We start from the raw sequence: 72,089 nt of genomic DNA, 5'->3' as shown, positions 1-72,089 counted from the left end.
CATCCTCTACTACATATACTGCTGAATCCACGGGCCCCCCTCATGTGTATAGTTTGGTTGGGGATTTAGTCTCTAGGAGCTCTGGGGAGTGTAGTTGGTTGATAGTGTTGTTCTTTCTATGGGGTTGCAAACCCCTTTAGCTCCTTCAGTCTTTTTTTTTTTTTTCATTTCTCCATTGGAGTCCCTGTGCTCAGTCCAGTGATTGACTGCAAGCATCTTACTCTCTATCAGAAGGGTTCTGATAAAGAATCTCAGGAGACACCCCTATAAGGCTCCTGTCAGCAAGCACTTCTTGGCATCAGCAATAGTGACTGGGTTTGGTAGCTGCATATGGGATAGATCCACAGTCAGGCAGCCTCTGGTTGACCTTTCCTTCAGTTTCTGTTCCACTTGTTTTCCCTACTTTTCTTCCTGTGAGTATTTTATTCCCTTACTTAAGAAGAAATGAAGCATCCACACTTTGGTCTTCTTTCTTCTTGAGCTTCATATGGTCTATAAATTCTATCCTGGCTATCCCAAGCTTTGGGGCTAATATGTACATATCAATGAGTACATACCATGTGTGTTCTTTTGTGACTGGATTACTTCACTCAGGTAATCCACTATATAAACAAACTCAAAGAAAAAAAACTGCATGATCATCTCATTAGACACTGAGAAAGCATTTGACAAAATTCAACACCCCTTCATGATAAAAATCCTGGAAAGATCAGTAAATCAAGGCCCATACCTAAATATAGGAAAAGCAAAATACAGCAAACCAGTAGCCAATTTCAAACTGAATAGAGAGAAACTTGAAGCAATCCCACTAAAATCAGACACTACACAAAGCTGCCCACTTTCTCCCTACCTATTCAATAGCTCTTGAAGTCCTAGACAGAGCAATTAAACAACAAAAAGAGGTCAAATGAATGCAAATTGTAAAGGAGGAAGTCAAAATATCACTATTTGCAGATGATATGATAGTATATTTAAGTGACTGCAAAAATTTCACCAGAAAACTCTTATAGCTGATATACAACTTTAGCAAATTGGTTGGATATAAAATTAATTCAAACAAATCAGTACCTTTCCTCTACTCAAAGGATAAATGGACTGAAAAAGAAAATAGGGAAAAGACAACCTTCTAAATATGTTAGTGTGACTCTAACCAAGCAAATGAACAATTTGTATGACAAGATCTTTTTAAAAATTAATTATATTATTTATTTACAATTCAAATGTTGTCTCCCTTCCTGGCCCTTCATTTATTAACTCACTCATTCCATCCCATTTTCCTGAACACTGAAAGGGTGCTCCCCCCACCCACCTACTCACTCTATGTCACTCCTCTAGCATTCCCCTGCTCTGCAACATCAAGCCTCCCCGGGACAAAGCACATACTCTTCCTCTGAGACCAGGCAAGGCAGTCCTCTGCTATGTATGTAGTACAAGGTCATGGCCCAGTCAATGTATATATACTCTTTGGTTAGTGGCTTTGTCCCTGAGAGCTCTGGGTCTGACTAGTTAAAACTATTGTTTTTCCTATGGATATGCAATACCCTTGAGCTCCTTCAGTCATTCCCCTAACTCTTCCATTGGGGTCCCTAATCGTAGTCTAATGGTTGGCTGTATGTATTTTCTTCTATCTTAGTCAGGTGCTGGCAGAGCTTCTCAGAGTATAGCCATGTTAAGCTCCTGTCTGCAAGTACATCTTGGCATCAGCAATATTGTCAGGGTTTGTTGTCTGCACAACAACTTGGAATGGATCGCAAGTTGAACCAGTCACTGGATGGCCTTTCCTTCTGTTTCTGCTCTATTTTTGTCCCTGCATCTCCTTTAGACAGGAACAATTCTCCTTTAAAAATTTTGAGATGGGGAGTGGTCCCATCCCTTAAGTGGGAGCCTTGTCTATCTACTGGAGGTGGTTTCTTCAGGTTCTATCACCCCACTGTTGGACATGTTGGCTATGGATTTCACCATTGGATCTCTTGCATCCCTCATTTCTGGAACTTTTACTGGTTATCTTCATATCCCACTGCACACTGCTACATATTTCGATTAATTCTCCTGGCCCTCCAGATTCTCTCTTGTCTCCCACATTCCTGCTTTCCTCCTTCCCCCCTCCCCTCTCCCACACAAATCCCTCCCTCCTTCTGCCTCCCATTATTTTGTTCCTGCTTCTAAATGGTACTGAAGTATCCACACTTTGATCTTCCATTTTAAGCTTCATATGGTGTTTGGGTTATATAGTGGATATTCTGAGCTTTTTGGCTAATATCCACTTATACATGAGCATGTACTAAGTGTGTCCTCTTGCATCTGGGTTATCTTACTTAGGATGGTATTTTCCAGTTCTATCCATTTGCCTACAATATTTGCGATGTCCTCATTTTTAATTGATTAGTAATATTACATTGTGTAAATTAAACATATTTTTGTATCCATTCTTCTCCTGTGGGATATCTGGGTTGTTTCCTACCTCTGTATTTTATAAATAAAGCTTCTAAGAGCATAGTGAAGCACATGTCCTTGTGATATGGTGGAGTGTCTTCTGGGAATATGCCCAGGAGTGTTATATATGGGTCTTCAGGTTGAACTATTTCCAATTTTCTGAGGAACCCACAGAGTTTCTTCATAAGAAAAATTATTTTGGAAAAATATTTCTAGACATACCAACATGTTCCTGAGACTCTTCTCACCATATCTCTGGGCATATATCATTACATGTATCAAAGAAAACTTAAAGCAATAATAGTCCTGGTACAGTGACTTGAATATGAAATATCATTAGGGTTTTGCATATTTGGGAACTTTAAAAGGTTAAAATATGTTAGAGAAAGTACACAGCTTTGAGAGTTTTAATCTCACACAACATGAAATTGCACTCTCTGATTAGTGCTTCTGACGAAGATGAAATTTCTAAGACTTCTGCTGCCTGATACAATGCCTTTCCTGACATTAAAAACTTTCCCCTGACCATATAATACAAAATGAACTTTCTTCCTTAAATCAGTCTGGGTTATGGTGTTTTATAGCAGCAGGAAGAAAGTAACCAAAAAATGACCGGGAAAGAAACTGAGATATTGGATGTATCGCCAGGTGGGGCTGTCTCTGGATGATTTTTTCTTCACTCCCTACTCCACACTTTGTCCCTATATTTCCTCCTGTGAGTATTTTGTTCCCCCTTCTAAGGATTGAAACGTTCGCTTTGGTCATCCTTCTTGAGCTTAATATGATCTGTGAAGTTTTTCTTGGGTATTCTTAGCTTTTGGGCAAGTATCCACTTATCTGTGAGTGCATACCTTATGTGTTCTTTTGTGACTTGGTTACCTCCATTTACCTACGAATCTTACTATTGTTAATGCCAAGAAGTGCTTGCTGACCAGAGGCTGATATAGATGTCTCCTGAGAGGCTCTGACAATGCCTTTTTGATACAGATGAGGGTGCTTCCAGCTAATCATTGGACTGAGCACGGGACCCCAAGGGAGATGCTTGAGAAAGGAATGAAGGAGTTGAAGGGGTTTGCATCCCATAAGAAAAACAACAATATCAATCAACCAGACTCACCAAAGCTCCCATGGGACTACACTACCAACCAAAGAGTTCACGGGGTGGGACCCAGATGCTATACATATGTAGCAGAGGATGGCATTGTCTGGGATCAATAGAAGGAGAAACCCTTGATCCTGTGAAGGCTTATTTCCCCAGTATAGAGGAATGCCAGGGTGTTGAGTTGGAAATGGGAGCATCTTCATAGAAGTAGGGAGAGAGGGGAGTCAGCATGGGAGAGGGGGAAAAGGGGATAACATTTGAATGTAAATACATAAAATACCTAATAAAAATAAAGCAGAAACAAACAAATAAACAAAAATTAAACTAAAATATTCTATGCAAATAGCCAAATGTTGAACCTTTTATTCTGGTGTGGTCTTTTGAAAGAGAAGTTTTATTCAGGGCTTTGAAAAGTCAAGTACATTGCCTCTGTGACTGTTTCCAGGACAAGTGAAGAATAGTAAGTGTTATTCAGAAAATTACCTGGCACCAAAATGTGGAATGACTTCTTTACTGTTTTGTTTTTACTAGGAAGGCATTTTCTTCCCCTTCAGAAGTCTATAGTAGAAAACAGAACTGTGCGTTTCATTAACATGTCCTGGAAAGGACTTCTCACTTGTATCAGTTTTATCTTTTCTTCACATTTCCAAGAAAATGTGAACTTGACTCTAAGCTGAATAAACGAATATAGGAAATGTGAGACTTGGTTAAAAAAAGAGAAATGAAAGACATTCCCATAGAGTGCAGATTTCCTGTCATTCTTTATTTCCCAAGGAGACAAGTTATTTTCAATTTACATAGATATACAAACACAAACTTGGAGCAGAATGGGGGTGGTGGCACACACCTTTACTTACAGCACTATGGAGGCAGAGGCAGATAGCTCTCTGTGTTGGACATCCAGGCAGACAGCCAGTACTTGACAGTGAATCCCTGAATCAAAAACAGAAACAGAAAAACTAAACAAAACAAAAAAATCCCAAACAATAACAACAACAGCAACAATCAATACAAAAATCCACACAAACATGGATCAAACCTTTTCTTATGCAACTGAGAAGGACAGCTCCTCAGAGTTTTCTACATTAGGTCCTCTGCCCTGTCCCCACTACAGAGGATTCCTTACCTTGTGCATCTTCAGAGGTTCTCCTTATGAAAGTCTTAAATTAAACATCAGTTTAGATGAACTTTTTCAGTAGATCTCTCTTTATCTTCTGTTCCTTTTTAGGATGTATCATATTGATTGTCTCCTCATGAAGCCCTTTCCTCTTCTACTTGGTAGTGGTAGGTATTTTAAAATCAATGAATAAAAACATTAGAGTTTAGAAAATTAAACACATAGCAATTTGTTTTTAAATATAACTTTTAGTTATAAAATATGTAATATGTCTCAGACACAAATGCTCCAATTTCTATGGACTATTTCATTTAATAATAACAATAACACCATGAAACAAAACTATTATTACAATTTTATAGATAGATAAAAGGATAGAGTCATAGCTTTCTGGTTTATCATTCTATTTAGTGTTTTCCAAAACAAGTATATAGAGTGCTATTTTATACTTTAGGGGGATATTTTACTTTCAATTTTCAAGGCCAAAACTGAGAGATTGACACATCATATGGCTTTGCCTAGCACCATTGTACATAAACTTTGTACCATAACATAGTAGAGAATCAGAAAATAAAATGGGACTGTGAAGAAGGATCCAAGTGCATACCACGTAACTGCCTGTTCTCTCCCAAAAAAATGACTCATTCTGAGAACCCAGCATGAGTCCTTTCAAGGTTTATGACACCATGTAATGCAATTTCCTCCATGAGGCACCACTTTTTACATGTTCCTTTGCCTTTATATTGCAATGCACTGAGGACCAAACATTTAGTACATGAGACTCTAAGGGATATTTTCAAGCCCTGGTATATAAGACAATCTAGATAGTTTTGGTAAAACAATTTTTATACAGAGTAGACATCTTTATGAGTAGATAGATTTGTGGTCCAACACCTTTTACCATATGGTCTATATTTCTTTTGCTATGCCATTAGCAATTATATACTTCACAAGAAAGTCAATGGAATTTTTGTTTTTCATGCACTATAAATCTTGGAATGAAAAAGTGGTCTTAAAGTATATCATAAAATGGTTTGGTAGTACTTTTGAATTCTTGTAGGGTTCTTTTTTCTATTAGGTATTTAAATTTACTTAATAAACTATCTTCTTGTTATCCTTTCACACCTTTTACCAATTTTACTTGCTAATTCATGTGTGGGAAATATTTTCTATTAATACTTGCAACATTTAATTTTATTGTACATTTAATTGTTAATGTTGATATTGTTGTTGGTGGTGGTGATGTGTATGTGTGTGTATGTACACTCTGTGTGCATGCTACAGAGTATATGTGCAGGTCAGAAAAATAATTGAGGAGATCTATCCTCCCTCTTTATCATGTGGATACTGAAGTTTGAACTCAGGTTGTCACGCTTGACTCACTCCAAGAGCTTTGACCTTCTGAATCTTCTACAATAATACAATAGCTTGCAATTAACACAATATTTTGTTATTTGAGATTTTCCTAGCATCTCGTTGAACCACTCAAGTATAATAGTTCTTGAGAGCCTATTGACTAAACATAATTCTAAATTTAATTCTTATGGTAGAACTGATATTATTCAATGTTTTAAATATAACATAAAGTATTGAATTTGCTGTCAATAAATAGTTTTTCATTAAATTATTTTATTTATTTCCATTCCAGATGTTGTTCCTCCTTCCCAGTCTCCACTCCAGAATTCTTCACCCCATGCCCCCACTTTGCCTCAAAGAGGGTGACCTTACTCCTCCCCAGCATTCCCATTCCCTGGGGCATCAAATCACTATAGGATTTGGCACATCTTCTCCCACTGATGGTAAACAAGACAGCCCTCTTCTACATATGTACCAGGGATCACTGACTAATCCATGTATGGTCTTTGGTTCATGGCTTAGTTTCTGGGAGATCTGATAAGTCCAACTTAGTTGATAGTATTGTTCTTCCTTTGGCTTCTTCAATCCTTCCCTTAATTTTCCTATAGGGATTTTCACATAGTACTTGCATAGTCTCAGTCAACTGCTGATAGAGCCTCTTAGAGACTAGCCATGCTAGGATTCTCTCTGTAATCACAATATGGCATCAGTAATAGTGTTAGAGTTTGGTGCCTGCATGTGGGATATATCCCAATTTGGGCCAGTCACTGGACGGCCTTTCTTAATGTTCCTGTTCCATTTTTGTCCCTTCGTTTCCTTAGGCAGGAATAATTCTGGGTCAAAAAATTGAAGATAGGTGGGTAGCCCCACCCTTCCACTGGAGACCCTGTCTATCTACTAGGGGCAGTCCAATGTTGGACATTTGGGCATTTCAGCCAAGGTCAACCCCATTGAGTCCTGGGAACCTCTCATATCTCAGTTCTCTGGGATATTCCAGAAGTTCTCTCTGAATCTGGATATTTCCACTCATTCTCTTGGCCTTTGGGGCTTCTTTCCTGCCTCCCCCATATCTAATGCTGTCCTCCTTAGGATTCTCTGTTTAGATGTAGAGCCTGAGCTCTTTAGCTGCATCTGTCTGCTTGTGTTTGGTCTGTAATACCACACTAACTTTTATGGTTAATAATGTAGAACATGGAAAATAATAGTCACTTATTTTTTTTACAAACATTTATTATTTCAATCTGCTAAACTGAATGATTACTGTAAGTTTTCTAATTAGTCTAAAATGTACATAGTTAAAGTTTGTTTTGAAGATGAAAAGCTGATTTTAAAAGGTTACATGATCCATCCTCAGTTTGTAGTGGATAAAATCAGTTCTGAAGCCAGACCACACATCTCATAAGAGGAGGATTTGTTGCACATCCTCCTCTTGAGTTCCTTCCTCTTTCCACCCCCACACTGTCTTTTCCTTCAGCAAACATATAATACATCTGAGTTGAAAACAGGTCTCTATTTTCTTAGTGTCCCTTCTAACCTTATGGAGCTCCTGTACTAGTATTAATCACTCATGTTTTCTTTCAAGCCACATAAAAGTGCTTGATGTATCAATGCTCAGGTGGGAAAATGTTAAAAGCAAAAGAGAAAACAGAGGTCAAGCAGATTCTGTGTAAACTCCACTATCTGTTCACCATTTGGCTACTTTATAGTAAATCAAATCCATTTTACATAATGAAGCTTCTCTTTATTACCCCATTATCGCTGTCGTAGAAGGGAAATAATGTGTTTGCTTTAGTTTTAGGTCATTTGTAATTATAAAAGGATATGCAGGGAAATGGTGTACACTTTGCATGCTTTTAAAATCTGCTCCCTTTGTTGTTCAATACTTTTTTTTAAAAATAGGTTTTAAAAAAAGTATTAGAAGGCTGTGTTTTTATTGCTCTGATGCCTTTAATAGTACATACTGTGAAACTAAGCTGGATACCTGATTGATGCCATTCCTACCTGTCTAGGAAGATAATGATCAAGCACAAGGGGTCTGTTCTCCAGGTGATGTGTGCATGGAGCTCCCATTAATGTTAATGGGGACCCTGCAGCTAAGCACAGTGACTGGAGACAAGAGGCTGAAGGTGTTGTGCGTCCATTAATACTTTTTTTTCTGCAGAGCAGCTGGTTGGAAGATAAGTAGTTTGCACTCCTTTTGAATTGAATGATCAACCATATTTTTAAAAAGAAAGATACATAGATTTAGTCACAATAGACTCTATAAGGAATATTAGTGCATGATTTCATTGGATAGATATTTTTATGAAAGTCTTGCTTTATTTTAAAGAATGTCTTAATAATTCATATTGACTATGGCCAAAAGAAATATAAATACTTTATTTTATTACTAATTTGTTACTAATTATAAAATAAATGCTTTAAATTTAAGAACAAAAGAAGGCTGTAGCCAAGACGTGTGAATACAGAAATTGACTAAAGCATAGACAAGAGAGAAAAAGTAAATGCATGGAAAACAGAGGAAATTTAATGTTTAGGCAAACATATGTATTTGAAAAAGCCAATATATACATATATTATACATATTATATTATACACGTAAAATAATATATAATATGCATACACACAGTTGCAGAAAGTCGTCTACTATGAAACCTTCAGCATCTATGTTTAAAGTATTATATTAGATTTACTGAAGGGGAAGAAGTATTGTATATACTTGGCATTTGCTCTGATAGTTTTGGTTGTGATCTTTGTGTGGTTGTAATCTAGAGGGCTTGTTTACAAAGGAGAAAAGAAGCTTAGAAATATCTATGTCTTACACTGATTTTCTTCAGGGAGAAATTGGCTCTCAAAGAGAGACATTAAAATGTCTTGTTACAAAGACAGTGTCAGAGACAGCACTAACAATGCTAGGTCCAGGTACAGTGATTTACCCAGTAAGTATAGTGAGATGGTGGGATCTGAACTCCTAATTCAGTGTTGCAAATACAATACATATCCACAAGAAACTTATGCAATCAACTGACTAAGCCAGATGTGGCAACCCCTGATAATGATGGATTTGAGAAGAATATGGCTGTAGGATTATGAGTGTGGGACTAGTTTGCATTTTGCATTTGGTATGGGGATGTTGTTAAGTAGTAGATCGCTTGCCTACGATAAACACTGACCACAGTGCAGAGTTGAAGTCTACTCAAAACCATGATGACATTCACCAAATAAATATAAATAATATATCAAAATCAGAGAAGTAGCAGGAGAAAACATCCTTTTGTGTCTCAATTCTTTCTAACATTTTCTTTCATGAGCCATTTTTTATATTGCTATAATCTTACTGCATCCATGACCTAAGTAGTTTTTAAATCATGACACAATATTGCAAAAATTTAGTGTCTTATGAACTAGGATAAGAATCATACACTTATTATATATTTATTATATATATCTTATATTTATTTGTGTAGGAAAAGGTTCAGTCTACACATTTATAAACATCTACAGAGTCACACTACAAATGAGTTATACATGTGCAATTTTCTAGGCAAAATTATCAGTGAATAACAATAAATACATTATGCAAGTATGAAATATGTCTCCAGTTCTATTAAAGAAACCAGGATCTAAAATAGAAATGAGTAGTCTATATCTGTGAATGAGTGAAAGATGAGGAGGACTGAAATCAAGTTCCAAAAGACTGATATTATTGTGAAAGACATAGAATACAGTGTTGAGAAATATGTCAATGTGAATGCATACAGCAATATCCTAGCTTTAAACAGTGGCAAGCATTACCAGATTACTACACAGGGAGGGATATTTTGATGATTATATGTAACAGACTGGAATACAATACAACTGGCTGTTAACACCTCCAATTAGTAACCACATGTGGTATTAGATGTATGATAGTATTTGACAGGTGTGATGCAGAAAATCTGATAAGGTAGAAGTGGAAATGAAGACCAATGAATTTTCAATTAAGTAACTGTGATCAAGTTCATAAACCGTCATAGTTAGGGTTTTTATCAGTGAAGTGACACCATGACCACAGCAACTCTTATAAAAGAAAACATTTAATTGAGGCTAGCTTACATTTTCAGAGGTTTAGTCTATCATTGCCATGAGGCTATGCAGACAGACATGGTGCTGGAGAAGGGGCTGAGAGTTCATGGTGATCCACAGGAAGAAGAAGAGAAGCAACTGTGTGCTATACTGGTCTTAGCTTGAGCACATAAACCTGAAAGCCCACCTTTACAGTGACACACTTCTTTCAACAAGACAATATACCTATTCCTCCAACAAGACCACACCTCCTCTAACAAGACTATACTTCCTAATAGTGATATTCTGTATGAACACTCATTCAAACACACAAGTCTATGAGGGGGATTCCTATTCAAACCACCACACAAGCCTTGATCACCACATGTATGAGAGAATGGAGAACACTTTTCAAATAGTTTTGAGAGAATCTTTTATTTCCTGAATCATCAAAACTCAAAATATAAATTATGTCTCTCACATGGTAAAAGTATAAGAAAGTCCTACTTGAGCATGCAGTATGTGCACATTTCAGGAGAGAGAAACAGTAGGATTCAAGTTCAAAGCAAATCCTGGATTTACATAGAAACTTCTAAATGAACTTGACTAAGATATTGCTTCAATGAAAACAAACAAATAAACAAAGAGAAAAGTCACAAAAATAGACACAGAAATATTCTTATTATTAACTTCAGGCTTTTTAAAGGCATATGAATTTAATTCATACTGAAATCAATTTAAAGATGGCTGCTTTCTACCACCTAAGAAGATATGTGTCAAACTGGTCATGAAAACACTTCGAGAACCGTGTACTTTGGGAATGCCAGTTGACATCCCTGTCATGCCAGTCCTACAGCTCTTATAGGAAATGGCTTTAATGTCATTCATGAGTAAAGCAACGCTGAGCACAGAAAATGCAGCACAGATTCCAAATCAAGCTGAATACATTCTGTTCATGAGGCCACAGAGATAGCTGCACACTAACCCTATGGTATGGGACATTTAATTCACTCATATTTATTTTTATTCAAACATCATGAGGTAGAGTAAAATTTAAGTTGCTCTATCCATTTTAAAACAAATCAGTCATTATATCTTGACTCATCACAAGCTAGAAATCATGGCAAAAGAGTAGTAATTTTTTACTGTTCAGATAAAGAAGTAAATTATTAATTCACCATTTCTGTGGTACACACAACTGCTTGCCTATCGTCTCAGTGACTTTATTTCACTTAACATGAAAAAGTATAAAATTGACATATAAGCATTCCTTGGAAGAACCATTCACAATAACAATAATTTTTCTTTTAAACTTAGTAAGAGCTGTGGAAACAAATATAAGACACCTAAATAGTATTAGTCTTTTCTAAGTAAGGATGGCAATTTATGTGTTATTATGAAAGGCTGTAATTGGACTTAAAGTGTTTTTCTTTGTAAAACATTTTGTAAGTCATGAATAAGATAAGAAAAAACCTAATTATAAAGTGCATTAAATAATTAAGATCTTAATAATCTCTGGAATTCTTAAACTCAGAATTATTTTTTTCTCAACTCACATCTGAAAAACTGCATACATAAACTTTAAGGGAATCATTAGAAAAGCTTGATTTATTTATTAATAATATTTACTTGTTATCCTTACACTAATTAAAATGCAGAATTCATCTTCCCAAACACTGTTTTGGTAGGAATGGGGCCTTTTGTATAGCAATTAAGCCATCTTCTAACTTACATGTGGATGGTTTGATTGCTCTCCTGTAGATTATGTTGCTTGCTTCAGAGCTTCATATAAACAGAATCATATATTTTGTATATCACATGACTTGTGGTCGGGATCTGTTACTTAGTGTGCTTATGAGACTCCTGCATGATGCTAGCAATTCTGGGTTTGTCCTTCATACCATAAATATCATCCTTTTAAGATGAAAATGCTAGAATCTAGACACTTAGGTTCCTAATGTGGTTACTACTAGTAAGGCCTGTGGTTACTACTTGTGAGTCCTGTTGTTTTCCTTTTTATTGGAAAAATGGATAGAAGTATAGTCTTTGTGAGCTATAATTAGGTATCTGTTTAAAATAAGAAATCAGCAAACTCTTTCCTAAAGACTCTATTATATTATAGACTCCAACAAGCACTTTTCCAGAAGAGCATTCCAGTTTCTCCAAATATAGTGCCACGAAATCTTGGTGTTAGCTTATAACTTTAGTCATCATGGTAATAATATAGCAATCACAGTACTTCCTTGTTCTTCTCATTATTGTAACAAATTCTCTGATTTTCAATTTTTAATAATGGCCTTACTGAACAGTGTGTTTCCTGTGAAGTATCAGTTTAATACTGTACAATATACAGGATTGCATTTCTCTTATATTGAAATTATTTTATATATATTCTGGATACAAGCATTTGCCATACTTTAACCCAGGTCTGGACAAAGGCAGCAACAAGGGTGGTTATAGTCAGTTTATAGATGAAGTATAAGCTCTAGCCAATGATGTGCTGGGAACTCATAGTGTTAAGTAAAACAGTTTCGGTGCATTAAAAAAGAGCAAATGTTATATGTATTCTTTCATATGGATTCTAGCTTTTAAGTTTTCAATAAGCATATTACAATCCATATAAACACAGAAGTTAGGGTACAGAGTAAAGGACAACGGGAAGAAATGGAATAATTATGAAGAGATGAGGGAGACTGTAATAGGAAGATTAAGTACCAAAGGGTGAAGAAAAGAGTAAGGAAGTATATATGGGGAGCAATATCTAACAATAATAATTGATGACCATGTACAATGAAAAGATTAGTCATCTACAATGGAGTCTCACTGGGTACGTCAACCACATTTAAGGTATTTTTTCTCATATTTATGTGCATTGGAATTTTTTGTCTCAATGGTCCTTTCATTTTCAAGGTCAATTTCTCAAATGAGTATTTTATATCTTTATCATTTCCCAGCAATATCCCTCTTGGGCATATATCCTACCATACCACAATGACACTTGTTCCACTATGTTCCTAGCATCCAGAAGCTGTAAACAACCCAGGTGTCCCTCAGCCAAATAATGAGTACAGAAAATATGGCTTGTTTACTCAATGGAATAGTATTCAGCTATTAAAAACGAGTATATCATAAAATTTTCAGGCAAATTAGCAGCAAACCACTGAACTGAGAATAGGTCCCCTGTTGAAGGAATCAGAGAAAGAACTGGAAGAGCTTGAAGGGGCTCGAGACCCCAAAAGTACAACAATGCCAAGCAACCAGAGCTTCCAGGGACTAAGCCACTACCTAAAGACTATACATGGACTGACCCTGGACTCTGACCCCATAGGTAGCAATGAATATCCTAGTAAGAGCACCAGTGGAAGGGGAAGCCCTGGGTCCTGCTAAGACTGAACCCCCAGTGAACTAGTCTATGGGGTGAGGGCGGCAATGGGGGGAGTGTGGGGGGGGAACACCCATAAGGAAGGGGAGGCGGGAGGGGGATGTTTGCCCGGAAACCGGGAAAGGGAATAACACTCGAAATGTATATAAGAAATACTCAAGTTAATAAAAAATTTTTTTCAGGCAAATTAATAGAACTAGAAAAATCTCATCCTGAGTGAGGTAACCCAGACCCTAAAGGACATGCATGGTATGTACTCAATGATAAGTGAAGGTTACCCAAAAAGTACATGACAGACCATAAGAAGGTTAACCAGCAGAGAGGTCCAAGTGAGGATGCTTCAATCCCACTTAGCAGGGAGAAGGACATAATCATGAGAGGCAGAGGACGAGAGGGATATGGGTGAAAGAGGGGAGGAGGAACAGAAAAGGGGAACAGGAAAAGGGTGAGGAGGAGAGAAGCCCAGAGGGCCAGGAGAATGAAGGAAAATATGCAGCCTTGAGGAGGTGGGGCGTTGAGAGTTAAAGGGAACCTCTAGAAAACAAAAGAGCCTTGGGAGGTGATACCATCAGGACTCAATGAAGCCACCTTAGCCTAAAAAGAGACAGGGCATCAAATGGAAGGATGAGGTTGCCAATCCACAGTCAAACTTTCTGACCCAAAATTGTTCCTGTCTAAAAAAACTACAGGAACAAAAATAGAGACTGAAGGAGAGCAGTCCAATGACTGGCCTAACTTGGCATCTATCTCATGGGGGCCAGGGTACCAAGGTCTGACACTAATACAGATGTTCTTACACATAGGAGCCTCCCATGACTCTCCTCTGAGAGGCCCAGACTGCAGCTGACTGAGACAGATGCACAAATTTACACACAACCATTGGACTGAAGTCAGGAAATTATATGACTGAAATAGGGGAAGAAGCTGAAGGGCAACCTCAAAGGAAGACTAGCAGTGTCAACTAACTGTGACCCCAGGGAACTCCTAGAAACTGAGCTACCAACCAGGCAGCATACAGGGGCTAGTCCGTGGTCCTAGGAACATATAAAGAAGAGGACTTCCTGGTCTGGATTCAGTGGTAGACGATGAGCCTAATCCTTGAGAGACTTGAGGCCTCAGGGAATGAGGAGGACTAGTGGGTAGGAAGTACCTGCTTAGAGGCAAGAGGGAGGAGGAATAAAGTGAGGAACTGTGGGATGGGAGACTGAGAGGGGGACAATGGCTGGAATGTAAATAAATAAAATAATTTTTAAAATATTGGAACAATGGACTTCATGACTTTAATATTTAGATTTCTGATTCTTCTTTTAAGAACTTCTCATTGTCTCCATTGCTTTTGTGTGGGACAGGGAAGACCGAGGATTTCTGTATTATACTTCTCCCAGTTTAAATTTAAGACGGTTCCTGGTTTGGGGACTACTCTGAAAACCACTCTGCTCAATGTGAGCTCTCAAACTGAAGATTCACAAACTGGGCAAATACATGCTTAGTTACTTTTCATTTTATTTTGTTTGCTTTTATCATAGCTTTTCACGGCCTATAAAAGTGAAACCAAAATTTTTTTTTTTATTGCAAAATCACAGTTTTATCTATCATTTTTAGAGCCCATTTGATTTATCCCAGCTTGGCATATTAGATTAGACATGGAAGATACAAACAAGCCGATAGTTAAAATTTTGTCTGCATATGAATCTCCTCTGGCCTCCTTCTCTGCCAGGAAAATTTTTCCTGTTGTCAGTCAAATGATCCTAATATCCTCTTGGAACAGAGCAATTATTTTAAAGTGTAAAGTCAAAGTCCTCCCCCAGCCCTAGGGAGAAAACTTGTTTTTTCCTTGAGCTGTTGATGTGTTTAAGAGAAATGACTTTCGTTTATTATGTCAGATGATAGAGGACACAGTTAATTCTGTAAAAAGGAACATGTTTATGAAGACAATAATCTGAATCTCAAACTACATAAGGGCCAAATTCCTTGGCATCCACCAGAGAAAGGGACTTTTAGGGTTGAAATATTTTCAGTTTTGCTCTTTGAAAGTTCCTTCCATATCAATATGAATGCCTTCTGTATTAATTTGTATTATTAATCTTGAAAGAAGCCTAGGCCTCCTGACCATGGCTTGCTTTGCCTTTAATTATCTGGCTATTTCCAAAGCTTTTCTAGGGTTTCAATCAGAAATTCCACTTCGAGTCTAAACAAAATGCAAACACAACTTTATCCTAAATATTATTAATAGGTCTCAGTTTACAGTAGGCAAAGCAAGGCTTAGGGTAGCCTTGATCCAGCATCATTGGAGCTTATTTTAACAACAGTTACAGCCATTGTTTTTTTTTTTTTTTTTTTTTTTTTTTTTTTTTTTTTTTTTTTATTAACTTGAGTATTTCTTATATACATTTCGAGTGTTATTCCCTTTCCCGGTTTCCGGGCAAACATCCCCCTCCCCCCTCCCCTTCCTTATGGGTGTTCCCCTCCCAACCCTCCCACCATTGCCGCCCTCCCCCCATAGACTAGTTCACTGGGGAAACCAAAATTTTTACTTATGACTCAATTGGATTCCTTTCCTTCTCCTTTGGTCCATTATTCTCTTTCTTCCTGTCTGTAGCCCAAGTTACCCTCCAACTCTGAATACATGTCCTCACCTTGAACGTGCTGCAATTATAGATATGTGCTAATAGCCCTGGGTGAGAGTCTGTGTGCGTGCGTGCGTGCGTGCGTGCGTGTGTGTGTATCACTTGTACCTAGTGATCACGGGTCTGTGAACAACTGTGAGGCTAGGGGCCTTGATTCTGCTGTCTATAAAAGTTAATGGGGAATGGGGGCTATTTTGGCACTTTGACAGACTTATTTTTTCTTGGCATTGGGATGTGATACCTGACAGAAGAAACTACAAGGAAAAAAGTTTTATTAAGACTAAACGGGAGAAGGTCCCAGTCCACATTATAAGTTAAGCCATGATTAGAGTGACAGAATTTCTAGTCCTACTAAAGACACACAAGTTTCGAATGTTATATATTAAAGGCACACATGCTGGCAAGTTAGGAAGCACAGTGCTGAAGACCTGGAACCAGGCTAGGATAAGGTACAGTTGTCAAGGCGCACTTCTGGTGATCCACTTCCACCACCCAGGTCCTGTCTCCTGAAAGCATTACAGCCTTTCAGTTTGTACCAAAAGCCTGGGGTCAACAATTGAAAACGTTATCACGTTATATCCAGCTCAGATTTTATTTATAATATTCACGATGCTACAGTCTTTCATGCATGGCTTCTGAATGGATTTTCCTAGTGTATGATTTGAACAAGGTTTTTGAAACACATGCCTGGAGTTTGTGAACCACTGCTCTCTTTTTCAAATTTGTAATTCCACAGTGGTTTGATTTCTTTCCATATGCCTGTTTCGGATCACCTACGACCTAATTTTCATATTTATTAAAATACACTGTAAACAAGATGTCACACCATGTGTAATACAGATTCTAAAAGATGCTGGCCAAGTTTTTTTCATCAAGTTGCCTGCAGTCACCTCAGAACTTAGGGACACAGATATGAAAAAGTATTTAGCTATATTAGTTATTGGGACTATTCCTGCCTGGGAACACTGGAAAGGATTCCTTAATAATGAATATTCAAGATCCCAAAGTTTGATGGTACTTGGATTTTGGATTTCAAGGATAGAACAGTTAAAGTAAAAAAGTTGCATCCTATAAGAAAACAAGGAATTGTACATTCAAACATTTAGTGACGTACTTGTTTCAATGATAGTAGAAATTTTGATATAATTTATTCTGTTTTTAATAACAATACAATGATTGAAAGACTATTTTGAATTATGTGTGGTTTATCTTAATTGTACTGAGATATAAATACAATTTTTGATTGAACCCTTGGTGATAATATATTTAACCAGTCTTTAAATTGTTTTATTTAATAAGGTTCATGAATTTTCTGAATATTTGTTTGCTGTTTGCCCTAAAATCAATGGTCAACATGACTTCCTATATTTCTGTGTAATTTGGATTTACATTACCTAACTTGGTTAGAAGTTTGTTTTAATGACACTGATCTAATTAGTTTGTTCTCTATGTAAAGTAGGTGGGTTCATGTTCTTTCTCTCCCAATTGCTCTCCAGTGGCCATTTTGAAATATCCTAACCAGGAAATTCAGATATCTTAGTGGAGCCTGGAACCTTTACTCCAAACTTTAACTGTGTTCTTGCTTTAATGAAACTATTGTGGTTATGTAACTACCACCCGCTGAGTTGATAAAATTTGTGGAGAGCCTGGTTTCTATGGGACATTTCATCACAGGTGACTGGCGACTGGATATTGTGGGTAAATCCATGGCCATTGCAGACAAATATTCACAGACTAAAAATAATTGGAAGTACTTGGTCTCTTGAGGAATTTCATGGCCTATTCACCTGAGTTTCATAGTGTGTTTATAACTTAGAATACTACATTCTTTTTAAAATATTTTGTCCACATAAATTTTAATTGTAGTGATCTCCCCAATGGTATCTCTGTTCCTCAGTTAGTTATATACTTCTCCTCTGAAAGAGCTCTTATATTCTTATTTATCTTTGAATATGCTTGGAACATCTGAGATAGGTACAAATATTTTCAGAAGTAAATCTTCTCTCCCTTTTAAAGTGGAGAGTGAATGTAATACAGTTTCATGCCTTACTTTTTTCCTCTTGGCAACATATTTTTGATTTATCTGTTGGCTGAATGTATTTTGTTTTATTATTTATCACTTAAAAAGTGATCACTGTATTTACATATTAGTGAAGATGTCTTAAAATAAAAAATTGTAGATGTTTTTACATTGTTCTTTTGACTTTTATTACAAAATATGCATATATGATATATGTACATACATACATATATATGTATATATGTTTCTTTATTTCTATACACTAATTGGCACATTTTTACACAGGAAAGCTTCTCAGCAAGTTTCTCTATATTGAAACTCTAGCTTTTCTTTGTCAGAAGCACCATATCCTGTACAATTAATATACCTTAACATCAAGGCTTAGTATAATTTAATTACATGGAATTGTAACATTAAATGTTTATAAATATATATCTCAAAAGCTGTCAAAGATTAGCAAAGTCCCCAGTTCTACTTAAGATCTTTTTCAAATTTTGTTTCAGCCTTAAAGAAAGTTTCAAAAGGAAAGAAAAGAGAAACTTCAAAATAATTATAATACCATTTATAAAAACTTGAATTTAAAAATGTTTATAATATTTTTAAATATATTAGTCATGGTAATCACTTCACATATTGATCTTTCCCCTTTTCCACTGTCTGTAGTTGATTCTGTCAATTTTGATGACATTATAAGTGGAAAAAAAATCTGAGCTACATCTAAAGACTACATCTCAAAAAAAAAAAGCAAATTAAAGAATTGTTTAAAATTTTATTTTCTTTTTTATTCTTTTAGTTCCATATTGAGAGAATGTGACCAGGATTTATGTCATCTAAGATACATATTCTTGCTTGTTTGATTGTACAGGTTGGTTAATGAAATACTAGTCACTTTTAGTAGAGTAAGCCCAAAGTCTAGATTCAATTTGCCTCTCTGTAGTTAATTTAGAAAATTTTGCCCAGATTAATGCTCTGATTTAGTTTCTCTTGTAAGGGCCACTCATATTTAAAGATCTGTGGAGACTAGGAAACCAGACCTAATGAATAAGCCATCAGCGCACTGGCAGGAGGGATGAGCTGTCTGAGGACTTACCACCTGACCTTGCCTGAGTCATGCCCTTGACTGTAACTCAGATCACTTGCACAGTGGAGGCAGAGGAACACTATTCCTAGCTGCATTTTCTCTACAGAAAGATCCAAATCACGAACTATAAAAACTGGTCTATGTACTACACTGAGTCCACATATGTAGAACACATCTCTGCTGACAGGATGCTCTCGGGTTTCTCACTTTTGTGAAAGACATTGTGTTCTATGTCTGAACCATGTGCTCTTCTATGTTTAAATATGCTCTTTTCCACTACTAAATTGAAAGCTTAGTCTGAATGAAAAAAAAATTGAAAGTTTTCTTTCCCTCAACATGAAAATAAAAATAATTTATATTGTTAAAATCTTAAAAAAAAAACCCATCATCTTTTAACTCCACATAATTGAAAGAGCTTAACACTTCAAATCTCTTGCAACAGATTTTCCTTCCTTTCTCATTTTCCCATGGAAGAGGAAAATGAATGAATATTCACACTTAACTTTTAGCTTCAGGCGAAAATGTATTATGCACCTTATTTTGGTTTTTTAAAAATAATCACCTTGTCAGAGTTCAATGGCAAAGTGAAATCAACTCTGTCAATAGAGACAATTTAAGGGCAAAAGGCACATTTTCACTCTCGTGAGTCTCATTTCATTCGAATGCTCCTGATTTTTTTGCAGGCTCCTTTTTTAGGAATGCTCCATGGGACAATACAATGAAGTCCAAAATACCACACACTGAAAACTCATCCCTGCTGACAGCACAAGCTGACAACTGCCATGTTCTCATACACTGTCCCTATTTGAACATTATATTTTATGTACATAAAGTGCATGTCTAGAACTTTCCTTTTAAAATGTACAAGCATGAGAAAAATTCTGGATTCCCATATGTCTACCAACGTATCACATGAATATATTAACACCATCACAACACCAACTGCTTTCATTGTTTTCTTGTAAGCGGAAGCACAGTCAGGATATACATCACTTAAAGTGTGGTTTTCCCTTGCAAGAATGCAAAGCACTTGTTAAAAGTACTTAGGTTTAAAAATAGGAAATCTTATCTCTAATGGAAAATCTTGACATATGAATTGATTTGAAGAGGTAATGAATTTGGAGAGCAAACTTGACTTCTATTATTTTAAACCTTACTTGCAAAGAATGACCAGACATATTTCCACAATTTAGTTCTAATATTTGAGAGGTCTTTAATGTCCTTGTCTGAATTCAGTTGAATAAAGTAAGATAATTACTAAACTATGAGTATAATTACAATAACTTTGTTACTAATATTTTGTGACAACCTAGATGCCCAGAACTCATGGTTCTGTTCGTGGTGGTTGATTGGTGGTTCCATGAGGGACAATGACACTCTCAAGTAATCAGAACTTTGTAAGACCAAAAGTCACAAAAAAAAATCTTCAAATTAAGTCAAGTGTTAGTCATGGTGGATTGTAGGTGTACTCTATTGAAGAAAATCTTTGGCTTGAGACTATTGTCTTAAATATTGGGAAGAAAACATTTTAAAAAATCATGATAACAAGAGACCAAATGCCAGATCTGGTACAATATTCAATCTTCTAAAAGAGAGTGCATTGAGAAAACGAAAATGAGTAAAAGATAACATCAACAAAATTTCTTAAGGTCATAGTCTGCTTTCTGATCAAGAGCCCAAACTGTCTGCATTCCGTGGATCCTTGGAATAAACATTGATGTATTGTTGTAGAATTCTGCATAAATGGGCTTGCTATACCATTATAGAGCCACTAAAGCACACAAGGAATTCCAAATACAAATCAATTCGTGGCTCTATTCATGCCAAATAAAAATGCATGTGGTGCATAGGCTGTAGTCATTCTTAGATTTCAGTTACCAACAAGTTTCTGAGAATGAGAATGATATGGAGATATTTATCTTTCACATGGAAGGCAGGAATGCTTTAAAATGACCATAAGGCACATGTTCTGTAATAATCTAATTGGTTAAAAGGAGAAGTTCGTGTACTGTTCAGAAACAAAGGAGATGGAATCAGAATTTTATGCGTCTTGAATTCCATTCATCACCTAAAAGACATCTTCATGTATGACCTAGGAATTGACATAACTGAAAGAATTTCACAGAGCAGAATTTCTTGTATTGGTTAGCTCAGTTCATTTGGGAACCTTTTACATGATCTGGTTTTACAAATGTTGGAGATGTACATGCATGTCAAATATTTACTGATAATCTTAGTGAAAAGCAATTCATTCCTCACATGTAATTTTACCATTTATTAAAGTTGAAAATTTTACATGCTAACAGTACAGGGTGTGCTTGTTTACTTCTTTACATAAACAAATAAAAATATGGACTGAAGATTTGATACTATAGAATACAGCACACTTTGATGTTTTTCATAGTTAATAGATATTTTGACATTACAACTGTCAACATTGAGAATGATACTTTCCATGGATATATAATATTTTACAAAGTATGTTTAGGGATACTCAAGAAATTAAAAGTTAAGCCTTAATCTCAAGTAAAAAATATTTAGCTTTTCTTATGAACCATAAATAATCAATTCAAGCAGTGACTTTTAAAACTAAACATTCGACTTCTGGTTTCTGTCTGCTCCCGGAGCTGAATGGTCCCACAGCTGCCTGTACCCAAATCCCATGTGAGAAAGTTGGTCTCTCAGAAGTGCAGAAATCCTGATAGCTCAGGGGAGACTGCCACTTCTGCTCATACTCCAGGCCCAAGAAGAACCTGCATAGTGCCCTCTGGATAGTGGAACCTAAAAGCAGTCAGGAGCAGGACTCTTCAGGTTTCTGCCAATCTGAGAGCCAAAAGCTTGTCACCGAGAGTGCCAACACACCTGAAAGTACAGGTAAGACCAATTCTTCTGCTCCAAGCCACCCAAATGGTGCTCTCAGGACCTACAAAGCCAGAAGTCATCTGGGACAGGACACTTCTGCCTTCTGCCAGTGCCTAGAGCTGAACCTCTCTCATAGCTCTCTTTACGCAAATCTTACCGGGAAAGAGCAGGACACTCAGAAGTGTGGACAATCCTGAGAGCTGAGGAGAGACTGTCACTCCTGCTCACATTCATGCCCAAGAAGAACCTGCCTAAGGCCCTCTGCACTCTCTGGGCACAGGAAAACTAGGTGAAGTCAGGGACAGGATCCTTCTGGTTTCTACCTGTACCAAGCAAGAGTCAAAAGCCAGTCTCCTAGACGGCTGGCACACCTGAGAGCAAAGGTCAGATTAATTCTCTTGATCCAAGTGAACCACCTGGAAGGTTCAGGACACACAAAACCAGGGACAACACTCTGTTCTCGGAGCCAGCTGAAAACAAACAAACAAACAAACAAAAGCAGGGCTACAGGAGTGCTGACACAAAAACTTATAGGAGGGTCAAGCCACTGTCAGAGACAGTAGGACAAGCTAACATCAAAGATAAGCAGATTGTGAGAGGCAAGCATAGGAAACTAAGCAATAGAAACCAAGTCTACTTGGCACCATCAGAGTCTAGTTCTCACAACAAAGTAAATATCCAACACACCAGAAAAGCAAGCTTTGGATTTAAAATCACATCTCATGATGATGATAGAAGACTTTAAGAACATAAATAACTCCCTCAAAGAAGCACAGAACAACACAGGTAAACAAGTAGAAGCCATTAAAGAGGAAACACAAAAATCCCTGAAAGAATTACAGGAAAACACAAACAAACAGGTGAAGGAATTGAACAAAACTCTCCAGGACTTAAAAATGGAAATAAAAACAATATAGAAAGCACAAAGGAAGACAAACCTGGAGATAGAAAACCAAGGAAAGAAATCAGAAGACATAAAGGCAAGCATCACCAACCGAATACAAGATATAGAAGAGAGAATCTTGGGGGCAGAAGATACCATAGAAAATATTGACACAACCATACAAGATAATGTAAAGTGTAAAAAGCTCCTAACCAAAAACATCCAGGAAATCCAGGACACAATGAGATGATCAAACCTAAGGATAATAGGTATAGAAAAGAGTGAAGACTCCCAACTTAAAGGGCCAGCAAACATCTTCAACAAAATTATAGAAGAAAACTTCCCTAAATTAAAGAAGGGATGCCCATGAATATACAAGAAGCCTACAGAAATCCAAATAGATTGGACCAGAAAAAAAATTCCTTCTGTCACATAATAGTCAAAACAGCAAACACACACAACAAAAGAAAGAATATTAAAAACAGTAGGGGAAAAAGGTCAAGTAACATATAAAGGCAGACCTATCAGAATTACACTAGGCTTCTCACCAGATACTATGAAAGCCAGTAGATTCTGGGCAGATGTCATTCAGACCCTAAGAGAACACAAATGTCAAGCCAGGCTACTATATCCAGCAAAACTCTCAATTAAGTTTTCCATAGATTGAAAAACCAAGAAATTCCATGATGAAACCAAATTTACCCAATATCTTTCTACAAATCCATTCCTATGAAAGATAATAGATGGAAAAGTCAAACACAAGGAAGGAAAGTACACCCTACAAAAAGAAAGAAAGTAATCTCCTTGAAAGGAACCCAAAAGAAGAGAACCACACAAACATAATTCCATCTCTAACAACAAAAATAACAAGGAACAACAATCACTATTCCTTAGAATCTCTTAAAGTCAATAGACTCAATTCCCCAATAAAAAGATAAAGACTAACAGACAAGATACGTAAAGAGGATCCAGTATTTTTCTGCATATAGGAACATACCTCAGTAACAAAGGCAGACATTACTTCAGATTAAAAGGCTGGAAAACAATTTTCCCAGTAAATGGTCCAAAAGAAACAAACTCCAGTAGCCATTCTAATATCGAATAAAATAGACTTTCAACCAAAAGTTATCAAAAGAGATAAGGAAGGACTCTTCATATTCATCAAAGGAAAAGCACACCAAAATGAACTCTTAATCCTGAATATCTATGGTCTAAATGCAAGGGCATCTACCTTCATAAAAGAAACTTTACCTAAAGTTCAAAGCACACATTGCACCTCATACAATAATAGTGGGAGATTGCAACATCCCACTATCATCAATGGACAGATCATGGAAACAGAAAATAAACAAAGACACAGTGAAACTAACAGAAGTTATGAAATAAATGGATTGAACAGGTATCCATACATAATTTCATCCTAAAACAAAAGAATATACATTCTTCTCAGCACCTTAAGGAACCTTCTGCAAAATTGACCATATAATTTGTCACAAAAGAGGCCTCAATAGATACAGAGATTGAAATAATCCCATGCATCCTATTAGATCATCACGTACTAAAACTTGTCTTCATCAAACACGGCAGTAAGCCCACATACACATGAAAGCTGAACAGTGCTCTACTCAATGATAACTTGGTCAAGGAAGAAATAATGAAAGAAATTAAAGATTTTGTTAGAATTTAATGAAAATGAAGGCACAGTAAATCCAAACATATGGGACACAGTGAAAGCAGTGCTAAGAGTAGAACTCATAGCTTTAAGTGCCTTCAAAATGAAATTGGAGAAATCATACTGTAGCAGCTTGACAGCACACCTAAAAACTTTAGAACAAAAAGACACAAATACAGCCAAGAGGAGGAGAAGGCAGGAAATAATCAAACTCAGGGCTGAAATCAACCAAGTAGAAACAAAAAGAACTATACAAAGAATCAACAACACTCAGACTTGACTCTTTGAGAAAATCAAAAGATAAACTTTAGCTAGAGTAACCAGAGGGCACAGGAAGACTATTTAAATTAATAAAATCAGAAATGAAAAGGGAGACATAACAGAATCTGAGGAAATTCAAAATGTTATCAGATCCTACTACAAAAGCCTATATTCAATAAAACTGGAAAATCCGGAGGAAATGGACAAATTTCTAGACAGATACCAGGTATCAAAATTTAATCAGGATCAGATAAACCATCTAAACAGTTCCATAACTCTGAAAGAAATAGTAGCAGTCATTAAAAGTCTCCCAACCAAAGGGGAAAAAAAAAGCCCAGGACCAGATGGGTTTAGTGCAGAATTCTATCAGACCTTCATACAAGACCTCATATCAATACTGTCCAAACTATGCCACTAAAGAGAAACAGAAGGAGCACTACCAAAGTCCTTCTATGAAGCAATAATTACATTTATACCGAAACCACACAAAGACCCAACAAAGAAAGAGAACTTCAGACAAATTTTCCTTATAAATACCAACGCAAAAATCCTCAATAAATTTCAGCAAACCAAATCGAAGAAGATATCAAAACGATCATCCCTCATGATCAAGTAGGCTACTTCCCAGGGATGAAGGATTTGTTCAAAATAAGGAAATCCAACATAATCCACTATGAAAACAAACATAAAGAAAAAAAACCCACAGGATCATCTCATTACATGCCAAGAAGCATTTCACCAAATTCACACCCCTTCAAATTAAAAGTCTTGCAAAGATCAGGAATTCAAGGGCCATACCTAAATATAGGAAAAGCAATACACAGCAAACCAGTAGCTAACATCAAAATAAATGGAGAGAAACTTGAAGAAATCCTACTAAAACCAGGGACTAGCCAAGGCTACTCTCTCTCTCTCTCTCTCTCTCTCTCTCTCTCTCTCTCTCTCTCTCTCTTTTTCTCTCTCTCTCTCCTTATTCAATATAGTACTCGCACTTGACATCCTTGCCAGAGCAATCAGACAACAAAAGGAGGTCAAAGAGATATAAATTGGAAAGGAAGAAGTAAAAATATCACTATTTGCAGCAGTTGATATGATAGTATACTTAAGTGACCCCAAATGATCCAAAAGAACTATGAAGCCTGATACATAACTTTAGCAAAGTGGTTGGGTATAAAGTAACTGAAACAAATTATTAGCCTTCCATTATTCAAAAGACACTGTGATGGTTTGAATATGCTTGGCCATGTGAGTTGTACTATTAGAAGGTGTGGCCTTGTTGGAGGAAGTGTGTCACTGTGAGGGTGGGCTTGGAGACCCTCCTCCTAGCTGCCTGGGGATGCTCACTGTGTTGCTGCCTTCCTTTGGGTGAAGATACAGAACTCAGCTCCTCCTGCACCATGCCAGCCTGGATGCTGTGATGCTGTGATGCTGTAATGTACCTGCCTTGATGATAATGGACAAAACCTCTGAACCTGTAAGCCAGCCCCAATTAAATGTTATGCTTTATAAAACGTACATTAGTATTGGTGTCTGTTCACAGCAATAAAACCCTAAGACAGAAGTTGGTACCAGGGACTGGGGTTTTGCTGTGATAGACCTGACCATGCTTTTGTTTGGAAGAATGTGGATTTTGGCACTTTGGGTTTGGAAATCAGTGGAATGCTTTAAATGGGCTTAATGGGCTATCTTAGTAGGAATGTGGAAGTCTTTGTTACTGAGAGTAATTGAATTATGCTGGCCTGCCTAAGCAGTTTCAGAGGAGAAGAATTTCAGTATGTGCTGTAACGACTGGTGTTGTGGTATTTTGGTGAAGAACTTGGCTGCTTTTTGCCCTTGTCTGAAAAAATTAGGGAAATGACACCCTTCACAATAGTCATTAAAAAACATAAAATACCTCAGTGTGAATCTAACCAAGCAAGTGAAAGACCTGAATGACAAGAAATTCAAGTCTCTGAAGAAAGAAATTGAAGATCTCAGAAGATGGAAAGACCTCCCATTCTCATGGTTTGACAGGATTAATACAGCAAAAATGGCCATTTTGCCAAAAGCAATCTACAGATTCAATGCAATCCCCATCAAAATTCCAACTAAATGCTTCAAACAACTAGAAAGAACAATTTGCAAATTCATTTGGAATAACAAAAAAAAAACACTCAGGATAGTGAAAAGTATCTTCTACAATAAAAGAACTTCTGGGGGAATGATCATCCCTGATCTCAAACAGTATTACAGAGCAATAGTGATAAAAACTGTATGGTATTGGTACAGAGACAGGCAGGTAGATCAATGGAATAGAATTGAAGACCAAGAAATGAACCCACACACCTATGATCACTTGATCTTTGACAAAGGAGCTAAAACCATCCAGTGGAAAAAAATATACCATCTTCAAAAAATGGTGCTAGGTCAGCATGTAGGTGAATGCAAATTAAGCTATTCTTATCTCCCTCTACAAAGCTTAAGTCCAAGTGGGTCAAAGACCTCCACATAAAACCAGATACACTCAAACTTGTAGAAGAAAAAGTGGGGAACAGCCTTGAATATATGGGCAACTGGGGAAAATTTCCTGAACAAAAACATCAATGGCTTATGCTCTAAGAATAAGAATTGACAAATGGGACCTCATAAAACCTCAAAGCTTCTGTACAATGCAAAGGACACTGTTATTGGGACAGAATGACTACCAAGAGATTGTGGAAAGATCTTTACCCATCCTACTTCCAATAGAGGGCTAATATCCAATATATACAAAGAACTCAAGAAGTTAGACTCTAGAGAGCCAAAGAACCCTATTAAAATGGAATAGAGAGCAAAACAAATATTTCTCAGCTAAGGAATATCGAATGGCAGAGAAGAACTTAAAGAAATGCTCAACATCCTTAGTCATCAGGGAAATGCAAATCAAAACAACACTGAGATTTGATCAGTCAGAATGGCTAAGATCAAAAACCCAGGTGAGAACAGATGCTGGGGAGGATGTGGAGAAAAAGAAACACTCTTGTAGTGTTAGTAGGATTGAAAGCTGAAACACCTACTCTGGAAATCAGTTTGGAGGTTCCTCAGAAAATTGGTCATTGTCCTACCTGAGGACCCAGGTATACCACCCCTGGGCATATACCCAAGTTATGCTCCAACATACATCAAAGACACATGCTCCACTATGTCCATAGCAGCCTTATTTATAATACCCAGAAGCTGGAAAGAACTCAGATGCCCTTCAACATAGCAATGGATACATAAAAAGTGGTACATCTACACAATGGAGTACTACGCAGCTATAAAAAAACAATGACTTCATGAAATTCATAGGCAAATGGATGGAACTGGAAAATACCATCCTGAGTGAGGTAACCCAATCATAGAAAAACACACATGGTATGCACTCATTGATAAGTGGCTATTAGTCCAAATGCTCAAATTACAGTAGATGCACTGAACACGTGAAACTCAAGAAGGATGACCAAAATGTGAATGCTTCACTCCTTCTTTAAAAGGGGAACAAGAGTACCCTTGGCAGGGAATAGGGAGGCCAAGTTTAGAACAGAGACCCACTCAGAGCCTGCCCCACATGTGGCCCATACATATACAACCACCAAACTAGATAAAATGGATGAAGAAAGAAGTGCAGGCTGACAGGACCCAGATGTAGATCTCTCCTGAGAGACAAAGCCAGAATATGGCATGGTTGTACCAGTCTCCAATCCCACCAACAGTGGAGAAGTGTTCCTTTTTCTCCACATCCTTGCCAGCATTTGCTGTCACTGGGGTTTTTGATTTTAGCCATTCTAACTGGTGTGAGTTGAAATCTCAGGGTTGTTTTGATTTGCATTTCCCTGATGACTAAGGATGTCGAACATTTCTTTAGGTGTTTCCCAGCCATTGGGCAATCCTCAGCTGTGAATTCTTTATCTCTGAACCCCATTTTTAATAGGGTTATTTGTCTCCCTGCTGTCTAACTTTGTGTGTTCTTTGTATATTTTTTATATGAGCCCTCTATCAGTTGTAGGATTGGTAAAGATCTTTTTCCAATCTGTTGGTTGCCGTTTTGTCCTAACAACAGTGTCCTTTGCCTTACAGAAGCTTTGCAGTTTTATGAGATCCCATTTGTCGATTCTTGATCTTGGAGCATAAGCCATTGGTGTTTTGTTTAGGAAAATTTCTCCAGTGCCCATGTTTTTGAGACTCTTCCCCACTTTTTCTTCTATTAGTTTGAGTGTATCTTGTTTGATGTGGAGGTCCTTGATCCACTTGGACTTAAGCATTGTACAGGGTGATAAGCATGGATCGATCTGTTCAGTCCTTCTTAAAAGAAGGAATGAAAATATTCATAGGAGGAGATATGGAGCAGAGACTGAAGAATGGCCATTCAGAGTCTGGAGATCCAACATATCTATCTATCTATCTATCTATCTATCTATCTATCTATCTATCTATCTATCTACCTACCTACCTACCTATCTCTATCTATCTATCTATCTATCTATCTATCTATCTATCTATCTATCTATCATCTATCTATCTACCTACCTACCTACCTACCTATCTCTATCTATCTATCTATCTATCTATCTATCTATCTATCTATCTATCTATCTGTGTGTGTGTATTTGTCCACGAAAACTAGACAATATAGATCAAGTGAAGAAGTGCATGCTGACAGGATTCAGGTATAGATTTCTCCTGAGAGCCTCAGTCAAATACATGACAAATACAAAGGCAAATGTTAGCATCAAATCATCGAACTGAGAACATGGTCACTCTTGGAGGAGTTAGAGAAAGAACTGAAGGAGCTGAAGGGGCTTTCAACCCCATAAGAACAACAATACCAACCAACCAGAACTTTCAGGGACTAAACACTACCCAAATACTATACATGGACAAACCAATGTCTCCTGCTGTTTATGTAGCAGAGGATGGCCTTGCTGGGCACCCGTGGGAGGAGAAGCCCTTGGTCCTGCCAAGGCTGGACCCCTAGTGTAGGGGAATATCAAGGTGGAGTGGCAGAAAGTGGGGGTGGTTGGGGATGGGGAACACACTTTTATTAGAAGGGAGGGAGGTGGTATAGGGGGCTTATGCACAGGAGACCCGGAAAAGGAATAACATTTGAAACGTAAATAGAAATATACAATTAAACCAACAACAACAACAACAACAACAACAAAGACTAGAAAAACCCTACACATTCATTCTAACAGTAAAATACAAAAATATATTAATATACTTTTTGAGGGATGATGGCAAGAAAATAGTAAGCTGTTTTCTGTAATTAAATAACTATATTTCTATAAGGACAGACAAGTTTTTGTGTACAACCATGTCATTGCATATGCAGCATAAAATAGCTGAGTCTGTGTCAAAATGTTACTAGGCATGCAGGTATACATGACTCATGGAGCTCAGATATATGCAGAGGTAAGGGTTTAAGCAATTCTGTATGACACAGTTTGGCGGATGGATGACTAAAGCATCTCAAATTCATTCCTTTGATTATGCTTTAAGTTTTGGTCATTGTGCTTTCTTTCACGATAGCCACAGATTTTAGCAACCCTTACATATAGTCATGCAGTATGGAGCCATGACTCACAGTATATGAAACTTGCCTTTCAGACAAATGGCTACTTGTGACAAAGCATTTGGTGATGAAGAAACTTTTATTGAAGTGAGATGAGTCTATATGTTTGAAAACACTACCAGCAGAACACTATTATAGGAGAGATTAGGAAAGATCACCAGTAGCTTAGGTGAAGCACATAAATGTTCCTTCTATTTTCAGGTAGCTATGGTCTTCATTAATAAATAGTGAAAGTTAAGTGTGCTGATCATATCACAATGGCAATAATAAGTACATTTCAGAGATTATTACTATACAATACATCCATGAAAAGGAATGAGGAACGTCCTACTCCATGTGGTTCACAACAATTGTTTTCATTTGAACATTATGTTTATGAAGCAGAAGTTACAGAGGAAATAATTAAAGGAGTTGTTATAGTTAAGTACAACCACATGGCTATATAAAAATGATACATTTACTTTTAAACCTTGGAGTTTTAAGTCAAAAAATTCCCACTAATCATGTTTACTTTATCATTGTGGCAATGATCTCAAAGAAAATAAATATAATAACAATCTCAAAGTAGACTGTGACTGATAATTCAGAAAACCATCTTTGTTTTTCGTGTTTGCTGTCCTTTTTTATTCTTTTTACATGATCCAGTGGAAAACAATGTGGACGAGCCCTGGTCTGAGTGTTGTGTTTGGGAGCTGTTGGCCTCGACTACATTCCCTCCTTCTCTCTCTGGATCCTCAGTGTTAAGAATTCAGTTTAAGGGCCAAGGACAATGGTTAGGGTAACTGATAGAAATTATGTTATCTGAAGTTATTTGAAATTTTTAACCATTAGTGATAGCTAAACATATTTCACCTTCATTGGAAGGTAAACAGAGGGAAGCAACAACAATAATAACAACAACAACAATAACAGCAACAACAACACAAACAGACATTCCACTTGCTTTAAATCCTTAAAGATATGTCTAGGAATTTCTTCTCTTTGCACTAGTCTCTATTTAGCTCCTAGTGTATTGCTTAGTAAAATGTACTTTCGTGGTTTCCCTTTATCCCTTCATTGCTCCTATGCTCAAACTGGTTTTATGTGCCATGAATTGGAATATTAGAAAACAGTTTATGAATGAGAATTATCAAATCTTAGCTAAAAAGGCTTCTACATGGTAAGAGTCAGGAAGGTAGTTAGCCTTTACCAAATTTCTGAAGTATTTTCAGTTCACAAAAGAATAACGAAGCAGCCTGGTTAATGTACTCCCTTGCTAGAAACAAGCCACCTACCTTCATGTCCAATATAATTACAATAATATGTATTTAATTTATTATTTCAATTTACAGAAGTGCATTCACAGCCCGGATCTTAGTGTAGAATGTAATATATATTTCATTTCATTAAAGACAAACTGATTGAATCAATATTGAAGGACCTGGTGATGTAAAAAAGGTCAACAGATTCTGGATCACTAACTTTTATATTTTTATGTGTGCATAAATGCATGAATACCTGTGCCTTACTCATTGCTTTGGGTATTTAAGAAATAACAAAAAGAACGGAGAATCTGGAACCCAGCAATGTCAATGAAATCTGATGTGTAATTAATTCCTCATGCACCCTCGACTTGCCTTCACATGGAGAATGCTGGCTATTTAATTCATTTATTTATGGTTTGAAATCATCTGTATTTTCAAAGATTGCCTTGAACTTACTGTAGATAATGATAATGTATGTGTGGATTCATGCATACACACAATGCAAGTGAGCATATACTTTTCCCCCAAACTGAAAAGTAAGGCTATCATGAAATCTAGCTCTCCTCCTGCCTCAAACATCCAAACTATAGGATTATAGTAGGATAGATTACAAAACCCAACACAATCATATATTTCAGTCTCAAAAAGATTTACTTTTGAAACAATTTATTTAAACAAAATTAGCAAACCTCAGAAATAATAGGGGGACTCCTGTACTTCTAAAATGTAGTTAATATTTTCCAAATATTTTAAATCCCATTTAATTTATGAAATACCAAAACTATCCAGAGTGAAAAGTAGCCACTGTACCAACACAGTGAACTTTTACTATAGGAAGGTAAATTAGCATACACACTGTACAAGTGGGAAGGAAAGGTTTCCCAAAGTTAAACAAGAAGACTACCATGTAATCTAGCTGTTTGTATAGGCACATATTTGAAAAAAATCCAAATCAGCATGCCACAGATATATTTATATGTTAATGTGTACTATGACAGAGTTATAGCAAAGTCTACAGTTAGTGGAATATTGCCTGCATGTATGAATGTATAAAATTCAGCCATAAAGAAGGGTGAAATAAAACCCCTTGAACACATTGACAATATTAGAAATTATTACCATGGTAAACAAAATAAGCCATACTTTTAAAAAATTTTATTAATCATTTTATTCATTTACATTTCAGGTGATATCTCCCTTCCTGGTTGCCACCCCCCCACACACACACAATCCCTCTACACCATCTGCCCTCTCCTCCCCTCTCCTTTGCCTCCATGAAGGAGTTCCTTCCCCCACTCACTCCTGCCTCACTGCTCTAGCATCCCCTTATACTAGGGCATTGAACCTCCACAGAACTAAGGGTCTCCCCTCCCACTGGTGTCAGATAAGACCATCCTCTGCCACATATTATCTGGAGCCATGGATTCCCTCCATGTGCACTGTTCAGATGGTGGTATAGCTTCTGGGAGCTCTGGGTGGTCTGGTTAGTTAATATTGTTCTTCCTATGGGATTGCAATCCCCTTCAGGTCCTTCAGTTCTTCTCTTAGCTTTTCCATTGGGGTCCGAGTTCAGTTTGGTGGTTAACTATGGATATCTGCATTTGTATTGGTCAGGTACTGGTAGAACCTTTCAGGGAACAGCCATACCAGGTTCTTGTCTGCAAGTGCTTCTTGGCATCAGCAATAGTATGGGGGCTTGATGTCTGCAGATGCAATGGATCTCTAGACGGGGCAGTCTCTGAGTGGTCTTTACTTCACTTTCTGCTCCATATTCATCCCTGTCTTTTTTCAGGCAGGGACATTTCTGGGGATAAAAATTTTGAAATGTGTGGCGTCCCCATCCCTCGACTGGGGACCGTGCCTATCTACTGGAGGTTGCCTCTACAAGTTCTATCTCCCGTTTGTTGAATATTTTGGCTAAAGTCATCCTTGATACTTAGACATGCTAATGTCATGTGTTATTTCAAGTTTAGAGTCTATAAAAAGAATACATGTAAGTAGCAAGGGATATATTGGAGAAAAGAAAGACAAGAAGAGGAGGGAGGGAATAAGAGAGCGCAGTGAGGTGAATATGATCATAATAAATTACAAACATTGAAATCAACTGTTTTGTGTAAATAAGAGAAGCAATAACAGTGATAACCAATCTATTTAGTTCTGGACTGAAGATTAATATAGTGAATTAAATGTAATACAAATGAGAAATGATGCTTCATTTTTTTCCATCTTTATTAACTTGAGTCTTTCTTTTTTTTTATTAACTTGAGTATTTCTTATTTACATTTCGAGTGTTTATCCCTTTCCCGGTTTCCGGGCAAACATCCCACTAATCCCTCCCCCTCCCCTTCTTTATGGGTGTTCCCCTCCCCATACTCGCCCCATTGCCGCCCTCCCCCCAACAATCTAGTTCACTGGGGGTTCAGTCTTAGCAGGACCCAGGGCTTCCCATTCCACTGGTGCTCTTACTAGGATATTCATTGCTTCCTATGAGGTCAGAGTCCAGGGTCAGTCCTTGTATAGTCTTTAGGTAGTGGCTTAGCCCCTGGAAGCTCTGGTTGCTTGGCATTGTTGTTCAGAAGGGGTCTGGAGCCCCTTCGAGCTCTTCCAGTTCTTTCTCTGATTCCTTCAGTTGGGGTCCTATTCTCAGTTCAGTGGTTTGCCACTGGCATTCACCTCTGTATTTGCTGTATTCTGGCTGTGTCTCTCAGGAGAGATCTACATCCGGTTCCTGTCAGCCTGCCCTTCTTTGCTTCATCCATCTTGTCTAATTGGGTGGCTGTATATGTATGGGCCACATGTGGGGCAGGCTCTGAATGGGTGTTCCTTCTGCCTCTGTTCTAATCTTTGCCTCCCTATTCCCTCCCAAGGTAATTCTTGTTCCCCTTTTAAAGAAGGAGTGAAGCATTCATATTTTGATCATCCGTCTTGAGTTTCGTTTGTTCTAGGCATCTAGGGTAATTCAAGCATTTGGGCTAATAGCCGCTTATCAATGAGTGCATACCATTTGTGTTTTTCTGTGATTGGGTTACCTTACTCAGGATGATATTTTCCAGTTCCAACCATTTGCCTACGAATTTCAAAAAGTCATTGTTTTTTTAGCTGAGTAATATTCCATTGTGTAGATGTTCCACATTTTCTGTATCCATTCCTCTGATGAAGGGCATCTGGCTTCTTTCCAGCTTCTGGCTATTGTAAATATGGCTGCTATGAACATAGTGGAGCACGTGTCTTTTTTATATGTTGGGGCATATTTTGGGTATATGCCCAAGAGAAGTATAGCAGGATCCTCAGGTAGTTCAAAGTCCAATTTTCTGAGGAACCTCCAGACTGATTTCCAGAATGGTTGTACCAGTCTGCAATCCCACCAACAATGGAGGAGTGTTCCTCTTTCTCCTCATCCTCACAAGCATTTGCTGTCACCTGAGTTTTTGATCTTAGCCATTCTCACTGGTGTGAGGTGAAATCTCAGGGTTGTTTTGATTTGCATTTCCCTTATGACAAAGATGTTGAACATTTCTTTAGATGTTTTTCAGCCATTCTGTATTCCTCAGCTGTGAATTCTGTGTTTACCTCTGAACCCCATTTTTCAATAGGGTTATTTGTCTCCCTGCAGTCTAACTTTTGAGTTCTTTGTATATTTTGGATATAAGGCCTCTATCTGTTGTAGGATTGGTAAAGATCTTTTCCCAATCTGTTGGTTGCCGTTTTGTCCTAACCACAGTGTCCTTTGCCTTACAGAAGCTTTGCAGTTTTATGAGATCCCATTTGTCGATTCTTGATCTTAGAGCATAAGCCATTGGTGTTTTGTTCAGGAAATTTTTTCCAGTGCCCATGTGTTCCAGATGCTTCCCTAGTTTTTCTTCTATTAGTTTGAGTGTATCTGGTTTCATGTGGAGGTCTTTGATCCACTTGGACTTAAGCTTTGTACAGGGTGATAAGCATGGATCGATCTGCATTCTTCTACATGTTGACCTCCAGTTGAACTGCCACCATTTGCTGAACATACTATCTTTTTTTCCATTTGATGGTTTTGGCTCCTTTGTCAAAAATCAAGTGACCATAGGTGTGTGGGTACATTTCTGGGTCCTCAATTCTGTTCAATTGGTCTATCTGTCTGTCTCTGTACCAATACCATGCAGTTTTTATCACTACTGCTCTGTACTACTGCTTGAGTTCAGGGATAGTGATTCCCCCTGAAGTCCTTTTATTGTTGAGGATAGCTTGAGCTATCCTGGGTTTTTTGTTATTCCAGATGAATTTGCAAATTGTTCTGTCTAACTCTTTGAAGAATTGGATTGGTATTTTGATGGGGATTGCATTGAATCTGTAGATTGCTTTTGGTAAAATGGCCATTTTTACTATATTAATCCTGCCAATCCATGAGCATGGGAGATCTTTCCAATTTCTGAGGTCTTCTTCAATTTCTTTCTTCAGAGTCTTGAAGTTCTTATTGTACACATCTTTTACTTGCTTGGTTAAAGTCACACCGAGGTACTTTATATTATTTGGGTCTATTATGAAGTGTGTCGTTTCCCTAATTTCTTTCTCGGCTTGTTTCTCTTTTGTGTAGAGGAAGGCTACTGATTTATTTGAGTTAATTTTATACCCAGCCACTTTGCTGAAGTTGTTTATCAGCTTTAGTAGTTCTCTGGTGGAACTTTTGGGATCACTTAAATATACTATCATATCATTTGCAAATAGTGATATTTTGACTTCTTCTTTTCTGATCTGTATCCCCTTGACCTCCTTTTGTTGTCTGATTGCTCTGGCTAGAACTTCAAGAACTATATTGAACAAGTAGGGAGAGAGTGGGCACCATTGTCTTGTCCCTGATTGTAGTGGGATTGCTTCAAGTTTCTCTCCATTTAGTTTAATGTTAGCAACTGGTTTGCTGTATATAGCTTGTACTATGTTTAGGTATGGGCCTTGAATTCCTGTTCATTCCAGGACTTTTACCATGAAGGGGTGTTGAATTTTGTCAAATGCCTTCTCAGCATCTAATGAAATGATCATGTGGTTTTGTTCTTTCAGTTTTTTTATATAATGGATGACGTTGATGGTTTTCCATATATTAAACCATTTCTGCATGCCTGGGATGAAGTCTACTGGATCATGGTGGATGATTGTTTTGATGTGCTCTTGGATTCGGTTTGCCAGAATTTTATTGAGTATTTTTGCATCGATATTCATAAAGGAAATTGGTCTGGTTCCCAATCTTTGTTGGGTCTTTGTGTGGTTTAGGTATAAGAGTAATTGTGGCTTCGTAGAATGAATTCAGTAGTGCTCCATTTGTTTCAATTTTGTGGAATAGTTTGGATAATATTGGTATGAGGCCTTCTATGAAGGTCTGATAGAATTTTGCACTGAACCCGTCTGGACCTGGGCTCTTTTTGGTTGGGAGACCTTTAATGACTCCTTCTATTTCCTTAGGAGTTATGGGGTGGTTTAACTGGTTTATCTGTTCCTGATTTAATTTCACTACCTGGTATCTGGCTGGGAAATTGTCCATTCCCTGCAGATTTTCAAGTTTTGCTGAAAATAGGCTTTTATAGTAAGATCTGATTTTTTTTTAATTTCCTCTGAATCTGTAGTTATGTCTCCCTTTTCATTTCTGATTTTGTTAATTTGGACACACTCTCTGTTTCCTCTTGTTAGATTGGCTAAGGGTTCATCTATCTTGTTGATTTTCTCAAAGAACCAACTTTTGGTTCTGTTGATTCTTTCTATGGTCCTTTTTGTTTCTACTTGGTTGATTTCAGCTCTGAGTTTGATTATTTCCTGCCTTCTACTCCTCCTGGGTGTATTTGCTTCTTTTTGTTCTAGAGCTTTTTGGTGTGCTGTCAAGCTGGTGACATGTGCTCTTTCCTGTTTCTTTCTGCAGGCACTCAGCTCTATGAGTTTTCCTGTTAGCACAGCTTTCATTGTGTCCCATAAGTTTGGGTATGTTGTACCTTCATTTTCATTAAATTCTAAAAAGTTTAATTTCTTTTTTTTTTTTATTAACTTGAGTATTTCTTATATACATTTCGAGTGTTATTCCCTTTCCCGGTTTCCGGGCAAACATCCCCCTCCCCCCTCCCCTTCCTTATGGGTGTTCCCCTCCCAACCCTCCCCCCATTGCCGCCCTCCCCCCATAGACTAGTTCACTGGGGGTTCAGTCTTAGCAGGACCCAGGGCTTCCCCTTCCACTGGTGCTCTTACTAGGATATTCATTGCTACCTATGGGGTCAGAGTCCAGGGTCAGTCCATGTATAGTCTTTAGGTAGTGGCTTAGTCCCTGGAAGCTCTGGTTGCTTGGCATTGTTGTACTTTTGGGGTCTCGAGCCCCTTCAAGCTCTTCCGGTTCTTTCTCTGATTCCTTCAATAGGGGACCTATTCTCAGTTCAGTGGTTTGCTGCTGGCATTCGCCTCTATATTTGCTGTATTCTGGCTGTGTCTCTCAGGAGCGATCTACATCCGGCTCCTGTCGGTCTGCACTTCTTTGCTTCATCCATCTTGTCTAATTGGGTGGCTGTATATGTATGGGCCACATGTGGGGCAGGCTCTGAATGGGTGTTCCTTCAGTCTCTGTTTTAATCTTTGCCTCTCCCTTCCCTGCCAAGAGTATTCTTTTTCCTCATTTAAAGAAGGAGTGAAGCATTCACATTTTGATCATCCGTCTTGAGTTTCGTTTGTTCTAGGGATCTAGGGTAATTCAAGCATTTGGGCTAATAGCCACTTATCAATGAGTGCATACCATGTATGTCTTTCTGTGATAGGGTTAGCTCACTCAGGATGATATTTTCCAGTTCCAACCATTTGCCTACGATTTCATAAACTCGTTGTTTTTGATAGCTGAGTAATATTCCATTGTGTAGATGTACCACATTTTCTGTATCCATTCCTCTGTTGAAGGGCATCTGGGTTCTTTCCATTTTCTGGCTATTATAAATAAGGCTGCGATGAACATAGTGGAGCACGTGTCTCTTTTATATGTTGAGGCATCTTTTGGGTATATGCCCAAGAGAGGTATAGCTGGATCCTCAGGCAGTTCAATGTCCAATTTTCTGAGGAACCTCCAGACTGATTTCCAGAATGGTTTTACCAGTCTGCAATCCCACCAACAATGGAGGAGTGTTCCTCTTTCTCCACATCCTCGCCAGCATCTGCTGTCACCTGAGTTTTTGATCTTAGCCAATCGCACTGGTGTGAGGTGAAATCTCAGGGTTGTTTTGATTTGCATTTCCCTTATGACTAAAGATGTTGAACATTTCTTTAGGTGTTTCTCCGCCATTCGGCATTCCTCAGCTGTGAATTCTTTGTTTAGCTCTGAACCCCATTTTTTAATAGGGTTATTTGTTTCCCTGCGGTCTAACTTCTTGAGTTCTTTGTATATTTTGGAAATAAGGCCTCTATCTGTTGTAGGATTGGTAAAGATCTTTTCCCAATCTGTTGGTTGCCGTTTTGTCCTAACCACAGTGTCCTTTGCCTTACAGAAGCTTTGCAGTTTTATGAGATCCCATTTGTCGATTCTTGATCTTAGAGCATAAGCCATTAGTGTTTTGTTCAGGAAATTTTTTCCAGTGCCCATGTGTTCCAGATGCTTCCCTAGTTTTTCTTCTATTAGTTTGAGTGTGTCTGGTTTGATGTGGAGGTCCTTGATCCACTTGGACTTAAGCTTTGTACAGGGTGATAAGGATGGATCGATCTGCATTCATCTACATGTTGCCCTCCAGTTGAACCAGCACCATTTGCTGAAAATGCTATCTTTTTTCCATTGGATGGTTTTGGCTCCTTTGTCAAAAATCAAGTGACCATAGGTGTGTGTGTTCATTTCTGGGTCTTCAATTCTATTCCATTGGTCTATCTGTCTGTCTCTGTACCAATACCATGCAGTTTTTATCACTATTGCTCTGTAATACTGCTTGAGTTCAGGGATAGTGATTCCCCTAATTTCTTTCTTTATTTCTTCCTTGACCAGGTTATCATTGAGTAGAGCATTGTTCAATTTCCACGTATATGTGGGCATTCTTCCCTTATTGTTATTGAAGACCAGTTTTAGGCCATGGTGGTCCGATAGCACGCATGGGATTATTTCTATCTTTCTGTACCTGTTGAGGCCCGTTTGTTGACCAATTATATGGTCAATTTTGGATAAAGTACCATGAGGAGCTGAGAAGAAGGTATATCCTTTTGCTTTAGGATAGAATGTTGTATAAATATCTGTTAAGTCCATTTGGCTCATGACTTCTCTTAGTTTGTCTACGTCTCTGTTTAATTTCTGATTCCATGATCTGTCCATTGATGAGAGTGGGGTGTTGAAATCTCCTACTATTATTGTGTGAGGTGCAATGTGTGTTTTGAGCTTCAGTAACGTTTCTTTTACGTATGTATTTGCCCTTGAATTTGGGGCATAGATATTTAGGATTGAGAGTTCATCTTGGTGGATTTTTCCTTTGATGAATATGAAGTGTCCTTCCTTATCTTTTTTGATGACTTTTAGTTGAAAATTGATTTTATTTGATATTAGAATGGCTGCTCGAGCTTGCTTCTTCTGACCATTTGCTTGGAAAGTTGTTTTCCAGCCTTTCACTTTGAGGTAGTGTCTGTCTTTGTCTCTGAGGTGTGTTTCCTGTAGGCAGCAGAATGCAGGGTCCTCGTTGCGTATCCAGTTTGTTAATCTATGTCTTTTTATTGGGAAGTTGAGGCCATTGATATTGAGAGATATTAAGGAATAGTGATTATTGCTTCCCGTTATATTCATATTTGGATGTGAGGTTATGTTTGTGTGCTTTCATTCTCTTTGTTTTGTTGCCAAGATGATTAGTTTCTTGCTTCTTCTAGGGTATAGCTTGCCTCCTTATGTTGGGTTTACCATTTATTATCCTTTGTAGTGCTGGATTTGTAGAAAGATATTGTGTAAATTTGGTTTTGTCATGGAATATCTTGGTTTCTCCATCTATGTTAATTGAGAGTTTTGCAGGATACAGTAACCTGGGCTGGCATTTGTGTTCTCTTAGGGTCAGTATGACATCTGTCCAGGATCTTCTGGCTTTCATAGTTTCTGGCAAAAAATCTGGTGTGATTCTGATAGGTCTGCCTTTATAGGTTACTTGATCTTTTTACCTTACTGCTTTTAATATTCTTTCTTTATTTTTTGCGTTTGGTGTTTTGACTATTGCGAGACGGGAGGAGTTTCTTTTCTGGTCCAATGTATTTGGAGTTCTTTAGGCTTCTTTTATGCTTATGGGTATCTCTTTCTTTAATTTAGGGAAGTTTTCTTCTATGATTTTGTTGAAGATATTTACTGGTCCTATGAGCTGGGAGTCTTCACTCTCTTCTATACCTATTGTCCTTAGGTTTGATCTTCTCATTGAGTCCTGGATTTCCTGTATGTTTTGGACCAGTAGCTTTTTCTGCTTTACATTATCTTTGACAGTGAAGTCGATGATTTCTATGGAATCTTCTGCTCTTGAGATTCTCTCTTCCATCTCTTGTATTCTGTTGGTGAAGCTCGTATCTACAGCTCCTTGTCTCTTCATTTGGTTTTCTATGTCTAGGGTTGTTTCCATGTGTTCTTTCTTGATTTCTTCTATTTCCATTTTTAATTCCTTCAACCGTTTGATTGTGTTTTCCTGGAATTCTTTCAGGGATTTTTGTGACTCCTCTCTATGGGCTTCTACCTGTTTATTTATGTGTTCCTGGAATTCTTTCAGGGATTTTTGCGATTCCTCTCTGTAGGCTTCTACTTGTTTATTAATGTTTTCCTTTGTTTCTCTAAGGGAGTTCTTCATGTCTTTCTTGAAGTCCTCCAGCATCATGATCAAATATGATTTTGAAACTAGATCTTGCTTTTCTGGTGTGTTTGGTTATTCAGTGTTTGCTTTGGTGGGAGAATTGGGCTCCGATGATGCCATGTAGTCTTTTTTTCTGTTGCTTGGGTTCCTGTGCTTGCCTCTCGCCATCAGATTATCTCTCGTGTTACTTTGTTCTGCTATTTCTGACAGTGGCTAAACTGTCCTATAAGCCTGTGTGTCAGCAGTTCTGTAGATCTGTTTTCCTGTTTTCTTTCAGCCAGTTATGGCGACAGTGTTCTGCTTTCGGGAGTGTAGTTTTTCCTATCTACAGGACTACAGCTGTTCCTGTGGGCCTGTGTCTTAAGTTCACTAGGCAGGTCGCTTGCAGCAGAAAATTTGGGCTTACCTGTGGTCCCCAGGCTCCAGTTTGTTTGTGGGGTGTTCCGTATGAGCTCTCTGTTGGGGCAGCATCCAGGAAGATATGCGCTGCCCTTTCTGGGAGCGTCCGTGCACCAGGGTTCCAGATGGTGTTTGGTGTTTTCCTCTGGAATCAGTAATGTGTGCAGAGTGCAATCTCTTCTGGTTTACCTGGCCTGTCTGCCTCTGAAGGTTTAGCTCTCCCTCCCATGGGATTTGGGTGTAGAGAACTGTTTATCTGGTCAGTCCCTTCAGGTTCTGGTGGTATCTCAGAGGCAGCAGATTTCCTGCTCCTGTGCCCTTACCCAAGGGAATCCAGAGGACATATACAGTTTCCTCTTGGGCCAGGGATGTGGGCAGGTTTGGGCAGTGTTGGTGGTTTCTTCTGCTCTGCAGTCTCAGGAGTGTCCACCTGACCAGGCAGTGAGGGCTCTCTGCCATAGGGTTTGGGAGCAGAGAGCTGCTTCGGGCAGGGATCCGCAGGTTTGGGACTCCCGCTAAATACCGGAAGTGTCCTGTCCTAGATGAATTTTGCCTCTGTGTGTCCTGAGTTCACCAGGCAGGTCGCTTGCAGCAGAAAAGTTGGTCTTACCTGTGGTCCTGAGGCTCAAGTTTGTCCGTGGGGTGTTGCTTATGAGCTCTCCGTGGGGGCAGCAACCAGGAAGATCTGTGCCGCCCTTTCTGGGAGCTTCCATGCACCAAGGTTCCAGATGGTGTTTGGTGTTTTCCTCTGGAATCAGTAATGTGTGCAGAGTGCAGTCTCTTCTGGTTTCCCAGGCATGTCTGCCTCTCTGAAGGTTTAGCTCTCCCTCCCATGGGATTTGGGTGCAGAGAACTGTTTATCCCGTTGGTCCCTTCAGGTTCTGGAGGTGTCTCAGAACAACTTGAGTATTTCTTATTTACATTTAGATTGTTATTCTCCTTCCGGGTTTCCGGACCAACATTCCCCTAACCCCTCCCTCTCCCTCCACTATGGGTGTTCCCCTTCCCATCCTCCCCCCATTACCGCCCTCCCCCTAACAATCACGTTCACTAGGGTTTCAGTCTTGGCAGGACCAAGGGCTTCCTCTTCCTCTGGTGCTCTTACTAAGCTATTCATTGCTACCTATGAGGTTGGAGCCCAGGGTCAGTCCATGTATAGTCTTTGGGTAGTTGTTTAGTCCTTGGAAGCTCTGGTTGGTTGGCAGTTTTGTTCATATGGGGTCTAGAGCCCCTTCAAGTCTTCAAGCTCTTCCAGTCCTTTCTCTGATTTATGCAACAGGGGTCCTGTTCTCAGTTCAGTGGTTTGCCGCTGGCATTCACCTATGTACTTGTTGTATTCTGGCTGTGTCTCTCAGGAGAGATCTACATCTGGGTCCTGTCAGCCTGCACTTCTTTGCTTCATCCATCTTATCTAATTGGGTGGCTGTATATGTATGGGCCACAAGTGGGGCAGGCTCTGAATGGGTGTTCCTTCTGCCTCTGTTCTAAACTTTGCCTCCTTATTCCCTCCCAAGGATATTTTTGTTCCCCTTTTAAAGAAGGACTGAAGCATTCCCTTTTTGGTCATCCTTCTTGAGTTTCATGTGTTCTGTGCATCTAGGGTAATTCAAGCATTTGGGCTAATAGCCACTTATCAATGAGTGCATACCATGTATGTTTTTCTGTGACTGAGTTCCCTCACTTAGGATGATATTTTCCAGTTCCATCCATTTGCCTATGAATTTCATAAAGTCATTGTTTTTGATAGCTGAGTAATATTCCATTGTGTAGATGTACCACATTTTCCGTATCCATTCGTCTATTGAAGGGCATCTGTGTTCTTTCCAGTTTCTGGCTATTATAAAGAAGGCTGCTATGAACATAGTGGAGCACGTGTCTTCGTTATATGTTGGGGCAAGAAATGATACTTCTTAATACCTTCTCTATAGAGAATACTTTTAACTATTTGGGACTTGCATGTAGCTCTTATAATTTAAGCTATAGTGTATAAGCAGCTATAATACTTCCTGTCCTCATGTAACTATCTCAAAATATTAGTTCCTGTTAAATACAGGGTCTAGTCTTGTTCTTATGTAAAAAGTAACATAAGTTCTCTCACCTTTATCACAAACATGATGGTGGTTTCAGGAGCAAAGAAGTATGTGTTGGTCAGTGTCACTCAAGGTTACGAATAGTTTGAACCACCTTGTGAAAATAGAAGAAACATCACACCATAGACTTTGTTTAAAAGGCACATTCTGGAATGTAACTTGGACTAGTAATTTCAAGGTCAGCTAGTCCTAGGTTATGGTTTCTTTTTTTTGTTTGTTTTTGGAGCCCCTCCTTTTGCTTCTGTCCTCTGATTTCTCAAATCCTATAATAAACTCTGTGGGGTTTCCAGCTTCTTTTCAGTCTCCGAATTGAAGTTAAACCATAGATCAGCACAAAATACCTCTCTGCAGTTCAGGGGAAAAGTACCTCCATTAAAAGCAGTGGGAACCAAGAGATAGTCCAATGATGACACATGGACTCTACCACCGTTTGACACTGCATTGCAAAATATTTAAGATAAGGTCAAAAAAAAAAAAAGAGAAAAGAAAAGAAAACCAGAGATTGTCCACAAATAAAAAGTATGTACTTAATTTTCCCTTTATCTGTGAAGTCATTAACATTTTGGAATTTTATAATTTTTTTGAATATTATTTATGTGAATATTATATACTTACATCTTCCAGCTTCCTTTTTTCCCTCCAAAAGTATCAATATTTCTCAACAGTCTTCAATTTTATTGCCTCTTTTTTTTCCACTAATTGATATTACCTATTAGTTTTGAAAGTTTTTGATGTGTGGCCAACATGTTTCATGAAATGTCAACAAAATAATATATAAATAAATAAAAATCCCAAACAGAAAAATGAATAGAACATAAATTTACTGTAGCCTTTACTAAGTATTATTTAGAAGAAAAATAAGAATCTACATAATTACTTACAATATCATTTTAAAATCTAATTAACCTTTGGTGTTGACTTTGTTATTTTGGAGAAGTTTACATGATTTATATAATTCTCTCTTCAGTGATGAGAGTATAAAGCACCTGCTAATTCATGGTTTCAAAGAAACTATTTCAGAGAAGACTCATTTAAAGGAGTCTTGTTTCTTAATCCCAGGGTCCAGGTTAGTTGAGATCGCTGGCCTTCCTGTGGGGTGGCCCTCCTCTTCAGCCTTCCATCATTCACCGAATTCAACCATATATTTTCCCCAATAGCTCCTGAGATTCTCTCTTCTATGTCTTGTATTATGTTGGTGAAGCTTGTATCTATGGCTCCTTGTCTCTTCTTTTGGTTTTCTATATCCAGGGTTGTTTCCATGTGTTCTTTCTTGATTGCTTCTATTTCCATTTTTAATTCCTTCAACTGTTTGATTGTGTTTTCCTGGAATTCTTTCAGGGATTTTTGTGACTCCTTTCTATGGGCTTCTACTTGTTTATTTATGTTTTCCTGGAATTCTTTCAGGGATTTTTGGGATTCCTCTCTGTAGGCTTCTACTTGTTCTCTAAGGGAGTTCTTCATGTCTTTCTTGAAGTCCTCCAGCATCATGAACAAATATGATTTTGAAACTAGATCTTGCTTTTCTGGTGTGTTTGGATATTCCGTGTTTGCTTTGGTGGGAGAATTGGGCTCTGATGATGCCATGTAGTCTTGGTTTCTGTTGCTTGGATTCCTGTGTTTGCCTCTTGCCATCAGATTATCTCTAGTGTTACTAGAGGACAGTGGCTAGACTGTCCTATAAGCCTGTGTGTCAGGGGTGCTGTAGACCTGTTTTCCTGTTTTCTTTCAGTCAGTTATGGGAACAGAGTGTTCTGCTTTTGGGCATGTTGTTTTTCCTATCTACAGGTCTTCAGCTGTAACACAGTTCCTGTGGGCCTGTGTCCTGAGTTCACTAGGCAGGTCGCTTGCAGCAGAAAAGTTGGTCTTACCTGTGGTCCCGAGGCTCAAGTTTGCTCGTGGGGTGTTGCTTACGAGCTCTCCACGGCGGCAGCAAGCAGGTTATGTTTGATTTTAATACATAATCTTGCTGTGTACCTGACACTGGCTTCAAAGTTGGAATGTTTTTGCCTCAGATTCTCTCATTTTGGCATAAAAATAAAAATATACATGTAACTTGGGGTTTCTCTTCATATAAATACACCATATCATTCTCCACCAATTTGATTAAGTCAAGCCCATATAGTTTTCTTTATTGTCATTACTAAAAGGAAACTATATAAAAGACTTGTTTTCATTAAAAATAAGAATGAAAACATTCTCAATTTGACATATATCATTAAAGCACTCTCTCCTGCATTTGTGTATCAATTATCTTAGAAATCTCAGAGGTTAAAAGAATATTGTCCCAACATCTTTAAATGAGAGCACCCTTTTCGAAAAATACAAATCTGTACAAATTCTAGGTTAAAGTCTTTTTTTCAGAATTCTCTACTATAAGATTTTCTTATTATTATTGTTTAACTACATGTTTCTAAAGACAGTTGCAAGGAAGACTTTTATAAGCAGGTGTTTTCTACTATGGCCGATCTTTTTCTGCATGTGTAGCTGTGTGCAATAAAAATATATTGACCAAAAAGATTTATATTCTTTCCAAAATACTTTATTCAGATATTTGTGAGGAAATAAATAACAATGAGTAATGTAACTCTAATATGTGATTTTGAATATTTCCTTTATTGTTACTTCATAAACATAACCACCCTAGCAAAAGTAGGAGGTTAAAATTCATTTTTATACATGTATTTCTACTAGTCAAGTTTTATGTACAAATGGTCAAAAATTCATGATGTACCATTCCCCATTGATTTGTGTTTCATTTACTGGAAACATGTCTTTCACTACCTAAAATAACTGTTCACTTGGTTATCTGCAAAATGAGCGCAATATCTGCTATAGGTTGTGATTATATAGAATCCAAGTACAACACTAGCAAAGTTCCCACCACACAAAGTAAACCCCATGAATGTTAAGGACTTCTCCTTCTTTCATTTTCATGCTTTGAAGAACCTATCATATTGTTTCCTAATTGGTGTCATATTGATCTGAATATAACCTCTGTTGAAATGTGGAAATCTCTCCTATAATTAAGAACTGTCTCCCTTCTACTTAGTCACCTTTTATTTTTTTAAACATATTTCTTTGTTTTTAAATTTTCTTAATTTTACCTACGATACTGGGACAATTACCTCGATAACAGGCCAACAGATAGATCTCATGGAAAATTACAGACTTTAGTATGACTCATCCTACATTTCAAAGAAAACTTTCTACTTAGTCCTTGCAGTGTATAATATGTTCTTCCAGCTCTTTGGTTCTCTGAATTTCAAGCCTGAAACTTTCCTCTCTTACAAAAAAAATGTGACTTCATGTTGCCAGAAGGTAGCTTACTCCGGTAAAGATAATGAACAGCCAAATTCTATGATATTTAGGAGGGGAAGTAAATGCTACAGGAAAGTACTGAGTTGTAAAATGGAAATAATGAAATCGGATGAAAGCTATGTGGGTTAGACATGAAATATAGTTTGATATGACTTAAGCTAATTTGACATGGTATAGAGATGATTCAAAAGTGACTGTGATTCTAGACCTAACATGAGCAAAATGGACACAATCAGAAAATAAAAGAACAGTAGAACATGACGTTCTTGAGTGGGGGTGGTTGGATGTGAGAGTAGTTAGAGAGGGAAATAACGTGATCAAAATACACTGGGAGAAAGAAATAGGAAAAATAAGACAAAGAAGGAAAAAAGTCAAAAAAGGCAATAATTTTTCTGTGTGGCAAATAAGCTTGGATCATCATTCTCAACCTTCAATAGTCTCTTCATTGTGTCACCTCAATGCTCCACAGAGAATTTGACAGTCTGCTTGCCCAAGGATATTGAATAACATATACTGTCATTGCAAATAATACTATTGCCTCAGTGAAGTTGAACTAAATTGCTTTAACAAGGCTAAATTAAAAATCAAACATGTTGATGTATTTAATGTGAGGCAGAGAAAGATCATCAAAAATGAGTGGCATAGTGATTGTCATAAACAATCCTTCATGGAGTAAAAGATTCATTTCTGACCCTTGAAATAAACCTATTTCTCATGTATTTACTCTGAGTTCAGGTAATTTAAGAGCATCATTTCTTTCTGGTCATTTTTTTATTTTAATGTGTGATTATATCCTTTCATATTACAATACACATATTCTCTTAAATGAACATGATAAAAATAAGAAATTCACCTTAATGATTAGAACTTTAGGAATATCTTTCATTCTTTTATATAATGTTAATGGTATAGACAAAGCCCTATTATTGAAGGTTGCAGGCATAACTCAGTGGCAAGGACACAAGTTAGTTTACAAGTGTGCATATTGCCTGTAAGTCTAGTTCTCAGTGACATAATTTCTCTGTCCTCGGTCAGCACATGTCAACCTACCCACACAGACACATAATGAAAATGAAGCAAATCGTTTAAAAAATTGATATTCTACAGGCCAGATTTTACATTTTCCAATTTGCATACCTAGATAATTTGAGTATTGGCAATTACAAAAAAGACTTCTTGGTTTTGTTTCGATTCTGGCCATATTTTATGTATTTTCTAAAGAAATTGAATCTAGAAGCATGGCTACAATGTGGCCTCACAATTATGTATGTTCTAACTCTGTGGAATGGTATATAATGGCCTTGTAATTTAATTGTATTATCAATTTTAAAAATATATGCTATTATCTTAAGTTTATTAAAGTAGTCTTTCTTAGATTAAAATTTTAAAATCTGTAAGAGAATACAGGGGCTGGCTCAAACGAATATATCCAGAAAAAAATTTCAATCACCATAAATAGATAACACAAGGTATTCAATGATACAGTCAGTTTCACACAACATCTATCCACAGCCCTATAGAAAATAACTATTAAGAAAATGCCAGTTCAAAGAGGTTAGCTACAACCAAAAATATAGGAAAAATATAATCTCAGACTAACACACACTCATATGCCAAAATCACTAGTACCATTAACAACACCACTACTACTAGAACCACCACCCCAAAATAACAAGAATTAATTACTATTGGTCATTAATATATCTCAATATCAGTATGCTCAAAAGGCACAGACTATCAAAATGGATAGGGAGACAGGATCCATCCTTCAATTCTATTCAGGAAGCACACCTCAGCATCAAAGATAGACATTACCCCAGAGTGAAGAATTAGAAAATAAATTTCCAAGCCAATGGATTGTAAAAGAAAATAGATCCCAAATGAAAATTAAAAGAGGTAGTAAAGACAATATTTATTAAAAGAATAATCCACCAAGATAGCATTTCAGTTCTTAACACCTGTGTCCCAAACCCAAGAGCACCCATATTTGTAAAAAGAACATTACTAAAGCTTATATTAAACATCCACCCTTACCCATTAAAAGTAGGGTACTTCAATAGACCATTTCCACCAAGTCATCCAGACAAAATCTAAACAAAGTAATACTAGAGTCAAGAGATATTATGAACCAAATGGACCCAATAGGTAGCTACAAAATATTTCACCCAAAATACAAAATAATATCTTACTCTCAGCACCTCACAGAACTTTTTCCATAATTGGCTGCATAGTGGGTCACAAAGAAAGTCTGAACAGATGCAAAAAAATTTAAATAATTTCTCAGACTACCATAGATTAAAGCTGTATTTTAACAACAGAAACAACCAAAAGTTTACAAACTCATGTGAACTAAAAAAAGTCTCTGAATGACTACTAAATCAAGGCTGAACTAAAGACATTAAATGCTTCCTAGCATTCAATAAAATTGAATATACAACATACCCAAACTTGTGAGACACAAAGAAAGCAATGTTAAGAGGAAAGTTCACCCTTTTCTCTCTGAGAAAGGTGGCATGTGGTAAGGTTGGAATGACTCTCAGATAGCCACATCTTTCCCGACAGTATTTCACCACATTGGATGCTACCAAGTTGACACCACTTTCCTATGAAGTTATCATCAGACAAGCTACAATTAATAATGGTATACTTAGTCATGTGGCTCATAGGAAATCCACCGTGGTAAAGGCTATTTCTGGAATTCACACTGTTGGACTAAAAAATGAGCTAGAAAGAAACATTACCATCAGGCTTGGATATGCTAATGCTAAGATTTATAGACTTGATGACTCAAGTTGTCCTAGACCAGGATGTTATAGATCATGTGGTAGTAGTACACCAGATGAGTTTCCTACAGAAATTCCAGAGACCAAAGGGAACTTCAAATTAGTCAGTCCCGTTTCCTTTGTTGACTGTCCTGGTCATGATATTTTGATGGCTATGATGCTGAATGGTGCAGCAGTGATGGATGCATCTCTTCTCTTGATAGCTGGGAATAAATCATGTCCTCAGCCCCAGACTTCCAAACACCTGGCTTCCATAGAAATCATGAAACTCAAGCATAGTTTGATCTTCCAGAAAAAAATTGGTCTGACTAAGGAACAATACAAAAAAACCTCGCATTTGTGCAAGAAACAGTAGCAGAAGGGGTGCCAATTATTCCAATTTCTGCTCAGCTGAAATGCAATATTGAAGTCATCTGTGAGTACATAGTAAAGAAAATACCAGTGCCCCCAAGAAACTTTACTTCAGAGCCCCATCTTATTTTTATCAAGTCATTTGATCTCAACAAACCTGGCTGTGAAGTCAATGACCTTAAGGGAGGTGTAGCTGGCAACAGTATTTTAAAAGGAGTTTTAACACAAGCCAGGAGATAGAAGTCAGACCCGGTATTGTCTCCAAGGATAGAGAAGGAAAACTCATGTGTAAACCATTTTTTTTCCAAAGTTGTGTCACTTTTTGCAGAACATAATGATCTGCAGTGTGCTGCCTCAGGTGGTCTCATTGAAGTTGGAACAAAGATCCACCCCACTTTGTGGAAAGCTGACAGAATGGTGGGACAAGTGCTTGGTGCACTTGGAGCTTTACCTGAAATATTGACAGAACTGGAAATATCCTGTTTCCTGCTTAGACGTCTTCTGGTCATAGTGCTGAAGGAGACAAGAAAGCGGCAAAGGTCCAAAAGTTGTATAAGAATAAAGTGCTTGCTTCCTGGTTGCTGCCGCTGCATAGAGCCCCTGGGCAGCACCCCACGAGCGAACCTGAGCCTCTGGACCACAGGTAAGACCAAATTTTCTGCTGCAAGAAAGCTGCCTGGTGAGCTTGGGACACACGGAAGCAGAATTTCTCTAGGACCGGGCACATTCTGTGTTTACCGGAAGTCCCACACCCGCGGATCCCGGCCCACAGCAGCTCTCTGCTCCCAGACCAGGTGAGAGAGAGACCCAACCGCCTGGTCAGGTGGGCACTCCTGAGGCTGCAGAGCAGAAGAGACCACCAACACTGCTCACCCCTGCCCACATCCCTGGCCCAAGAGGAAACTGTATAAGGCTTCTGGGCTCCCGTGGGGGAGGGCCCAGGAGAGGCAGGACACCTGCCTGAGACACCGCCGGAACCTGAAAGAAACAGACCGGATAAACAGTTCTCTGCACCCAAATCCCGTGGGAGGGAGAGCTAAACCTTCAGAGAGGCAGACAAGCCTGGGAAACCAGAAGAGACTGCTCCCTGCACACACATCTCGGACGCCAGAGGAAAAAGCCAAAGACCATCTAGAACCCTGGTGCACTGAAGCTCCCGGAAGGGGCGGCGCAGGTATTCCTGGTTGCTGCCGCTGCAGAGAGCCCCTGGGCAGCACCCCACGAGCTAACTTGAGCCTCAGGACCACAGGTAAGACCAAATTTTCTGCTGCAAGAAAGCTGCCTGGTGAACTCAAGACACAGGCCCACAGGAACAGCTGAAGACCTGTAGAGAGGAAAAACTACACGCCCGAAAGCAGAACACTCTGTCCCCATAACTGACTGAAAGAGAGGAAAACAGGTCTACAGCACTCCTGACACACAGGCTTATAGGACAGTCTAGCCACTGTCAGAAATAGCAGAACAAAGTAACACTAGAGATAATCTGATGGCGAGAGGCAAGCGCAGGAACCCAAGCAACAGAAACCAAGACTACATGCCATCATCGGAGCCCAATTCTCCCACCAAAACAAACATGGAATATCCAAACACACCAGAAAAGCAAGATCTAGTTTCAAAATCATATTTGATCATGATGCTGGAGGACTTCAAGAAAGACATGAACACACTTAGGGAAACAAAGGAAAACATTAATAAACAAGTAGAAGCCTACAGAGAGAAATCGCAAAAATCCCTGAAAGAATTCCAGGAAAACACAATCAAACAGTTGAAGGAATTAAAAATGGAAATAGAAGCAATCAAGAAAGAACACATGGAAACAACCCTGGATATAGAAAACCAAAAGAAGAGACAAAGAGCTGTAGATACAAGCTTCACCAACAGAATACAAGAGATGGAAGAGAGAATCTCAGGAGCAGAAGATTCCATAGAAATCATTGACTCAACTGTCAAAGATAATGTAAAGCGGAAAAAGCTACTGGTCCAAAACATACAGGAAATCCAGGACTCAATGAGAAGATCAAACCTAAGGATAATAGGTATAGAAGAGAGTGAAGACTCCCAGCTCAAAGGACCAGTAAATATCTTCAACAAAATCATAGAAGAAAACTTCCCTAACCTAAAAAAAGAGATACCCATAGACATACAAGAAGCCTACAGAACTCCAAATAGATTGGACCAGAAAAGAAACACCTCCCGTCACATAATTGTCAAAACACCAAACGCACAAAATAAAGAAAGAATATTAAAAGCAGTAAGGGAAAAAGGTCAAGTAACATATAAAGGGCGACCTATGAGAATCACACCAGACTTCTCGCCAGAAACTATGAAGGCCAGAAGATCCTGGACTGATGTCATACAGACCCTAAGAGAACACAAATGCCAGCCCAGGTTACTGTATCCTGCAAAACTCTCAATTAACATTGATGGAGAAACCAAGATATTCCATGACAAAACCAAATTTACACAATATCTTTCTACAAATCCAGCACTACAAAGGATAATAAATGGTAAAGCCCAACATAAGGAGGCAAGCTATACCCTAGAAGAAGCAAGAAACTAATCGTCTTGGCAACAAAACAAAGAGAATGAAAGCACACAAACATAACCTCACATCCAAATATGAATATAAAGGGAAACAATAATCACTATTCCTTAATATCTCTCAATATCAATGGCCTCAACTCCCCAATAAAAAGACATAGATTAACAAACTGGATACGCAACGAGGACCCTGCATTTTGCTGCCTACAGGAAACACACCTCAGAGACAAAGACAGACACTACCTCAGAGTGAAAGGCTGGAAAACAACTTTCCAAGCAAATGGTCAGAAGAAGCAAGCTGGAGTAGCCATTCTAATATCAAATAAAATCAATTTTCAACTAAAAGTCATCAAAAAAGATAAGGAAGGACACTTCATATTCATCAAAGGAAAAATCCACCAAGATGAACTCTCAATCCTAAATATCTATGCCCCAAATACAAGGGCACCTACATACGTAAAAGAAACCTTACTAAAGCTCAAAACACACATTGCACCTCACACAATAATAATGGGAGATTTCAACACCCCACTCTCATCAATGGACAGATCATGGAAACAGAAATTAAACAGTGATGTCGACAGACTAAGAGAAGTCATGAGCCAAATGGACTTAACGGATATTTATAGAATATTCTATCCTAAAGCAAAAGGATATAGCTTCTTCTCAGCTCCTCATGGTATTTTCTCCAAAATTGACCATATAATTGGTCAAAAAACGGGCCTCAACAGGTACAGAAAGATAGAAATAATCCCATGCGTGCTATCGGACCACCACGGCCTAAAACTGGTCTTCAATAACAATAAGGGAAGAATGCCCACATATACGTGGAAATTGAACAATGCTCTACTCAATGATAACCTGGTCAAGGAAGAAATAAGGAAAGAAATTAAAAACTTTTTAGAATTTAATGAAAATGAAGATACAACATACTCAAACTTATGGGACACAATGAAAGCTGTGCTAAGAGGAAAATTCATAGCTCTGAGTGCCTGCAGAAAGAAACAGGAAAGAGCATATGTCAGCAGCTTGACAGCACACCTAAAAGCTCTAGAACAAAAAGAAGCAAATACACCCAGGAGGAATAGAAGGCAGGAAATAATCAAACTCAGAGCTGAAATCAACCAAGTAGAAACAAAAAGGACCATAGAAAGAATCAACAGAACCAAAAGTTGGTTCTTGAGAAAATCAACAAGATAGATAAACCCTTAGCCAGACTAACGAGAGGACACAGAGAGTGTGTCCAAATTAACAAAATCAGAAATGAAAAGGGAGACATAACTACAGATTCAGAGGAAATTCAAAAAATCATCAGATCTTACTATAAAAACCTATATTCAACAAAATTTGAAAATCTTCAGGAAATGGACAATTTCCTAGACAGATACCAGGTATCGAAGTTAAATCAGGAACAGATAAACCAGTTAAACAACCCCATAACTCCTAAGGAAATAGAAGCAGTCATTAAAGGTCTCCCAACCAAAAAGAGCCCAGGTCCAGACGGGTTTAGTGCAGAATTCTATCAAACCTTCATAGAAGACCTCATACCAATATTATCCAAACTATTCCACAAAATTGAAACAGATGGAGCCCTACCGAATTCCTTCTACGAAGCCACAATTACTCTTATACCTAAACCACACAAAGACACAACAAAGAAAGAGAACTTCAGACCAATTTCCCTTATGAATATCGACGCAAAAATACTCAATAAAATTCTGGCAAACCGAATTCAAGAGCACATCAAAACATTCATCCACCATGATCAAGTTGGCTTCATCCCAGGCATGCAGGGATGGTTTAATATACGGAAAACCATCAACGTGATCCATTATATAAACAAACTGAAAGAACAGAACCACATGATCATTTCATTAGATGCTGAGAAAGCATTTGACAAAATTCAACACCCCTTCATGATAAAAGTCCTGGAAAGAATAGGAATTCAAGGCCCATACCTAAACATAGTAAAAGCCATATACAGCAAACCAGTTGCTAACATTAAACTAAATGGAGAGAAACTTGAAGCAATCCCACTAAAATCAGGGACTAGACAAGGCTGCCCACTCTCTCCCTACTTATTCAATATAGTTCTTGAAGTTCTAGCCAGAGCAATCAGACAACAAAAGGAGATCAAAGGGATACAGATCGGAAAAGAAGAGGTCAAAATATCACTATTTGCAGATGACATGATAGTATATTTAAGTGATCCCAAAAGTTCCACCAGAGAACTACTAAAGCTGATAAACAACTTCAGCAAAGTGGCTGGGTATAAAATTAACTCAAATAAATCAGTTGCCTTCCTCTATACAAAAGAGAAACAAGCCGAGAAAGAAATTAGGGAAATGACACCCTTCATAATAGACCCAAATAATATAAAGTACCTCGGTGTGACTTTAACCAAGCAAGTAAAAGATCTGTACAATAAGAACTTCAAGACACTGAGGAAAGAAATTGAAGAAGACCTCAGAAGATGGAAAGATATCCCATGCTCATGGATTGGCAGGATTAATATAGTAAAAATGGCCATTTTACCAAAAGCAATCTACAGATTCAATGCAATCCCCATCAAAATAACAATCCAATTCTTCAAAGAGTTAGACAGAACAATTTGCAAATTCATCTGGGATAACAAAAAACCCAGGATAGCTAAAGCTATCCTCAACAATAAAAGGACTTCAGGGGGAATCACTATCCCTGAACTCAAGCAGTATTACAGAGCAATAGTGATAAAAACTGCATGGTATTGGTACAGAGACAGACAGATAGACCAATGGAATAGAATTGAAGACCCAGAAATGAACGCACACACCTATGGTCACTTGATTTTTGACAAAGGAGCCAAAACCATCCAATGGAAAAAAGATAGCATTTTCAGCAAATGGTGCTGGTTCAACTGGAGGGCAACATGTAGAAGAATGCAGATCGATCCATGCTTATCACCCTGTACAAAGCTTAAGTCCAAGTGGATCAAGGACCTCCACATCAAACCAGACACACTCAAACTAATAGAAGAAAAACTAGGGAAGCATCTGGAACACATGGGCACTGGAAAAAAATTTCCTGAACAAAACACCAATGGCTTATGCTCTAAGATCAAGAATCGACAAATGGGATCTCATAAAACTGCAAAGCTTCTGTAAGGCAAAGGACACTGTGGTTAGGACAAAACGGCAACCAACAGATTGGGAAAAGATCTTTACCAATCCTACAACTGATAGAGGCCTTATATCCAAAATATACAAAGAACTCAAGAAGTTATACCTCAGGGAAACAAATAACCCTATTAAAAAATGGGGTTCAGAGCTAAACAAAGAATTCACAGCTGAGGAATGCCGAATGGCTGAGAAACACCTAAAGAAATGTTCAACATCTTTGTCATAAGGGAAATGCAAATCAAAACAACCCTGAGATTTCACCTCACACCAGTGTGATTGGCTAAGATCAAAAACTCAGGTGACAGCAGATGCTGGCGAGGATGTGGAGAAAGAGGAACACTCCTCCATTGTTGGTGGGATTGCAGACTGGTAAAACCATTCTGGAAATCAGTCTGGAGGTTCCTCAGAAAATTGGACATTGAACTGCCTGAGGATCCAGCTATACCTCTCTTGGGCATATAACCAAAAGATGCCTCAACATATAAAAGAGACATGTGCTCCACTATGTTCATCGCAGCCTTACTTATAATAGCCAGAAACTGGAAAGAACCCAGATGCCCTTCAACAGAGGAATGGATACAGAAAATGTGGTACATCTACACAATGGAATATTACTCAGCTATCAAAAACAACGAGTTTATGAAATTCGTAGGCAAATGGTTGGAACTGGAAAATATCATCCTGAGTGAGCTAACCCAATCACAGAAAGACATACATGGTATGCACTCATTGATAAGTGGCTATTAGCCCAAATGCTTGAATTACCCTAGATCCCTAGAACAAACGAAACTCAAGACGGATGATCAAAATGTGAATGCTTCACTCCTTCTTTAAATGAGGAAAAAGAATACCCTTGGCAGGGAAGGGAGAGGCAAAGATTAAAACAGAGACTTAAGGAACACCCATTCAGAGCCTGCCCCACATGTGGCCCATACATATACAGCCACCCAATTAGACAAGATGGATGAAGCAAAGAAGTGCAGACCGACAGGAGCCGGATGTAGATCGCTCCTGAGAGACACAGCCAGAATACAGCAAATACAGAGGCGAATGCCAGCAGCGAACCACTGAACTGAGAATAGGTCCCCTATTGAAGGAATCAGAGAAAGAACTGCAAGAGCTTGAAGGGGCTCGAGACCCCAAAAGTACAACAATGCCAAGCAACCAGAGCTTCCAGGGACTAAGCCACTACCTAAAGACTATACATGGACTGACCCTGGACTCTGACCCCATAGGTAGCAATGAATATCCTAGTAATAGCACCAGTGGAAGGGGAAACCCTGGGTCCTGCAAAGACTGAACCCCCAGTGAACTAGTCTATGGGGGGATGGCGGCAATGGGGGAGGGTTGGGAGGGGGACACCCATAAGGAAGGGGAGGGGGGAGGGGGATGTTTGCCCGGAAACCGGGAAAGGGAATAACACTCAAAATGTATATAAGAAATACTCAAGTTAATAAAAAAAAAGAAAGAAAGAAAATAAGTGATGAAACTAAGAAAAAAAAAAGAATAAAGTGCTTATGGTCAACATAGGATTTGGTCAACATAGGATTCCTATAAACAGGAGGAAGAGTTAGTGCTGTCAAGGCTGATTTGGGCAAGATTGTTTTGATCAATCCTGTGTGCACGAAAGTGGGAGAAAAAAATTGCCTTTATCAGAAGAGTTGAGAAACATTGGTATTTAATTGGTTGGGGTCAGATATGAAGAGGAGTGACCATTAAGTCGACTGTAGATGATGACTGAAGACTTCACGTTAAACAATGCCTTGGGATGGAGTTAGAATTTCTTTTAATATCCTAGGGGTATATTTTCAAAGCAATACTAGAGGGAATTAATTTCATAGCTCATTACCTTACTAGTAGCTATAAGTTTATTCTTTTTTATTTTGTGGTGAAAATTTAACCTCTACTTTTGCTTCATTTTTATTGATTCCTTGTTTCATATCATGTAGCCCAATCCCACTTGTCCCCTCATATCTGACCTTGCAACTTCCCCCAAAATAAGTAGAACACAAACAACAACAACAACAACAAACCAAAACATAGAAAGCTTCTCATGGTCAAAGCTGTAGCTTCTGTGATGACACCAATGTTGGCTCCTCATCAGGACTCCCTCAAGTTATCCTGTTGCTGTGCGGTATCATGGAGATCCTACAGCTTTGGAACAGCAGGACTGGCCCTTTCACAATCCCATCTATTTGAAGATGATATAGGTTTTATGGTGGATCAATTCAAAACCCTGAAACTGGGCTGGGCTGATAATTGAGCTGGTCAACTTGGCTGTGCCAACTCTTCCAATGTGCCTTCACCACCAGGGCCAGCTTCACTGTGTTGCCCAGGTGAGGTGCCAGGACTGCTCATTCCATTAAGGCCAGCTCTCCCTACAGAAGACAGCAATGGGGGAGGATATCCCATCCATACCACTTTATAATAAACTAGTGGCAGGGCCAGCTGTCCAGAGTGCTGTATCCATTGAGGGATGGGGTCAGATCTGCACAGTCCAGGACCTTCCAGTGTTCTCTAATGGTAATAATGACCCATGGACACTGACCCACCACACTGTGGTGCCACAGACTCAAAAATGGCCCCAATGGCAGGGATGTCCACTCATAGCTGGCTACTTCTTTCCATTCTTGAGCCTTCAATTCCTTTTTTCTCTCTCATGTGTCATGGTGACAAGCAGGTATCTATGGTCATGCACTGGAGAGCAGGTCTGTCGATGACATGGGGTTCTGCAAGACCTTGTGTTCTTCTTTCCATGCTGTGCTGCTGTGATTTGATTTTTATGATCTCTAGTCATAAGACAAGTTTTGGCCATCAAGTTAGAATGAACAAAGAACTGCCATCTGTTCTGCCCCTGATATAGAACAATTCCACCAACAAGGTGTCTCTGTGCCTATTGCTGGCATTTGTAACCTATTTCTAATAAGGGGCCTAAAAGTAAATGTGAAAAGTAGTGTACTATATACTACATTGGATCAAATCTACATTTTAGCAAAAGTTAAGCATTCCAAAATAAGGTCTAATTTATTAATGAATGAAACTTTAAAGTGAAACTTGGCTGCAACCAGTCTTTGATCATGATAGCAATCATATCATGAACCTATCTAAAATGAAGATGATCTCTTCTCTTGATTCATCTGTGAGTAGTTTCATAGTGAAGGGCAATTAGTAAAACTTAAAGACCCACCCCTTTATTTGTCCTTCTATTTGGGGTTCTGTTTGAAATTTGAAGGAAGATGAACAAGGGGCTCAAATGAGCACTACTCTTAGAAATTGAATGTCCATTCCCTTATCACTGTTGGATCTTTCTTATTCATTTCCTGGATGGGACCTTAGGAATCCAGTACCAGAAATTCTCACTGTCTTCCTGTATCCTGAGACTATGTCTTTATTATGTATACCTAAAATCTCAGTCTTTTCTCACTGGCAAATAGTATAACAGCAGGTGATTAGTGCTTTGTTGAGCTCTTTGTTTTAGTAAGCTATGGATGGGATAGTCTCTTGCATGATGAAGAAACAGTTTGCCATGGACTCCACTTCCGCTAGCTGTAGAACCTTTCCTTAGTTGGTAGGATTATGGTGGAAATTGTGCTATTGGTAATCTTTGAGCCTTGGAAGAGGTAAAAATTGTTCAAAAACAGTGTGTTCTTTGGTTTCTAAATCTATTCCCCTCATGCCTGCAATTTTCTTGTGCTGTGCTTTTAAATTAATCATGCTTTTGCTTAATTAGATACTCTTCTACAGCAATGATTTCCAACTCTGCCTTACATAAGAATTGCTGAGGAAGTTTGAAGGGGGAAATAAAAGAGCCCTGGGTGAAGTCCAGGCTTTGATAGTTATTAAAACTTGCCAGTGTTGAGAAAGAAGTGAGTTTAGAAATGTGCATCCTAAATAATGATGTCACTGACTTTTGATTCTTTTATTTACTTTTCTTTTGATTCACATACAAATGGAATTCAGTGCCACAATAACTATGCTATGATCTTTTGGATACTGCAGCTGCCTTAAAGAGGTTTAGAACTGTGGCTGTGAGTTTTGAGGAAACCTATTGACATGATGTATTTGATTGACACTGAAAGGTTGTATTGTAACATGAAGAAAACATTTAAATAAAACAAGGTTCTGAATCAAAAAAAGAGGAAAGTTCACATAACTAAGGACTTATATAAAGAAAGCAGAGTGTTCTCATATAAATAACTTAACACTGGACTTGAAAAAGCTAAGGATAAAAAATGAGCAAACATGATTTCAGGAAATAATAAAACTGAAGGCTGAAATCCATATAATATAAACAAAGAGAACAATATAAGAAACCAGTGAAACATTGAGTTTGTTCTTTGAGAAATCAAGAAAATAGATAAGTCATTATCCAAACTAACTAAAACCCACAGGGAGGATATACAAATTAACAAAATACACAGAAAAGTGGGACATAGCAACAGACACTGAGGAACTCAAAGAATCATTAGCTCGAACTCGAAAAATCTGTATCTCTACAAACTTGGAATATCAAAAAGAATTGAACAATTTTCTAGGTCAATACCACTTACCAAAGTTAAATCAAGATCAGGTAAAAAATTTAAATAGACTTAGAATCTAGAAGAAAACAGAAGCAGTTGTCAAAAGTCTCCCAAATGAACAAAGCCCAGGACCAGATGGTTTTTAGCACAGAATTCTACCAGTCTTTTTAAAAAGTGCCAAGACCAGTACTTTTCTTTTTTTCCCATCTTTATTAACTTATTTCTTATTTACATTTCGATTGTTATTCCCCCAACATCCCCCTAACCCCTCCCTCTCCCCTCCTATATGGGTGCTCCCCTCCCCATCTCCCCACATTACCGCCCTCCCCCCAATAATCACATTCACTGGGGGTTCAGTACTTTTCAAATTATTCCACAAAATAGAAACAGAAGGAACATTACCAAACTTATTTCATAAGGTCACAGTCACCCTGACAACCAAACCACACAAAGAAAGATTCAAGACAGAATTACAGACCAATTTTTCTCATGAAGATTGTTGTAAAAATACTCAATAAAATACTTGCAAACCCTAAGTATTTATCAAAATGGTGATCTACCATGACCAATTAGATGTTATCCCAGAGATGCAAGGATGGTTCAATATATAAATATGTTGTCAATAAAATATAACATATAAACAAGCTGAAAGGAAAAAAAAACAACTATACAATCATCTCATTAGGTGCTGGTAAAAAGCACTTGAAAATATTCCAACCTCATCATTATAAAAATCATGAAGTAATTCGGGATACAAAGGACATATCTAACTATAATGTAGGCAATTTACAGGATGCCTATAAGTTATATCTAATTAAATGGAGAGACATTCAAAATGGTTCCATTAAATCGGGAGCAAGACAGGGTTGTTTACTCTATAGCTATTGAATATAGTACTTGAATTTCTATCTAGAAAAATGAAACAACTTAAGGAGATTATTGGGATACTATTTAGAAAGGAAAATGACAATGTATCATTATTTGCAGATGATATGTACAGGATCCCAAAAATTCTACCAGGGACCTCATACAGCCAATAAATATCTTCAGGAAAGTGGCCGGATACAAGATAACAACGCCTTCCCCACCAAATTCATAGATCTCCTATATATAAAGGACACGTTGGCTGAGAAAGCAATAAGGGAAATTACAGTTTTCATGATACCCAAACATAAGATAAAATATCTTGGAGTAAGTCTAACCAAGCAAGCAAAAGACCTGTATAACAAGGAACTCAAGTTGTTGGAGAAATAAATTGAAGAAGGTATCAGAATATGGAAAAATCTCACATGTTCATGTATCTTAGGTAAAATTAACATAGCAAGTATAACCATCTACCAAAATTATTGTACAGGATTTTGAAATTCACATAAAACTTCTAACACAATTCTTTAAAGAACTTGAGAGCAATATTTAACTTTATATGGAATGCCAAACCGATAAACAAAAATAGGATAGCTAAAACAATACTGTATCATGTAATAACTTCCACAGGTATAACTTTCCCTGACTGGAAATTGTACTACAAATCTATAGTAATAAAACAACATGGTATCATCATAAAAAGAAACAGGTTGATTGATGGAATTGAGTCAAAACCCCTGATGTAATTCTACAGACCTATAGAAACCTGAATCTTATGAAGAAACTAGAAATATATAATGAAAAAAAAGAATGTATGTTCAAAAATTGGTGCTATAGTTTAACTGAATGTCTGCAGATAGAAGAATGCAAATAGACCCATATCTATCATTCTGCACAAAACTCAAGTGTAAGTGCATCAAAGACATCAAGATAAAATCAAACACAGTGAAGTGAAGCTGATAGAAGAGAAAGTGTGGAGTAGCCTTGAATACATTGGCATTGGAGACAACTTTCTGAACAGAACAATGATGGCACAGGCACTAAAACTGGCAATTAATGTGACCTTTTTGAAATTGAAATCTTCTGTAGGGTAATGGACACCATCAATATGACAAAATGGTAGCTTGCAGATAGGAAAAGATCCTTACCAACCCTATATTTGACAGAGGACTGATATCCAAAACAGATTAAATGAAAAACTCAAAGCAAATAGATATCAACAGCCCAAATAATCCAAGTAGCAATGGAGCACAAACAAAAACAGAATTGTTAACAGAAGAACCTTAAAGGTCTGAGAAACAAAAAAATGTTCAACATTCTCAGTCATGAGGGAAATGACTTTGTAATTCCATTTTATATCCGTCAGAATGTCTAGGATCACAAGAACATAAGTGGCAGATAATGTTGGAGATGATATGGAGCACAATTTGTGGGAGTGATATTTGTATAACCACTTAGGAAATCATTATGGTGGTTTCTTGGGAAATTGGTCTTCGAGACTAAGCTATACCACCCCTAGGCATATACCCAAATGATGTTTTATTCTACCTCAAGGACACTTTATTAATAATAAGCAGAAACCCCAAAGAACCTAGGTGGTGGGACTCAACTAAAGACTTGATAAAGAAAATGTGGTACATTTACACAATGGAATAATACTCAACTGTTAAAAAATAAGATCATTAAAATTTCAGGCAAATGGAAGTTTCTAAAAATAGGCAACAAGAGAGAGACAATGCAGATCCAGGAAGACAGTCATGGAATGTACTCACTTGCACATTGACATTAGGTTTTAAGTAAAGGACAAACATGCTACAATCCACAAACTCTGAGAGGCCAAATTAGCAAACCCTCATATCAAGACCTTGTCAAGCAACCCCGTGGGAGAAAACGACTCCTAAAAGCAGCAAAAGAATCAGTGATAATTCCCATTGTTATGAATCCCAAAAGAACACTAAGCTACACAACCACAACATAAATGCAGAGGACCTGTCAGAACCACACAGGATTTCTGGCTAGAGGCTCAGTGTCTGTGAGTGCCTGTGAGCCCTGCTTAGCTGACTCTTGCAGAGAATCAACTCTGCAAGAGTTGTCCTGTATTCCTCTGGCTGCTAAATTCCTGCCTCAGGGTTACCTGCGCTCTGCCTGTTTGGCTGTGGGTCTCTATATGTGTTCCTGTCAATTGCTGGATGAAGCTTTTCAGAGGGCCAGGTTCTTGTTCATGAGTATAGTGAAGTATTGTTAAGATTCATTTCACTGACATTCTGTTTGGTTGATTTTTTACAAATATGGATTTATACAAATTCAGTACATATCTTTATTTACTCCTAATTTACTTTTCTTCTCTTATAAAAAGATCAATGATTTCACTCACTTTTTTTTCAGATAGATATTTCCCTACGAATATATTGATAACACTGAGAGATACATAAGTGAAGTCTGTATCTTTTAGGTGAAAACATATTCTTATATATTTTGCAGAGATTGTAGTGAGTAGAGCACTTGTTATGTAAGCATAATGACCCGAGTCCAGGTCTCATGAAAAACAGCCATAGTACCTGTTTGAAAACCACAGCATTAAATAAAGGGGAAGACAAATGGATCCCCAAGGATTCATTGGTCAGTCACTTGGTGAGCTCCAGTTTCAGTTTCAGAGAAAGAATTTGTTAAATAAAATAAGCTAGAGAAGTAGAGTTACAAAGGAAAATATGTAAAGTCAACCTTTGAATTCTAAACACCTATAGGAAGCCGGTCTATAAACATGCATATCGGAATGCAATCAACTACTAAGGCATGGTCAACATCCCAGTTGCCATCTTCAAAAGAAAAACAACCTCCCAGTCATAATCAACTACCAGTTACTTCTTAGCTAAAGGAGGAAAAAAGTGTGAGCACTTAGACCTAGAATTCTTTCTCCTAGAGAAGCCTTGATTACATGCACAGATTGTGATAGGATGCATTTTTATTTTCACTTTTTTCTAGGAACTTTTTTACTTTTTCAGACCTGATTGATTTTATTGACTCCACTTTTCTACATCGGTTTTCTTTGTTTTGTTTTAGAAGCCTTATGATAAAAGTACTTGCAAATGAATAAAAACATCACATCTCAAAATTAACCTGATCCAATGTCAATACAACTTCAAGAACTTAAATATAGTTAAAAATATTTGAAATGGAAGCTAGAAAGTTTCATATTAAAATTTACCCTTTATGTACTGAATATATTTTATTCATTAATTCACTATGTAACACAAAACTTCACAACAGAATTAGAACTAGAAAAGCAATAAGCTTTATATACTTTCTCACAACTTGAGTTTAATATGTGCACCCAGTCCTTCCTCATCTCCCTTTGATTTTCTTGTTCTGCTTTCTCTTTGTTACAGTGTACCCACAGGTGCATTAGCTTCTATGCAAACACAGTATTGTTTTCATGTAATTCTATTAGTTGAATGTGGGAGTGAGTTACCATGTTGGAGGTATTCTATTTAAAAAGATTATGCCAACTCGAATATTATAAAGGGTATCCTGTGTATATTTCCTACCTATTGTGAGTAGAGTAGCAACAAACATGAATACGTAAGTATCCCTGTAGTAGCAGGATATACATCTTTTAGGCTACAGATGCTTGGAAATGTATTTTAGGATCATGCTCTAGGTTAATTTCTCGTTTTAGGGGAAACATTCAGTCTGATTTCCCAAATGGCTTCATTAGTTAACACTCAAACCAATACTGCATATAAACTCGCCCTTCCTCGCATCCTTCCCAGCATTTGTTATTATTTGTGTCCCTGATAGTGACCACATGAGATAGAATCTTAGAGAAATTTCAATCTATACCTCACTAATAGCTACGGATAGCAAACAATTTAACAGTGTTTAATAGTCAATTTCACTTCTTTTGAGGTATTTATAGTCAGACCTATGGCCTACTAGTAAACATTTTGTTTAATATTCATACATGTGTATAATGTATTTAGATCAAATACTTTCTCCATTCCCTTCTCTTCAACTCATCTAGCACCCTCCATCACTTTTCCCTCAAAATTTCATGTGCTTTCTCTATTTCTCTTTTTTATAATACCTCTGAGTCCATTTAGTGCTGCCTGTGTTTCCAAGGAGAGTAACGATTTCCTGGAGAATGAAAAGCGATTGTTTTAACATTTACTTAGTTAGTTCTTTGTACATTCTAGACATTAATATTCTACCAGATGAATGGCTGGCAAAGATTTCTCCCATTCTATGGGCTTCCTCTTCACCAGGTTGACATTTTCTTTTGCTGCACAAAACATGTTTAGCTTTACAAGACTGCATTTGGCAGTCCTTGTTCTTATTTCCTGTGCTACTGGAGCACGATTCAGAAAGTCATTACCAGTGCCATGTTGAAGTGTCCATCTTAATTTTTTCTGTGGTTTTGAGCTATCAGATATTATCTTGAAGTCTTTGATGCATTTATACTTAAGTTTTCTGCAGCGTGACAGGCAAAAATCTAATTTAATCTGAGTATCATTTTTGAGGTTTCCAAGAACCATTTGTTTGAGACACTGCCTTTTCTGCATTATATAATTTGTCAAACTTCAGGTAGCTATAATTAGGCACATGTAATTATATATGTGTCCTTTATTTATCCTGTTTCACTGATCTAGTTGTCTAGTTTTTCTTTGCCCCATCATGCTGTTTTTTAGTTTCATGGCTATATTAATGAAATATGTATAATATAATTAAATAAGTTTTGGTTGTGTCTTCTGCAGTATTTCCATCTGAGTACAAAAGCTTGAGAGCACTACATTTCAAATAATACCGTATCTTAAATTCATTACACTTTTTAATTTTTGCACTAATATGGGGAATTTATTTCAGAGGAATACAGATATTTTAATGCATGGTATGTATAAAAAGTTTGTTGGTTTATTGTTTAAGCATTTAATTATTTTTAAAAGCTTTGATGTTTACCACAGAAAATATAGCTATTTTATTCTATCCCTCAAATATTTCAGCCATTTTACTCTATTTTTTTTAAATTACATATAATTCTTTACTTACATTTCAAATGTTATTCCCTCTCCTGGTTTCCTGGTTTCCTGGTTTCCTGTACATAAGCCCCCATCCTCTCCCTCCTTCCCCATACTGGTATTCCCCGCATTCATCCCCCTTACTGTCTCCCCCCATTTTCCCCTGCACTGGGGGTTCAACCTTGGCAGGACCCAGAGCTTCCCCTTCCACTGGTGCCCCAACAAGGATATTCTCTGCTACATATGGAATTGGAGCCCTGGGTTAGTCCATGTATAGTCTTTCAGTAGTGGTTTAGTCCTGGGAAGCTCTGGTTGGTTGGCATTGGTGTTCTTATGGTGTTGCAAGCTCCTTCAACTCTTTTAATCCTTCCTCTAATTCCCCCTAAGGTGGTCTTGTTCTCAGTTCAGTGGTTTGCTGCTAGCATTGACCTCTGTATTGGACATGCTCTGTTTGTGTCTGTCAGGAGAGATCTGTATCCGGTCCCTTTCAGCATGCATTTTTTTTTTTTTAGCTTCATCTATCTTATCTTATCTAGTTTGGTGGCTGTATATATATATGGGCCACATGTGGGGCAGGCTCTTAATGGTTATTCCTTCAGTCACTGCTCTAAACTTTGCTTCCATATCCCCTCCTATGGATATTTTTTTTATCCTTTTCAGAAGGAGTGGAAGCATCCGCATTTTGGTCATCCTTCTTCTTGAGACTCCTGTGGTCTGTGGATTGCATCTTGGGTAATTCGAGCTTATTGGCTAATATCCACTTACCAATGAGTGCATACCAAGTGTGTTTTTCTGTGATTTGGTTACCTCACTCAGGATGATATTTTCTAGTTCATTCCATTTGCCTATGAATTTCACATAGTCCTTGTTTTTGATAGCTGAGTAGTACTCCATAGTGTAGATGTACCACATTTTTTTTTAATCCATTCTTCTTTTGAAGGGCATCTGGGTTCTTTCCAGCTTCTGGCTGTGATGAATAAGGCTGCTATGAACATAGTGGAATATGTGTCTTTGTTGTATTTTGGAGCATCTTTTGGGTATATACCCAGATGAGGTATAGCTGGGTCCTCAGGTAGTGGAATGTCCAATTTTCTGAGGAACCTCCAGACTGATTTCCAGAGTGGTTGTACCTGTTTGCAGGCCCACCAACAATGGAGGAGTGTTCCTCTTTCTCCACATCCTCTCCAGCATCTGCTATCATCTGAGATTTTTTTTTTATCTTAGCCATTCTGAATGGTGTGATCTCAGGGTTGTTTTGATTTGCATTTCCCTTATGACTAAGGATGTTGAACATTTCTTTAGGTGTTTCTCAGCCATTTGATAATCCTCAGCTGAGAATGTTTTGTTTAGCTCTGTACCCCATTTTTAATAGGGTTTTTGGCTTTCTGGAGTCTAACAGCTTGAGTTCTTTGTATATTTTGGATATTAGCCCTCTATCAGATATAGGATTGGTAAAGATCTTTTCCCAATCTGTTGGTTTCTGTTTGTCCTAATGAGAGTATCTTTTGCCTTACAGAAGCATTGAAGTTTTATGAGGTCCCATTTGTCGATTCTTGATCTTAGAGCTTAAACCATTGGTGTTTTGTCCAGGAAATTTTCCCCAGTGTCCATGTGTTCAAGACTCTTCCCCAATTTTTCTTCTCTTAGTTTGAGTGTATCTGGTTTGATGTAGAGGTCCTTGATCCACTTAGACTTAAGCTTTGTGCAGGGTGATAAGAATGGATTGATTGCTCTAAATTTTATACCATATCATCTACAATTCTATAAAGAGCACAGAGGAAGCATTCCAAACTACTAAGTTAGCATTAATCATGCATAAAAATCTAGGTCAAAATTTGCACTGAGCTACACAAACTGGTTTTGGTTGAGATGAACTGTTGAGTATAATACTAATCTCACTAAAATGCTTCTTCATTAAAATCACTGTGTTTTTAATGTTCTTAATCTCCTCAGTTGCACCATTAAGGTTCATATTCCACTGGATCATATTATCCTTCATGTTAGGCAGAATAATCTGGCAAAAATTGTCTATGTCCTAATTCCTAAGAATATTAAATATGTCACTATATATGCCAGTAAAGACAACAGATGTGATGGTTAAATGATCTTCTTAAGATTGAAAGATTATCCTGGATATAAACCAGGCCCAATATAAGCTGGGGAAAGTTTTATTTCCTTCTGTGAAGGTGAAAAGGAAAGTATAAGAAAAAGACTGAACATGAGAATGGAGGTAGAGTCTTAGTCCTATAAGACCACAAGCTGAAGAATTTACGCAGCCTCTAGTATCTAAAGTCTAGATGTTGATATATGCAGAAAAATGGATTGTTCTACACATAGAATGTAACCTCTATGCACTGTATATTATTTCTCATGCTCACAAAAGTAAAATAATTAATCTCTACTGTAATAAACAGCTAAGTTTTCAGCAATGTGTTATAAGCAAAGCATGAAGTTGCTAGCATGATTTTTTTCCAGTCAAATATATCTCCATCTACATTCTTGAATTAAACAATATTTTTCCAAGTATCTTCTCTTTTTTAGTATTACCAGGACTTATTGTATAATTTACCCTCACAATTTGCCTTTACAGTAAAAAGCTCACTGTGAGATCTTATACTCTGACTAGCTATTTTGTCGAAATACACAAATCTGTGTTCAGTAATTACTTGAGACTGGAACCTACATAGCATAGCATTAATTTATAAAATTAAATAGGAGGTTTGGAATTAGAAGGAGTGAAAATAAGTTAACCTGTGAAATGGCAGACACATTTTGGCACTTCGTGTATGTAAGAACAGTCAGTCTGTAGAGAGAGATACCCATCTTGTTTTACTTACACTTAAGTAGTGAGTACAGACAATGAAATAAATTGTAAGGTGGTAAGATACAGTAGTGTATGTCAGTACTATAGGTCAACAAGACAGTACCCTAAATCAGAAAACAGTGTGTGCAGTTGTCCTGATAGGAAAAGATGACACCAGGCATGTTACAAGAGCTTGGGAGCACCTCAGTGGAATAGGATGATGGCATTAGTGTCAGAACAATTGACCAGAGCTGAGAGAGGAAGACGATCAGGTCAAGAATGTGGAAAGCAAAGTTTACATGTCATTGGAATCTATAAGGTACCACTTGCTACTCTCCACTCGATACTGACAGATAAGAAAATGCGAATTTATCCATAATTAGCTTGGGAGGAAATTGTATACTTAAGTGGATATGCTACATTGTGTTTGTTTGAACATATAATGAAAGACATTCAGAAGTTCCTAGTATTTTCATTTCATAAATAATCTGTTATAAATACTTATGTGCAGTTTTGTTTGAAAATATGACTTCATTTTATTGGTTATACACCTGGAGTTGATTATACTTAATGTTATCAGACCCCAAAGCAAACTTACTATTATTTTGCCAATGTGATAAAAGTCTCTATCTCTATCTCTCTATCATCTATATCTATCATCTAATCTACATCTATGTATATAGGGTAGTAAACCTCTAAATCCTCACCAGAGAAGGAAAGGGGGAAGTAGTCAGTTTTAATATAGAGATACAGAACTTGTCAGAGTGCAAAGAATTGTAAAATGTACAAAGAGACATCTACTTTCTATATGGTGCCCTCAAAGCTCAGGGTTCAACACCCAAAGGGAGGAAGAAAGATTGTAAGAATAAAGGTAGTAAAGGGCAGCTGCAAATCTATGCGTTCTAGACAGTATAATACAATTGCAAAGATGAACTCATAGCAGCTATAACCACATGTAGAAGACCTACATACAATCAAGTTAGCTAAAATTCTAGCATAGTTAGAGGAGTGGTTCAAAGGCCCTACTCTTTGCTAAAGATTTCTTGGTAACTGATAGCACTGGAAAAGGGAAAGTCATTTTTTTCATCTAATTTTTTTTAAATATCAATATTGCTCTGTAGAGCCCTAGACTGCCACACATGATGGCATCATTATGAGTATGCTGAATCTTTAGAAGAACACATGAACTGGGCATAGGAAATGTGGAGGTATAAGGAATTTGAGAAGGAAGGACTGTAGGGTGATTCAAGTAAAACACATTATAGTCATGTATGAGATTCTCAAACAAATTTTAAATTAAAAAGACTGCTAGACTATTCTTTATATGAGTATACACTATATGAAATGTATGAAATTTCTCCTTCTCCAAACACTTCATATTAGCTATGACTTATTTTACCTATCCTGGTGAGTGTGAAAGGTCTTACTGTGTACACCAGGAGGGTTGCAACTTACAGTTCTTCAATTTTACTCTTCCCAAGACTTTATTATCTTGGGCATCATTTCTCTGAAGAATAATGATGTTGAACTTATCAAAATTGCATACTTGTTTGTATTATTTGGAGAAATAGCAATCCTAATATTATAATACTGGTTCCATTTTGCAGTTTTTTTTCTCTTTATTTTTGTTATAGAAGTTATTAGTACATTGGGGTTGGGTTCTCTATGATTGGTTTATCACTGCATTGTTTCACATTATATGTTTCTGTGTTGTTCTTGATTTTTATACAAAGAAAAGCTTTCAATGCAGGGATAAAGGGAAGGTTGAGAAGGTAGTTACAAATTACAATAGTCTTGCAAAATGACAGTAGTAGGTTGTCTTCCAAGATCCATAACTTAACTAGTCCTGTATGTTGTGTATGCTTCTAGTACCAGGGATGGGTATACCTGTATCACAACTTCTGCATCTGTGACTGAAGGAACGTTATGAAGGAGGATATAGGAAGATTGAAAGAGCTGGAATACTGGTGGATCTACTGTGAAATAGTTTCTCTTTCAAATCTGCAATATACAAAACCAGAAAAAAGACAGTATCAATAGGCATGCTATCATGGAGGGAGAAAATTCCACAGAATTCTTCACTTACATACACACATACACACACACACACACACACACACACACACACGTACACACACACACAAACGCCCTACCAGCAACTAATGTCATAGAGTAAATTAACCTCTTTCAGGCATGGGCCTCCTCCCTGTTTATCCAATTGTACTTATATATTGGTACATACTTTAACATACCTTCACACACACACACACACACACACACACACATACACACACATATATGTGTATATACACACCTATATGTGTGTATACATATATATGAAAATGTATATATACATATATATTCATGTACACATATACATATATACATATATACATATGTAACCATATATTATGCATATATGTGTTTATAATGAAAATAATAAAAAAGCTATAAATTTCAGAGTGGAAGGGACATAAAGGAACTGGAGGGAAGGGACTTCATAAAGAAGGGAAGAATGAAAGTGAAGATGGAAAGTAATATAATTCTACTTTAATGGAAATATATAAAAGACAAAAGGTTACTTATATGTTGAGGATGTTAGTATCACTAGTATTTGTGTTCAATCTTTTTTTTACATTTTATGAACCACCATTTTTTATCTTATTAAGAATATATTTAAAATACTACTATATGACTTTAATGAATTCCAATTTATTCTTTCTCCTTGATTTTCACATCTAGTTCAAGCTTACAAGTATCACTACCATATTTTCTTTAAAGAATTACAAAGTGCTATTTTCTACACAGAAACTAACAA

General features: G+C 37.6%; 1 pseudogene; it reads left to right on the top strand.

The window, feature by feature from the left end:
• The first annotated feature begins 45,692 nt into the window (after positions 1-45,692).
• Eif2s3-ps1 (eukaryotic translation initiation factor 2 subunit gamma, pseudogene 1) lies at positions 45,693-51,509 on the top strand (annotated as a pseudogene).
• Positions 51,510-72,089: the final 20,580 nt, after the last annotated feature.

The sequence above is a fragment of the Rattus norvegicus genome, chromosome 2, assembly GCF_036323735.1.
Source record: "Rattus norvegicus strain BN/NHsdMcwi chromosome 2, GRCr8, whole genome shotgun sequence".
Taxonomy (NCBI): Eukaryota; Metazoa; Chordata; class Mammalia; order Rodentia; family Muridae; genus Rattus; species Rattus norvegicus.
This window is presented reverse-complemented; position numbering and strand designations above follow the sequence as displayed.